At 36.9% G+C, this 72,089-nt stretch overlaps 1 protein-coding gene across 3 annotated transcripts; it reads left to right on the top strand.

Annotated features, from left to right (window-relative positions):
• Nucleotides 1-17,140: 17,140 nt before the first annotated feature.
• Nucleotides 17,141-69,535, top strand: TMEM161B (transmembrane protein 161B). Of its 3 annotated transcripts, none has more exons than XM_081942220.1 (12): nucleotides 17,141-17,336; nucleotides 28,676-28,779; nucleotides 30,910-30,993; nucleotides 34,170-34,267; nucleotides 36,541-36,697; nucleotides 41,927-42,078; nucleotides 43,752-43,812; nucleotides 52,865-53,005; nucleotides 53,983-54,096; nucleotides 54,514-54,688; nucleotides 57,936-58,032; nucleotides 59,988-69,532. In XM_081942220.1, the coding sequence occupies exons 2-12, from the start codon at nucleotides 28,706-28,708 to the stop codon at nucleotides 60,263-60,265; spliced, it is 1,431 nt and encodes a 476-aa protein (XP_081798346.1). In that variant the 5' UTR covers nucleotides 17,141-17,336; nucleotides 28,676-28,705; the 3' UTR covers nucleotides 60,266-69,532. The 3 variants fall into 3 exon arrangements, with proteins under 3 accessions (XP_081798346.1, XP_081798345.1, XP_081798344.1); XM_081942218.1 differs by lacking the exon at nucleotides 17,141-17,336 and adding an exon at nucleotides 17,727-17,874; XM_081942219.1 differs by lacking the exons at nucleotides 17,141-17,336; nucleotides 36,541-36,697 and adding an exon at nucleotides 17,720-17,874 and having other exon boundaries at nucleotides 42,025-42,078; nucleotides 59,988-69,535.
• The last annotated feature ends 2,554 nt before the right edge of the window (nucleotides 69,536-72,089 follow it).

Here is a 72,089-nt window from a genome sequence, read left to right as displayed (position 1 = left end):
GGCTCATTAAACTGAGTTTGCATAACTCACCGGGATGAAAAACCTTGATAGTTCGACTATAGCTCAGTGTGTCGGTGGGATTCACTGTCTTTGTATAGAATCCCAGATGTTCGCTTTCTGCAGGAACAGGCAGAACTGCTGTCATAGATCCGTATTTTTCATTGGGCAGAGATAGTTTGTTTTTAGTAGTACTTTCAGGCAGTAATTCAACAGATCCCACTTTCTCTTGAGGGTGAGAAAAATACATTTGTTGCATTTTTCTCCCAACTAATCCAAGCGCTCTTAAAATGCAGGAGCCCCGGGAGAGATTAAAGTACAAAACGTTCCCTTACACACACCAATCTCTTTGAAGTCTAATTCAGAATCCTTAATGTGTTAGTAAAAAATAATTTAACTGTTCCAAACTTCAGCAGAAATATAATTGGCATTGGCACTAAGCACCAGTAACAGTATGCTTGCAAAACACTGTGGAATATTTGCAAATAAATTTCATGTTGATACTGTAACACCAGTTCTTTAATTTATATTGGGCAACCAAACCAAATAAAAGGATTAAACCAAGTATACTGAGTTCTGCTTTCTGTGATTTGAAATGGCAGAGTTCTTTCCTGAAATACACAGTTCTCTGCTCAATACCTAAAGTTATGTAAACTTTCACCTCGTGTTAAAAAAACCACAGGTGAGAGAATAAATGAGATTTCTGTGATTCTAATATGCCCACAACTCCCAGCAACTCTATTATATTCAGCAAGCTGTATGTATGATAAGAGTTGTATTATTTTGGGCTACAAAATTTTGTCAGAGAAATGTATTACCCCTTCATGATGAATTTAAAAAGTGTCTCCAATGTTCTTTAATATAATTTACATATAAATATTTAGTAAAAGTCTCAATTGACAGTTAAGTGACTAATTGCATAGGATTGAGCAATTAATTAATCTTTAGAAATAAAATTATGGAAAAATAAATGTTCTGATAGATGGAATAAAAAATGAAGGTCTGTTTCCAGACTTTTGGAAAGGTTATGCTAAGGTAATTTACAACAGGAAGACATTGTAATTTTCAACAATTGAACTTAAGAACAATGCAATAGCACAAAGTAAGAATGCCCCAAATTTTAAAAAATGCCCCTGAGCATATGGTGCAGACCAAGAACTTATTTTTAGTGCCAGAAAATGATTCACAATGTTTTCACAAAAATATTTCATTTCAGTATTGCTGCTTTTAAACTACTGGAAAGTATTCAAAGATTAGTCCCTAAATTTTGGTTTATCTTATGCCCATCCAGCATCTTGTTTTAATACAAATTACCATAGGTTGGCATTCAGATAAGAAAGCAGTTGTTTAGATTTTCCTCAAAAAAGGCAGAGCAAAAAAGTAAGCCAGTTTATAAATGCTTTTGCTGGTAATGATATCCAATAAGTTAGGCTTACTGTCCACGTGTTGTGAGATGGCTGGGTTTGTACAGTATAGGCTATAATGGGATTGAATTATGGCTCAGTGTGTTTATTTATTTCTTGGATTTCTTTCTTGGATTTCTAGACCGCCCCCTCTCCCAAAAAGGGACTCGGGGCGGTGTACAGTCAATGCAGATAAAAATACAATCATAAAACAATTAAATACATTTGGATGGAGGAGATAGGCTGTACAAGAAATAAATATATTCTAAAACCCTAAAAACATCCCCGATTAAAAACCCAAACCCAATTAAAATAAATCCCCGGGAGGTAAAACTAAGAAAGTGCCAGGCCAGCTGATTGAAATAGGTGAGTCTTTAACTTTTGACGGAAGGAACGGAGGTCGGTGGTGGTTCGAATGTCGGGGGGGAGGTCATTCCAGAGGGTTGGGCCCATCACAGAGAAGGACCTACTCCTAGGTGTCGCCCGCTGACACTGCCTAGCGGACGGCACCAGGAGGAGTCCCTCCCTGTGTGAGCGAATAGGTCGCAGGGACGTGTGTGGTAGGATGCGATCCTGCAGATATCTAGGTCCTATGCCATGGAGCGCTTTAAAGATAGTGATCAATACCTTGAAACACACCCGAAAGGCCACAGGTAGCCAGTGCAGCCATTGTCTCAACACATTATGTAAAATATGTTCCAAATGTCTAGATTGTACCATTTAGGAAACTCTTTTATCAGTTTGATTTGGAATTGTCTTCCCTTCACTCTCTGCCCCTTCTTTAGAACTGGAGGAAATGCCTGGGCACTCTGTGTGTGTGTGTGTGTAGTGTCTGATTCAGTGTGATATGAATACAATGTAAATAGTCTAGAATTAACTTTGTTGTCCAGCTTCAGTTATTTGAGTTAATAGGTAATATCTAATATTTTCTTTCGCTGTTTTTATAAGTCTCATATTTGACAAAATACTTAACAAAAACTGCATACGATTTCCCCAATCCATCTCAACTGCAATAATGATAGCTGAATAGCATATGGACTTTATTAAAGAAAATGCTGTGATAGAACAAACTATATCACCTCAGACTTCAGGCACAGAATATCTTTTTCAAATGCTTCCATGGAAGGGCTTGTTCAGCTCTTTGTATGTAGTAGGAATTTTTATTTCCAGAGGAGAGCATTCAAAAAATGTTAAATATCGGCTATAGTTTGAAATAGTCTATTCCAGAATTTTTTTTAAAAAACATAGGTGCATAAAGTAGAAATCTACGTTACCAAAAAAAGTCTATACCAAGAGTTTGACATCTATTGGCATATGACTTATTCTAAATAGATATTAAAAACAGGGCTTTTGGTTTGACTTGATTTTTGACATTCATTACAATATTTGTAAGATGTGACTAGATCATATAATGATATGGTATGTAATATTTCCTCAACTTCTTTTTTGAATAAGACACAAGTGGCTATAATCACAAAACAGGCTAAGCCATAAGGTAATTAATAATAAACAGTGGCTAACTTCATATGCAATTTCACACCATGCTAGAATGCCAGAAGTAAATAAACTGAATTATGACTAAGAGAAGAGATGCACAACCTGAAACCCAAATGTAGCTGCTGAAAACATTATGTTGAAGCCCCTAGAGACGTCCAAAAGCTGTACCTAAATTGTCATTTTCAATTATTAAGGAAACGATTAAATATATGATTAGAAAATAATAATTTCAGTTATATTTAATTTTTTTAAAGTAAATTAAATAAAAAAATAGTTTTGTCCTTACCCTGTCCACTGCTTTGTGGAATGCAGCTCCTAGCACACTAGTCAAAGATCAGCTTGTGTGCTATGCCTCAACTTAAAAAAAAAAAAAAATGCATCACTTTGTGATATTCTCCATTGAATGTGCAAATGCAGCCAGTACTAAGCCCTCCATAGTTCAAAATCATAGGTGTCAAGACAAACATTCTAACTTTGTCAAAGCAGGATATCAGAAAAAGGAGATATTGCAAGAAGGGCTTAATGATTATTAATACAGAAAAATGGCACATTTTTTCCAGATTCCGCATGGTAGCATAGTGAGGGTGGAGAAGTGTGAAGTGTGAGTACTGATGTAAAGGTAAAAATGGGGAAAAATGGATATTTACCATATATTTTATCTTTTGGAAATAAATGATTTTTTTATTAAATCAAAATGTATTAGATGAACTGCATATTAGAGAATAGGGTAATGTTCAGTGTTTCTGATATTTAAAGTTAAATGTGATGTTAAAATATGTTGCTACACTTTAATCTACAATCGTTAGAAGTGATTTTGTGTAAAAAATGCAACTTTATTACATTTTTGTTTTTTATTTCATCTTTCCCCTTCTTTTATTACAACCTGACATTATGTACTTAAGTAGAAAGTGCATAAAATGCAACTATTGTTAGTAGTGATGCATTCATAAATTCTGTTGTATAATATTAAGACATTCTATTGACATTGCAATCACATGCATACTTTTCTGGAGTGTGCGTGTCTTAGTTTTGACTAAATATAGATAGAATCCTTATATGGGAAATGAAGTAGTCATGTAAAATAGGGCTAGAAAAAATAGATTAATAAAATTTACAGATGGCACAAATTATTGCTAAGTAGGTATAATTCATCTTATATTATTGCAGTTATAAAATGAGTGTAAATTCTATGGGTGGGGGAAGTGGTATAGATTTTTTTTAAAAAAGCACTGAGAAAGTTAAGATATGTTTATATTTCTATTTTGCATCCTTTCCAGCATATATGTGTTCAAATACACACTCTCACTCTCTCTCACACACATACACCCCACACACAGTTGTCATTGTCAAAAGTTCTGGTAATGGTATTTTTTTGCATATGATACTGTAGAAAATGAAGAGAAACTGAGCAAGAAAATTACCTTTTAGTGACCAAAGATTCTTAAGGAAGAAATATGGAAATTGTGAAATATTTATTTGGGGAGGGGAAATCTTATGGATAATGGGTTAAAATATGTTACAGAAAACAACTCTTTGTGGAAAGAATTTTATAGAAAAATTTACAAATGATTGCTAATCCTGCATGACCATTAATTGATTAAAAAACGATCAGTGTAAGAATTTCTTCAGACTGTATTTTTTGTCTTTTTCAGATGCATGCCAGTAACTGAAGAAAGATTCAGAAGCATTTCTGCTCGCACATTTGATATACTTCCACATTGTTCCCCCTCTAGCTTCTTTGCAAAACATCCAATGAACACAACTTTACTTTTGGAAGGGAATCTTTTGCCCTCTAGATATTACTGAACTTCAGCTAACTCATTACAATAGTAGCATGATATCTGGAGATAGAAAGTATACCAGTTCTGCAACATCTGGAAGGCAAAAGGTTTACACTCCAATATAAATTTTCAGTAATCGAGATGTCTGGTCCACAAGATACTTGAATTTTGAAAAGCTTTCTGAAATGCTAATTGCAACTGTTTAAATCCTAATGAATATTCCATATTTTTATCTTTTATTCTTCAAATTTTACTGAATTACTTTTAAAGCAAAACAAAGCTGACCAACTCTTATGGTTGATTAAAGTGAATTGTGCTGGGTTTTTTGCTTCATCTTCATTTTAAAAGTGTTTTCAGTGATTGCAATTAAAAAGTTTTAAATTGTCTAGGTGAGGATTTTACATAAATTAAATAGATATAGTAATTTATTAAATTGAGAAATGAAAACATTATAATGTATACTGATCTGAAGTGCCAACTGGTACAAAAACACATTTTGCTAAGTTCCGAGATATACAGCTTTACTTTTCAAAAGTGAAAGTTTTTGCATAATAAGCAGGGAATCGTCTCCTAGTAGGAAATACTACTTTTTATTCTTTCAACCCACACGAAATGTTGGAAAGAAATTAAACAGGTTCCAGATTTTTTTCTATTTTTCAGCAATAAAAATATCTAAAAAAACAGAAAGGGGCCAAATTTACTGTGGCATGAGAAACTAACAGAAGAAGGATGGAGTTCATTAATAGGTTAGATCCAGGCAGTTTGTGAGAAAAAAAGAATCCACTATGTTCCTATGAAAAGAGGCAGTTGGATAGTGACTTTCAGTGATGCTGACTGTTCCCTCAGGGGTGTCAAACTGGCAGCCTTTGGGCCAGATGCATCACATGCAGGCCACCCCCACCCCAGTTCCGCAAACGGGAAAATGTTGTGAAATGTCATGTGACGGCAGCGTGATGTGGAGAGTTTGACGCCCATGGTCTAGAACTGTGATGGCGAACCTATGGCATGTCGCCCGGCACACATGGCCTTGCCTGTTTGCCTTCTGGGCTTCTGGTGTGCATGCACGTGTTCTTCATGCATGTGGCAGTGATGAAAACTGGGTGCACATGCGCGCCAGGGCAGCTGATTGTCAGGTATGCATGCGAACCAGAACCAGGAAATTCGGCTTTTACAGAGCGTGGTCCCTTCGTGCACATGGCAGTGCCAAAAACCGGTGGGTACGTGCATGCCGGCCATCTGATAATTGGGCGCGCATTTATGCTAGAACACTGAGGTTTGGCATTTCCAGAGTGTCGCCCCGATGAGTGCGTGCATGTTCCCATGTGATCTTTTCAGCACTCAGTGAAAAGGTTCACCATCACTGATCTAGAACAACTCACTGTGGCCAACTTGCCATAGGACAACTCACTGCGGGACAATTAAAAGTTTAATTCAGTTACTTTCATTATTGGTGACCACATTTTCGGCAAATTAATTATAACTCTTGCATTTCTGGATTGACTTTATTTTATTATTATTGGCCATAGTTATGTTGAAATTCTGTACAAAAGTTAAATTACTATTGTATTTGTTGAATTGCTTGTGGTGAGTTGTTCTGTGTTGAGTTGGCCGTAGCAAGTTGGCTGCAGTGAATTGCCCATGGTATATAAACTGTAGTGAGTTGCCCGTGGCAAATTGTCCCATTCGGGCTACATCACTCTCCCTTCCCCACACCATGGCCTTTCCAGGCACATGGCCCAGAGCATAGCTATTAAATGACAGGGAGAAACCAGAAGAAATGCTCTGCTTCTTTTCCCTTCCTTGTTAAAACTGAATTGAAGATGTAGTACATTATGGTTTGATGAATCCTTTTGTTAAAGTAAAGTAGAATTTGAATTTTATTAGATGTAAGAGTCAAACACATACAACTTAAGAGTTGAATGAAGGACAAAAATGAATAGAATAGAATAGAATAGGGTTGGAAGGGTTAGGGTTAGGGTTAAACCCTTTCCCTAGGCAGGAAACCCTATAAAATTTCAGACAAATGATTCGTCCAATTTTTTCTTAAAAACTTCCAGTGTTGGAGCATTCACAATTTCTTGAGGCAAGTTGTACTTGCTTCAGTACATCTTATCTGTGCTTCAGGCATTCTTCCAATGCCTCTTTCTTTATCTGTCTGACATACTGGCAACATTCCATGCCTATCTATGCTCCTTGGTAAGCAGAGTCTATCATTAGTGCTGCATAGATAAAGAGCATGATTCACTGTCCTTATTTTTCTTGATCACAATTGTCAAGATTGTCCTTAATGTTGTCATCTAGAAAGATGCTTTGGAATTTGTAGTTATTTTCTTCAGCTCTTGATATTATTTCTGTAGGACATCTTTTCTTCAGTTTTCACTATTTTTCCCCTGATGATAGTAAGGTTGGCACATTTATCCAGTCCAACCTCCATTTCAATATCTTGGCTTTATATTCAGACAGTGTTGAGGAGTGATTCAATTTCTAATGGTGTTTTTCCATATCGCTTCAGATCATACATACAAAGAATGGTGCGATAGCTGGCAAATACTTTTGATGTTGTTCAATGTTGTTGACAAAGAAATCAGTGCAATAACAAACGGTAGTGGTGATTGTCTCCTTGAAAGATTCTTCTCTTTATATTAATCTCTTCAAATCTATCACCTTTAACCAGCATCTGTGTCTTACACTGTGCCATTGATCTTTGCACAAAGTGTCTGATATTTCTACCCACTCTTGTTATTTCTAGGTTCCTAATTATCCAATCATGTAGCAAGGAGTCAAACATCTTCTTGTAATCAGTCCAAGCTACATTCAAGTTGGCTTTTGTCTTGCAGTTTTTCAAAATCATCTTGTCTAGGAGGAGCTGGTCTTTTGTTCCCCTATTATTAGCCATTTCCCTTTCTGTGCAGGTGAAAAAAGCTTGTTTTCAATTAATTGCTGTTGGACTTCATCAGCTTCCACACCAGTTAACAATTTGAAAGTTGCTGGTTATTATTGTTACTTCTACTGTTTTCAACATTACACAATAATTATTTTCAGTTATGATTAAAAATTAAATAGATTTTGGTGATGTCTACATCTACTGGTTATCATTTCTCAGTTGGACTGTTATTGTATACTTTTTGTGGGTTTGCCTTTGGCAATGATATGGAAGTAGAGTTGCTTCAAAATGCAGCACACAGACTCTTGGGATAGTGCTGCTAGGGTAGAGTAACACTCTAATATCGTTGCATTATTCCAAAGAGGTTTCCAGGCTCAATTCAAAGTGCTCCTCAATATTTTTAAATCCTTGTACTCTACTGATATATTGTACCAGACAATACTTTGCTAACATCAGACCTCTCCTCTGGCCTATTGGAAGTCCTCTTTCTGAAACTTGGAACATGGACCAAGTAATAGGAATTTTAGTAGCAAGCCCCATTCTATTGAAAACTCGACTCAAGAAGTAAAAGTGACTCTTCTTGGCATTTTGCAAGTTAATCATTGCAATGTTGTTTCAGTGGAATTTGGTTCTTAGGATAATTCATTTGTGTCTGAGAGGTTTTATTTTGTTTATTGGCATTTTTAATAATGGTATTTTTCTCTTTTTGTGTTTATTCCATCTGGAATCCTTATCGAATGGGGCAGGTTGTAAAAATTGTTATTAGTAGATATATAGGATTAGTAGATATATTCTTTACTTTGTATTTCAAATATAGTTTTGCAGAGATTTTACCATAACTTAATAATTTGGAAAATGGAAAAGAACAATAGGTATTTTAATTTTAGACATCAGCCTGTTAATAACATTTGCTCAGGCTCTGAAATGACTCATCCCACCTGGGTTGACCAATTAGCTGATCTTAGTACCGTGGTAGCTGTGAATAAATTTTCTTAGACTGAAGATGCTCTTAAGTGCTATTTTTAAAAATCAGCAGTAAAAAGGGTAAATGAAAACTGCTGGACTTAGTTCATGTATTTGTTTTTCCAACCAATCCCAGCCAAATTAAGCTGAAAATTTCAGTCACACCCACTCTACTATATAATGATAATCTTCCAGAGACTCTTGGAGACTCTTTGTGGACTCCAGCTCCAAAGTATTATTCTTTGGGAAAAATACATTTGAGAGTTCCAATGACTGAATTTACATGACAGCCTAAGAGTGAAAACAGAAATGATATATCAATGCTGAAATTTCTTTTTCAGTTGTATAGCAGTGCTAAAAACATTTATTTAGAAAGAAATGTAATACTGACCTAAGTGTTATTATATTTGTCTCTTTTCCAAAGAATTGATGTTATCCATTGCAGTTCTAATATTACAAATATATGGATTTTCAGAAATGGGGCTGTTTTCCAACATACAAGTGTCTCAATTCTGAGGGAAGGCCATATTTTTCCTTTTCTTTGTATATTTTAAATTACTTAAATAGTAACATCTGTTACTTCCACTTTTATCAGTTCTTTTACAATTGCATTCAGTTTTTCTAAGCATCAGAATCGTCTCCAATGATTCATGCCTTCACATGATGCATCCAAAATATTTAAGATGTAGCTTAATTATTGTTGCTTCTGCTGAGCAGGCTGATTTTATTTATTCTAGTACTGAATTTTCTCATAGTTCAAGATATTTTAATTGTTTTGTCCAGGACAGTTCAAAGGTATCTTTTTCCCCCTCATTCATATATATGGGAAGGAGGCCACTGAAAATTGTGGAAGCATTTTTCAGAAAATCAGTGCTATTAGTCAAGGTGGCTATATGATATCTATTAGAGACTATATAAAATATTTTCTAGTATAACTTTCTTCTATCCTTATATAATTAGCAACTATAAACAATAAGATACTGGGCTAGAGTTCAAGTGGTTTTTTAGTCTTATCCAGCATAACCTTTTCATTTTTTTTCTTCATGGTACATTTGTATAGGATTGAACTGTCTATGAATTAACTGGTTGGATTACTTAAAAATGTGGAGGTTTTTCTGCATTTCAAAATTATTCCAATTTCTGTTGCATTAATATTTAACACATACTTTTTTGCAAATTAATCAGAAAATAGTTATTTAATAAGCCTTATTTGAGGAAATGAGCTTTTAGAGCCTATACATTTTGAAATGATTGGAATGCTGCCATAGCATATGTTACAAAATGTTAACTGAAAAATTAAAACCAACTGATAGTATAATCTTAAAGTTACATAGAAATTTTGTGCAAAATTTTCATTAATAAATTAAAGTTTAAGACTGATTTGAATTATGATTAATTTGTGCTAGTCTTCCATAATCCAAAGGGCTCTGGATGTCATTTGAGATAGGCCTAACAATGGAGAAGAGATATACAGGTTGGATAATGGTTAAACTTCAGATCACATGGTTGTTCTGCTAACAGTGGTCTATTAGCAGTAAGGCCAAAGTAGCACTTGCTAGGAACACCTGTTAAGAAATATAATGTACAGTAAAGTAAAGTGCAGCACAGGAGTTTCTTTAGGACATTTCTGACAATCCTACTTGTCCACTTAAAACCTTGAACTATCTTTTCAATCTGCATTTCTACATAACCCTACTACGATATAGTATTTATGTGTTGAGTAATGTAAGCCAAGAGGCCTTAATAAATGGAAATAGCGTTGTCACGCCACTCTTCCAATTTGGAGTTCTAACTCGAAGCTTAATTAAATTGATAGCTTAAACCACTACTACTACCACCACAAAATCCCAGTCACATATCCCAGTGGTCTTAGCTCAAGCTATGGTTTATGATTCTGAAATGTTGGGCTTAATATATATTTAATACCTATAAAGGAATGTTGGGCTGCCAGAGGTATTCAAGAAAGATCTATGTGAAATAACAATTGCAGAATAAGAAATCACATCATGGCTATCTGCAGATGTGCCACTTTAAAAGCATACTTAATTGCAAGTGCCAATTCATGTAGTTAGTGATCCCCTGAGAATCCCATTGGACTACGCTCATTGCTAAGGTTAGACATTCCTCCAGGTAACCTAACCTATCAGCCAGTTAAGAAAAGTACTTAATAATTTGTGAGATCTCAATCTATTTATCGTTTGACCTACTGCGTTACCTCCGGAATTGTAGTGGTCAGTACAATAGTAATTTGCCATCAAAAACTCTTACTAGTCTCCTCCCCCTAATACATCAGTCACTTCTATATTTCATATTCATCTATTTTTTTTAAAGTGCAAGTTGTTTGAAAACCTTTGTTCAAACAATTGATTATCATTTTATTCAAAGGTTTGCCCATTTAACACGGCTGATGAATCCAGGACTGAAAAACTAGATGGGTGATATTAGCTTCACTCTTAAATAATATACTATGCTAACTTCAATTAACTACTAGTTTTGTGTGTTCTATATGTTAACTTTTAAAATTATTTTCATTCTCTTATGCCTATGTTATTTAATAGAAGAGCTGTTCAAATACTATCTTTTCTGGCGTCCTAATTCATGGGAATATTTCATAATTCAATCATTTTTTCTATGTTCTGTGTACACAGAACTAAACAGCTGAGATGAGTTAGAAAAATATTTTTAATAATTTAAATATTTTTAAAATCAGTTTATTTAAAAAGCAATAGTTCTGTTAAATGCCAGTGAAAACTTAAATCAGCTTCTTATATCTGTTCTTTCTATATAAATGCTGTGCCTTATATGTAGAGCATAGATACGCAGTGTTTTTACTTTAGACTTACTTTAGATTCATCTTAAGGAACATCAGGACATAGTTCAAAGTGCAGAATACTTTTTTATATTATGCTCACATTCTAAATAAACATTGTGCATGAAAACCTGAGCCGTTTCTTCACTGGTGTAATTGCTGAAGTCAACAAATTTGCAGCCGGCTTGATTTTTCTTTCAGAATTAACAATCTTGTCTTCCCATAATCAGCATGCATCAAGAAATCTTCAAGGTTTCTTCTATTTCAACCAGAGCAAACAGTCATTTAAATAGGTCTCTCAAAGACACATCATGGCTAATAAGTACAAAAAAACAAAAATCCTCAACAGTTTTATTCTATGATCACACAACATTACTTCCAGATAATGCTACTGAAGCAATGACAGATTTTTACTATTAGGTATAAACAATATATAATGAGCATCTATGGGACACTGCACAACTCCCATCAGTAAGAGAAGAGCTTCATAATTCACATGTTGGTTTACCACTTCAGTTTATTTAACTCTGTTATTAGGTAGCAATTGTGTCCTCTGCTGGACGTGGCAAATGCATGTTTCCAAGGCAGCAAAAGCATAAAGGAGTCCCATCTGGGTATTTTCAAAGGGTTTTGGAAAATATAATACATTATGCATATGTGCAGGTACTCCAGCAATATTGTGATATCAGAAGCCAGTACAGGTAAAAGTAAAAAACTGACAGTTTAGATGTCACATATTTGAATGACCCCTGAAATCTGGTGTTTTAATTAATGAGCTAGTTTCACTTTAAAAACTATGATGGAAAAATAATACATTCATAATATTTCAATTCCAACTTTGAATCTTGCATTAAAGGTTTTTCACCATGGGAAAAAATATTCCTTTAAGTTAATGCACGGATATTCATCCTAACGTCTGCCCTTGCCCATTCTGATTCAAAGCATTTTATGCATTCATCTGAATATAACAAAGATGCATTATAAAAATAAAATACAGGGCTCACATAAATATGAATACAGATTATATGCATAAGGGGTAAAATCGTTTGAAGTTCTTGCAGACAAATAGTGCATTCCTGGCAATATAGCCTATAGGTTTCCATTTACTACTCAGTTTGCATCTGGGGCATTTTTGTAGAGCCATTGAAGAATATTGCTGTCATGTTGTTAGCTTTTCCCTGACTCTCAAACCATATTAAAATTAATTTGTTCATTGCTTTAATTTTCTTTGAAGTATTGATTGATTTTCAGATTTGATTTTTGACCTTTGGGACTTGCAGTGAAATTTTTGTACATACAAGTTTATACTTGTTTTGCTCACCAGAATCATCATTTTAATTGTGTTGTCTCCAGGTATGAAAAAATACATAATTCACATTTCATTTATATTGCTGTCTTCCATAATTCTTTATTTTCTTGCAACTGAAAATACATGTTTATATAAAATTACTCATTATCTTTTAGAGATGTGCACAACAAACATGTTGTGATTAGTCAGATTCCGGTAGTTATAATGACAACAGTGTTACTTCATGAGATGTACACCATGAGTATCTTTAAAAGTCATAAAAGAATTTGACTGAACATGAAGAATTTCATTATTAAAATCAGTACATTATGATAACAAAGCTGAACAACATCCTTGCTAGTTCCATAAAGTAAACATTGATTACAAAATATATACTGACAAACAAGGAGAAAAGAACAGTGATTGTATTTTTATCACAAAAACCAAGATGTTATAATGTAGTCCTAAGGGTTCAATGTACTAAAGATTTCATATTTTATTTATATTGCAATTGCAACTGAATTTATACACCAAGGCAGCAATTGTATTGGCTGATCTGTACTGTACTCAATGGGACCTATTGCTGGCAAAACATCATAGGGTATTGTGTCTGTAGCTAGTGATGTATTTCTTAGAAACACAACTATACCATTGAGCTAAAAATTTTCACAAAAAAATGTGAAATAAATTTGTATAATAAAGGAAATCTGAAATAAGATCAGAAGCACTGTCAGTCTCACTTAACAACTGCTTCACTTATTGAATTGCTGATCCCTATTATGGTCACTAAGAGGCTACCTGTACACCTTTATGCTGTATTTTACTGATTTGTTCTACTTTAACCCCAATCCTTGCCCTGGGACAGTGCAAAATGATGACTTGCTTCATGGATGGGGGTGAAATTGGGAACTTCAGGCAATACAGAACATTGCATAATCTCAGAATAGACATTAAAGTAACTGTATTTAGAAACATTTTACAAATTAAATGGCACTACTAAAATTTATTTCATACATAAAATATAAAGGTAAAGGAGTGTCTGCGAATTTTAATCTGCAAGTCCTTGCCAATTATAGGGGATGATGCTCCTTCCTGTTTCAAAGCCATTGAGCCAATGCTGTCCAGACATTTCCGCAATCATATGGCCAGCATGACATCAAAGTACTGTTACCTTGCCACTGAAGTGGTATCTATTTATCTACTTGTATTTGCATGCTTTCCAATTACTAGGTTGGCAGAAGTTGGGGCTAGGATGGGAAGTCTCACATAGCCCTTGGGTTTCGAACATGTGTGTCAGCTTTTCAGGCAACAAGCCCAGCATCTTAATCACTGAGCTGCTACGCTGCCCATTCCACACATAGGTGTGGTTATTTCCACAATTTGTTTTTATGCACATTTTAATACCAGCAATAGCACTTATATACAGCTTCAAAGTGCTTTACAGCCTTCTCTAAGTTATTTAGAGTCCGCATATTGCCCCCAATAATCTGGGTCATTTTACTGACCTCGAAGGATGGAAGTTTGAGTCAACCTTGAGCTGGTGAGAATCAAACCACCGAACTGCTGGCAGTCGGCAGCAGCAGAATTAGCCTGCAATACTGCACTCTAACCACTGCGCCACCAGGGCTCCTTACCAATTACTGGTATGTTATGAAATTTATATCAGATTACACATGAGTAATGGTTAAACTTTAAATTAGAAGTGAGGAGATCCAGATTCTAGGTCAGTATTTTTCAACTCAGCAACTTTAACATGTTTGGATTTAAAATTAGAGTGCTCTGAAGTCCACACATCTTAAAAGGTTTTTTATTCTACTATTCAATTGTATCTGATTTTTGGAGACTGCCTGGAAAAGTTACTGCATTTTCTTGGCAAGGTTATTCAGAAGAGATTTGTCATTGACTCCTTGAGGGAAAGTGACTAGCCCAAGGCTACTCACCTAGCTAACAGAGAACTAAAGCTTATGTCTTCAGGTTCATGGCATGATGCCTTAATCATTATACCAAATGGACTCTCCCTTAAAAGTTACTAAGTTTTTTGAAACGCTGTTCTAGACTATCATCAGCCACAGAAATGCTGTGGGTGATCTGAAACCAGTAATTCGGTCTGAGTTGCTGTGGGGGAAAAACAGGTCTTGTGCTGTGTTTAGATTTACTGTATTTTTTGGAGTATAAGACACACCTTTTTCCCTCAAGAGAGGCTGAAAATCTGAGTGAGTCTTATACACTGAATACAGTATTTTTTGCTTCCTGAAACCCCGCCCCATTTACCAAAATGGCTGTGCATGGCCTTTAGGAGGATTATAGAGTGATCCTGGGGGGCCGGGAGAGCAGAAATGAGTGAAAAACAGGCCGTTTTTTGCTCCCCCCCCAGCCCCCAGGAGCACTCTATAAGCCTCCTAAAGGCTATGCGTGTCCTTTTTTTTGGACAAAAAAACGGGCCTTTTTTGCTCGTTTTTGGGGGTGGCACCCCCCAGAAGCACTCTACAAGCCTCCTAAAGGGTATTCATGTCCTCTTTTTTTTTTTTTTTTTGAAAAAGGGCGTTTTTGTGAAAAACAGGCAATTTTTGGGAGGTCTGCAGAGTGCAAAAACTTTTTTTCAAAATTTGCCTCTTCAAAATCTAGGTGCGTCTTATACTCCGGTGCATCTTATACTCCAAAAAATATGGTAAGTACATAAATTAAATTATGTAACACAATGAAACAATGACTGATCTCCCTCAACTTCTGAAAAGAACAGGCAAAAGCAGAAGCATTACCTGTTTCACAACATTTTAGCTTGTGAACCCAAAACGGTGTGATTAGTTATAGTGTAACATTGAAGCCTTTTATCTTTGCAGAGAAGCTTCTTTGCCCACCCAAAAGTACAAATTATCAAGTAATTCAGGTAAAGCAAAAAAAAAAACAACAACCCAGGATTCAGGGTCTTATCAACTTCACCTCAAACACAGGATATCTGAATTTGGAGGCAACAATATAAACCCTCAAATTTGTTTTTGTTCTATAAGCACATTTTATACTGTAATCTCAACCTTAATTTACCTTAATGTCAAAAGATCAAAAAAGAAACTGTCATCAAAATTATCAGGAGGCAAAGTAGCTTTATTTGTAGATGGATTCACAAACGTTAAGCTCTTCAGTGTGCAACATTTAAATATATAAAATCAATTATTTGGTGATAAATTCCAGTAATTGGCCAAACTCCACAATGAATGATTTCTAAGGAATGATTAATAAGAAGCAAATGTAAAAATTATTACATATCATCAGGCAATGTATAACAAGATGCCCCAAAAACGGGTAGTCCTCTACTTACAACCACAATTGAGCCTAAAACTTAGCAACTGTCTCACTTAGCAAAAGCGAATTTTGCCCCATGTTGTTATCACCTTTCTTGCCATACTTGTTAAGTGAATCACTGCAGCTGCTAATTTAGTAACACAATTTTAAAATGAACCTGGCTTTCCCATTGATTTTGCTTGTCAGAAGGTCGCAAAGGTGATCACATGGACCTAGAACAATGATGGTGAACCATTTTTGTACCCGCATGTCGACCTGCATGCGGAAATGGCACGCAAAACCATCTTGCGAAGAACGCGTGGCTTCGCTGATCTTCTCGCATGCAGGAGCGCCAGCACCTAGAAGAGCAGTGTTCCATTGAACATGCACGCGCCAGCATCCAATTTTCCATTTTCCAATGGGGAGCTGGCAAACAGGTGGCCGTTGTACATGCATGCAACAGAAATCCATAAGTTCAGGTGCCAGTGCGCAAATGCACACTGGAATGCTGCTCTTCCGGATTTTGGAGCTTCCAAACATGCCAAAATGGCGCGCATGTGCGCACAGGAGCTCGGAAAAGGAGGCAGTGAGGCCACACATTCCTTGCGGGATGGTTTTGCGTGCCGTTTCTGGCACATGTGCCATAGGTTCGCCACCACTGCCCTGGAACACTACCATGGTCATAAATATGAACCAGTTGCCAAGTATCGAAATTTGATCACGTGACCATGGGGATGCTGCAAGGGCTGTAAGTGCGAAAAACAGTCTTAAAGTCACTTTTTTCAGTGATGTTGCAACTTCGAGCAGTCACTGAAGGAACTGCTGTAAGTCGAGGACTCCTTGTACAGCAAAATATACGAGGTTTCGTCAGCGCATTCCTCATAACATCACCGCAGACTTTGCTTTCCCCCCCTCTTTCTCCTAGATCAAAAGGGCTACCCCGTCTTCTCCCCCCCCCCCCCCGATTTCGAGGTTCCTCTTCCACAGGAGGCTAAATAATAACGGCTGCTGAAGGAACGGAGAGGACGGGCTGCCCACGTACCGTACGGAACCGCCTCCCGACTCCGTAAGTCGCGCGAGACTCCAGGGCGGCCCTTAGAACGCCTCCCTCGCGCTTCTGTAGCTGCGCGAGACTTCCGGGTTCATGCCATTTTACGTTAAGACAGTGGTTGGTTCAAAATAAACGCTTATTCGCGCGCCCGCCCACACCCACCCGCTTTAACTACAGGCAGCAGCCCCTTGTCGTGCTTTGAGGCGGCTAACAACCGGGCTATCGTCTTCTTCGTGGGTTCTTAACATCCCTATCTTGATTCCTGTCACACCCCATTACTATTTTACGTGCCTTTTTTTTGAAACAGCTGTCCATTTATTCTGCTGCCTGTGCTGTAGCATAATCACGTTGAAACCTCAGCGGAACGCGTCCTCATTTCACCCGGTTTGTTTCCCTCCCCCCCTTCCTCCCACCGTCAGCTACGAAGAGCGACTCTAGTGACCTCCAATGTCACGTGACAAAGCCCCCACCCTTGCACCCCATGGTTGGTAGTCGTTCGCGCTTTTAACTTCCAAAAAGCTGCGGGGTTTCCAAGTTTGCGCCTGTTGAAAAGCAAGTCTAGGAAATGGGCCTTTGCGGACAAATTCATTTCGTTTTGCTCTTGGGGAGTTCTCCGTGAGGCAAATTCAGCTCTAGCGCTGTGGATAGAACTAACCGGTTGAGTCTGCAGCGGAGAGATGGGTCCGTTTCCTATTCAGGCGGATCCGGGGACAACCTACACGGGGTCCTAATTGAGCTGGGTCCTGACGTGACCTTTGTAGGCTCGAAAGGCGTGAGCCGGGCAGTAGAAACCGGCGCTGGTTAGGGAATAGGCTCTTGAGCACCGGCAAGATCCCGCTTTGAGGATTTATGAGCTGGGTGTGGGGAGCGCACGTGAGGAGGAGGAGGCGGTGGTGGAGGCGGAGGCCGTTGGGACAGCATGGTGAGTTTGGGGAGAAAAGTGGAAGGAGCAGAAGGAGTTTGGATTGAGTTAATCTAGTTCTGCTCTCGTTTAGAAAAAGAGGTCAATGCATATAGAATCTCCTCAGTTTGGTCACATTAGGAATATAGGGCTCGAAATTTCGATTTCAAGGCATTTCTGAAATATTAGTAAACAGTGACACTCTAATGTTACTTGTTTGTTTATTATAGACACAAATATTTGCATCCTCAGTTTCGTGGGAGCATACCTTACAAACAATATAAACTGCTGTAAATAAAAATGCAATATGTATTATTTAAAACAAGCTTATGATCCTTCCCATAGGACAACTGGTGATACTGTAATTTACTATGTAGGGAAGAGGAGTCCAACTTGAACAGGCTTCTATGTTGCTTGCCTTTCTTCAACTCTTGAATCTTTTCCACGGCTTTTTCTGTGTTAATAATATGATTGGCCTTGGTAAGTAGGCTGTGGCATGTTTATACTTGTAAACAACAGAAAGGAATCCAGTAATTAATGATTAGCATATGTTATTACTCCATAAGAAATTTTGGATGATTCATTTAATTGGTAATAGTTTTGATGTAAAATAATTTAGATGTGGATGTTCAGCAGTACAGTTTAATCACAAATGTCAGAAAAGAAGACAAACATTTTTGTTTAATTTAGTACTCAAAAAAGTTACTCTTGGTTTTCAGTTATTTTTTTTTCAGACAAGATAATTGAAATATTTGCTTATTCGGTATTGATTAGTCAATATAATTCATTTGCCATAATGGAAGTTAAACCATACAAAAGGTGTAAAGAATATAAAAGGTTACAATGTTACTGACATAGTACTGACATTAATGGAAACATGAATTTTTATTTATACACTTGCCCAGGTAGCCAAGGGCTGTTATGATGAGTTTTTTAAGTTGATATGGCTATCCAACTCCCAATGACTCTGGGCACCTCACAAATAACAATATTGAAAATAAGAAAAAATAATACAATAATAGAGAAATGTAAAGTAATAAAACAGTAACAACAATGGGATAGGAAAGAGAATCAAACCTCCACAATCCAAAAAGGCTTCAACAAAAATGTGGTCAAAGATCCAGGTTTTCAAACTCTGAATCACCAGCATCAGGATCTGGTGTGTGTGTGTGTGTGTGTGTGTGTGTGTAGATGGAATTTGTAAATCAAAGTAATCCAGAATCTGTCAACCCTGCTATATAGGGTGAGTAGCTACTATGATAATTCCCCTCAGGTAAGCAGGCCCCATGCACTGCATTTCCATGCTATCTTATGTAAGGAGGAAATCTTCATTGATCAGAGAAGGATTTGATATTAATTGAAGAACTACGTTACTAAAGTTCAGTCTTATGAATAGTTATTTGTTTTCCTCTTAACCTAAGCCAACTCTTGGACAGTTTGGTGTAGTGGTTAAGACATCAAGCTAAAAACTGAGAGACTGAGTTCCTGTCTTGCCTTAGACATAACTCCAGCTAGATAATCTTGAGCCAGCCACACTCTCTCAGTCCTAGGAAGTAGGCAATGGTAAACTACTTCCAGAGAACCATGGCAAGTGACTGGTCCAAGCAATTGCCAGGAATAAACATCGAGTTGAAGCTAAGCCCATTCCTCCAAAAAAGCAAAAGCAAATCTAATGAGATATCTGTAGTCTACAAAATCTTGATTTTAGTCTTACTTTTAATTCTGCCTACTCTGCAGAAGAAAAATATGGTTCCTATTATGTTAAGTTTTAGATATTATGAAAAACTAAATAGTTTTCTCATTTTAATATTGAATCTTTGCAAATTTTTATTTATGTATTTTTGTTTGGTTGTTATATTGACTTATGAAATTGCATCAACAGTGACATTTGGGAATTGTGTGTGTGTGTGTTTGTGTGTGTGTGTGTGTGTAGCAAAATATCACTTGAGCAGCATCACGAAATCTCCAGAACCATAAAGCCTACAAACTTGAAATTTGGCACGTATGTTCCTCTTGGCTTCTAGGTGCTCGGTAAGAAAGGATTTACGAAATTACCATCAGATCATTAGTATTTCTTATATTATTAACACGCTCTGATGCTAGGGAGTTAGACGTTCTACTCCACTTCCCCACCTGAAAAACACTCTGATACTAAGGAGTTAGCCTGAGGGAGAGAAGGGGATAAGATAGGAGAGGCCTCTGGGGGGCAAGCCTGAGGGAGAGAAGGGGATAGGAGAGGATCAATAGGGCCAGCCTGAGGGAGAGAAGGAGATAAGATAGAAGAGGCCTCTGGGGGCATTTTCAAACTCTAAGTGTCGGTTTAGCAAGCCCGATCACATAGTTTTGTAGCAGAGAACTGGTATCCAGCTACGGTAGTTAAATATAATGTGGGTAAGATATATATGTATCAGACTTAATCTTCTTGCCTCATGCCATATATTTTATTTCTAAGGTGTATATTCCCAACATTATGAAATCTAAGCAACAAATGCAATATACAAAATTCAAGTTATTAAAATTATATGGGAAGATTAAAATCAGTCAAAAGTAAGTTAAAGGGCCTTTGCTAAGCATATTATTGGGTAAGGGTGGATAATGTTTGGTCATGCTGCCAGACACAAAAGGAGCTAGTATTAAAACAGCTGTTGCTTGAGTAGAAGCACAAGCTCTATATCAAAAAAGAGAAAAATGAACCTATGCTCCAACACTGACATATTTCCTTCTCAGATTACCACCCAGAACTTTCCATAGGAAAAAAGGCTGCCATCTCTATACTATATAACACATGAATTTTGTGAATGTTAGAAATAAAGTCCTGTCTTCAAAAATAGGTGGATATGTCTAAGGACGTGGTGCATATAGCAGAATTCTTGGTTTTAGTTTTTCTGGCCCTTTAGAGTACATTGGTACTGACACAATCTCAAAAGCAGCTTATCCTGACCCAAGGATCTTTTTCTTCATACAATAAAAAAGATAAATATCCGCAGAAACTGAATTTGTAGTCATGTTTTCTGGGTTATTTTCCTGGCCAAATGTGTTTGCTCTCTCTCTCTCCCCATTACTCCTCCCTCCTAAACTTACTTTGTTATTTCATGCCCTTCATATTTAATCTGTTCCATCAACCTAGAAAATGTACCTGGCATGATATGATCCCTTACTGTTGACTTATAGATATTGTTTGCTATTGCTGTTTCATATTGTCCCAAATAAATAGTCGCTTAGGTTAATATCGGGCACAAAAATATTTAGTTTCCTTGCCCTTGAAAAAGTACAATTATTTTCTGTAAGAGGTTTAGTAATATGACTGTTACGCTTACTTTATTTTTGTACTATATTTGATGATGATTTATCTCAAAAAAATATGATTAACATTTATTTAATGGTAAAAGCTTTGAAAAAGAGTACAGTTTATTGATAAACAATATTGATTCACAATTGTTTTTACAAAATAAGTTCAATAGAATGTATAACAGAATAACAGTTGGAGGGGATCTTGGAAGTCTTTTGGTTCAATCCCTTGCTCAAGCAGGAGACCCTATTCCAGTGTTGGCCAACCTTTTCAGCAAACGAGAATGTGTGTTAGTGCGTGTGCCGGAAACCAAATGAGCAGCCGCCTGGTATGCATGTGCACACCAGGCAGCTGCTCTTCCGGTTTCCAGCACGCACATGTGCATCGGCCAGCTGGTCCTCTGGTTTCTGGCATGCATGAAGACCAGCTGGCTGGTGCACATGCACATGCGCACACCGGAAACTGGAACAGCAGCCACCCGGAGTGCACATGCACACCGGGCAGCTGCTCTTCTGGCGCTCCGCGTGTGAAGACCAGTTGGCCAGAGCACCAGAAACCATAAGACTAGGTGGCCGGTGCACTAGAAACTGGAAGAGCAGCCACCCGGCACGTGCATGTGGCTGCTCTTTCAGTTTCTAGCACTCCCATGCATATGAAGACCACCTTGCCAGTGCATCGGAACCTGGATTAGCAACGGGCGACAGCTCGCGTGTCCCGAGAGATGGCTCTGCGTGGCACCTGTGGCACCTCTTAAGGACGTACAGTATACTGTATTCCCAGGAAAAGTTAACAAACTATTGTAGTTATTTTTAATATATAACAAATCATTACAGCTCCTTAATGTATCTTATGATAGTGGGGTATTTTTGTTACCTTGAAGATGTTTAAGAAAATCTCTCTGGACTCTGAGTATCATAAGAATTATTGATGAATTGCAAACTTTATTTATCAAAGAAGAAGGCAACTCTGAATTTAAAAGTTACCTTATCAATGGCATATTGGCATATACATTAAATAAATAAATGTCTTTCTCCCCATTCCCTTAAAATTTCAGATTAAGAAAAACAACAATTACTAATTTATCTCCACTGCTGTAACTTAGTGGATCTTTTTAAAGTTGAATTATTTCAGTGGAAAAAACTAACTTTCCTTTTAGATAGACTGGCTAAGATAATCTAACACACAGTGGGTAAGCAATTTGAGAATTTCTTTGATGAAGTAGATTTTGTAGTGCAATTTCAGTTGAATTCAGATCTAGCCTTGCTTAATGTAATGATCTCCCTTATCGTGAATTAAAATGGGAAACTTAATTCTACTGATTCTCCTCGACCTTTTCGCAGCATCACCATTGAGCATAGTAACATGTAGAATCATTTGAATGAAGAGACTTGGGAGCCATAATTTATGTTTATTAATTGACTTAGGTTTGCATAGGTGAAACTTGTTCCTCACAAAATACACCCTGTGTAGGAAGGGAAAATTCAGTCTCCCTGAAATGGTTAGACTTAAACAGCTTTTCAGTAGTCCTCAACTTACAACTGCCAATCACGGTCATAAACTGGGCCCTTTTTTGTGGTCATTAGGCAAACACAGTGATCATAAAATGAAGTCAATCAAACCAATAGTTACCTATAGACATGATTTTGCCGAAATCTGGAAGTAAATGCCAGTTTTCAGCAAAACATGATCCCATGGCCATGGGATGCTGCAAACGGCCATAAATGTGGCCCAATTGCCAAGTGTCTGAGCTAAGCAACTGGTCATAAGTTGTGAGCTGTCTATATGTTACTTGATAACATAGAGGTAGTCTGACAATAATGGCAGCTTTTGAAGGTAGTTCAGAAGCTGCAATTAATTTAAAGCACATCTACTGCTTTTGAACTGAGTAAATATTTTGCTGAGGTTTAAAATATTTGGAATTGTTATAAGGTCAATTCTGAATGCATTTCCAAAACTAAATTTGGTATTCTGCTGGTCGGCATTCATAGTGACCATAAGTTCTAACTAATCTTGGGACCTAATACATGTAGGCAGGCACATGTTAGACACTCTCAAATCAGATATATTATCTAGCTACAAAGGGCATTTCCACAAACCCTTTGTTATGATCAGATAATCTCTTGGTCCTGGTGAGATTGATTACCTCTTGGGATCCCACAGCGAAAATCAGCTGATTAAGATGATACATGCCTGGGCATTTTATGGATCTTGATGGTTTATGTTAGAGCCTTGAAAATTATCCCAGTGATTTTATGGATGGCATCTTGGCCACTTGGCTGCAGCCCTATCAAGTAGCCTTTCCCTTTTGGTCAGATTGGTCCCTGGTTTTTCTAAGATCTGAGAGAGAGAGTGGAAGAAAAATTGCCTGTAATGCCAATTGCTTTATAGGCTGGCCAATTTTCTGTAGGAGAAGGGTCAGCAAACACCTTCCCACCTAACCTCTGACTATTTGGTAAACCTGAGCGATCTTATTAGCAAATTGTTATGTCAAAGTCTTGACTTTCTATGGGTGGAGTCAGTTGTGGTGACTGGGATTACAACTGATTGTGCTGCCTGAGACTGCTTCTCATCAGTGAACTCTAATGGAGTAGATAGGGTACTCTGTTGTCTCTGATCGCATGAAAACCTGATCTCTGTCTCCTGCGGCTCTTTAGCAGCTCTGTGGGAGCTATTATAGATTGAGTCAGGATGTGGTCAACATCTCATTGAAAGATAGGATGATGCCAGCTGTTTTGAAAGAGGCTATGCCTCATTAAAATACTCTCCTTGGATCCCACTAGGTTTGATATCTATTGTCCAGACCATCTATTTTTAGGAAAGGTTAGTGTGACTGTAGTTTTCTTATGGGGTGGTTGGTTTATATAGCTATTTCTGTACTGGTTAAAATCTAAATTATCAGCCTAAGGGATTCCATTCCGTTTCATCCATGTTTTCTGAGAAGAACCTCTGATTTAAAAGCCCCATGTAAAAAAAACCAAAAGGAAACCAACATGCAGAGCAGGATAGTAAAATTCTAGCCGGCAGTTGCCATTATTCCCTGCTCCAGAATTTATAATGGAAGCATTCTTGCTATAGTAAATTTAAAAATTGAAGCTATAGAACTCTGTAGAGAATACATCCTCACATCTAATTTATTATCTTAATCAGTTTTGTGAAGGAAAGTCTAAATTAAACTAGGATTTTTTTTATAAAGAGCTTGAATATAGATAATCAAATTATATCCACTGTATCAGTGGAGGGTTACAAATGATGAAACACACAGACACACTTCCCTGCTTATGTTTAAGAATATTAGAGTGCCCTTTTGGATCAAACCCCAGCCCGTCTAGTCCAGCAATCTGTTCTCTCAGTGGTCGAAACAACTCTACAAAGAAGCTCACTAGTTTTCCAGCAGATGATCTTCTGAGGCAGTCACACTGCCATCAAGGACATTTCCCTGTCATAAGCTTTAGGTACATAGTAAAAATGTGGCTATTCTTTATTTTTTTTACTTACACAAAAACCCATTGTACTTGCTGAATCATAAAATATGGCTTAGTTAATATCTAATACTAAGACCTAACTATTTCACTAAGACATGGTGTGTGATCTAAGGCCTTGCGGTTTGAATAGCCACAGATATGTAAAAGGTAATACTGTCCTATTCTGGCACTATTAATGCCATCAGACATTCTTCTGTTAGCTGATCTTCAAGTGTAATATTCTATAGGGTGAGTGGTAAGACTATTAAAAAGAATAAAAGGATAAAATATAACATCAGAAATTTAAATTATAAAAAAACAGAATATTAACTTTTAACTTTCCAGTATACGACATTCAAACACTGTAGTGGTAAATAGCTGAACTAGAATTCATCAAGAAACTCAGCTTATATCATTTGTAGTGAACAAGAATATTTCTTTTTTAAAAAACTGTACTGCATACGTTACATAGCTGACCAATGCAGGAATGTCTGTTAATTTGTTCATCTGTTTTATAAATGCCCAACATTATCATTGGATATTTTTTATACATTTAAATTCATCTTGACCACTACTTATTATTTCACCCTAACCTTATGCATATATGTATGCAATTGAAGCACGAAAGAATTCCTCCTACGTCTAACAGACTGTAACCTACAGAATCTCCTACTATACCATAATACTTTTGTCACTTTAAGTTTCCATTAAGGTTTCTTGCTTCTAAAATAGATAATCACTGACTAATTTGAATTATTTTTTTAAGTCTGTTGAAGGGTAAATTTCCCCTGGTTTAACACAAGGCAGATCATATCTAGAATTCTTAATCAGTATCAAGAATAGCTATTTTATCATTAATGATATTCCCTTTTTAATAGCAATGTATGTTTCCCATAAATAATATAGTATAGATAGTACTCTGCCTTCTTTTGAACTTGGGAGTCACTGACTTAGAACAAACATAGTCATTTGTATAGCCTGGTGATAGATACATGGTGGTCAGATATTGATCTTATAGAATATAATGCAGTTTGCATGAAATCAGTTTAGAAAAGGTAAATTGGAATATGAAGTATTTTGTAGCTAAAATTGTATTTTTTCATGTGGGTAAACAATTGAAAAGCAATTATACTAACATAGTACTCTGCCTTTATATCATGAAGCATATTGGAAAATGCTATTTTTAATTACAGGTCTGTATTGTGAGAACATTTTTAAACAGATACTATTATTGTGATGATTGGGTATTAGAGCTGTCCCTCAAAGCAGAGCAGAGCACCTTTCATAATTTACATTTCAGAAGAAAAAGGAAACCGAGGAAAGATAGATTTGAGAGATAATGGTAGAAGGGGAGACCTGCGGAAGCTTGGAATCCTAATCCAAGAAAAAACCATATCTTTCAGAATGGCAGATGTATATGTATACATTTAGTGTCAGGAAAGGGAAGGTTTACAGTCTTTAGATACATTTTAATATCAAAACCATTTCCAACAATTTCAGTGTATTTAGTGAAAGTTAATTTGATTCCTTGTTGTGATAACTAAAAGTGGTGTGTGGCAATATGTACCAGAAATTCTCACATTCTTTTAATTTTTAATGGAAATCTTTAGGTGGAATCCTACTGGCACAGAAAATAGGAAGCAATTCTAAGTGGGAATTCAGTACTGTTCTGTCAAGAGCATTTAGTTGTCTAAAATATTTCTTATAAGGAGTGCTTTGATCTGAAGACACTATATTAGTGTTGTCATATTTGTTGAAATTAAATTTATTTTCTTGAAAATCAAATATTCAAGTCATTCTATCTCACTGACTTGCTCATTTGCTAAAAGTTTGGATTAAGTTAGTACAGAATCTTGAGAATTGTTTTCCACAGTTGTATTGATTCTTTGCTATCTAAGGTAGTTCTTGACAATGCAGTCATAAAATATGACATCACATGACTTTGTTGCTTAGCAATAACAGTTCTGCTAGTCTCCGTTGCTGTCCCTAAGGGAAAACCATATGAGTCATTAAGTGAGGACCTCATGTAACTGCAACTTTTAATTTTCTGCTAGCTTCCCCATAGACTTTACTTTAGGAAAGCCAGCAGGGAATGTTGAAAATCACAGCCATATGATTGTGGGGAATGCTGTGATAGCCAGAACTTTGAGGGCCAGTCATGAGTCCCCCTTGTTCTGTACCATCATAACTTTGAATGGTTGCTGAATGAATGTATATAATCTGAGGACTATCTGTACTTTGTAAACAGAGTAGGTACACATTACTATATATTGACAGGAATAACAAGAAAGACCTTGCAGTGGTGGAAGTAAGGAGTAGACTTAGAAAATGGCTTGGTTGATTACCAAATGGTTGGTAATTACCATTGGTTACCTACCAGATGTTTTGCAATTTTAAATAATGAGAATTGTTTATTTTTCTTAATGTGCATTTACATAATTTGTCTTGTATATATCCAAGAATCATTAACAGTTTTGAACTTGAGATATTTGGTATTTGGATTACAATATTCCAGTTCTTAGCCTTTCAGTTTTCTGCCATCTGAACTTCTATTTATAAATCCAAAGGGAAATATCCTTAAATTGATATTTCACTGCTTTTAATTTTTTGTTCTCATTGTGATGGTTGAGTTGGCACCTCTTTATTTGAATCTCTTTGTTTTAACTCTCAACCAAATGAAACACAGGAAGGCTACTTTAAGACCCAGTTATTGGAATATAGAAGGAATGAGAAATAGATTTTAAAGGAAACTCACACCAAATTTAATCGTTGATATCTCTATGTAACATCTAAGCAATATTAATTTTATCTGTGATTTCTGATAAGAAAAAATTATATATTAACTCTAATTTTGTTTACAAACTTTAAAAAGTTTAATGTGAAATATTTGCATTTGTCTTTTATTTTCTAATCCATATACCATTTTATCTGTTGTATACATTTTCCAATAGCCCTTAGATAGAAAGATTTCTCATTTTTATGATGGAAGTGGTAGTGCACATTTTAACTTCAAAAAATTATAATTACAGCATACTACATATGACAGTAGAAATTGAGATATGCTGCTTCTTTTATGCAATAAATTAAGTTCGTATTTTTCACTCCATAAGACGCACCTGACTATAAGATGTACCTGGGTTTAGAGGAGGAAAGCAAGAAAAAAAAATCAGGCAGAGCCTGAGAGGACCACAGATAGGAGTCCTCTCATGTGCCAGCTCTGCCTATTGACTCCTGTACTGTGGAAAAGAGACAGAAGAGGTGGGCAATGACAAAGGCAGAAGAGGAGGGGTTCAGCACTGTAAAAGGACCTGCCGCTGCGGCCTGGCTACTACTCACCAAAGCACAGGCACAGATGCACAGACATTTCCACCCACTTTTGGGAAGAAAAAGTGCGTCTTATGGAGCAAAAAATACAGTATATTGTTGACTATTGTCTCATTGATTATACAAATAAAGTTTTTCAAATGGAATAAGGATGAATTGGAGAATTAATGGGAAGCATAATATTTGAATTCATTGTTGATTTTACCTTTCTGCTTATTTTAGTAAATGGTGACAAATCTGGGTTTCCTTTTACATAGACTTGTGGCTATTCACCAGATTTTCAAAAACAGATCAACTTAGGAAAAATGTTGATGTTTTATAATGATTTTTCCAGCAAATTGAAGAATTGATAAGAATTGATTGACACGAATGTAGATAAAATAGAGAACTATGTGTTTAAAATATTAAAAATAGAGTTAACTGTCCTTATATAATCTGTTATTCTGAATATAATCTAAAAATAAATCTATACTTTATTTTTAATATTAGGCAAATGCTCATTCCTATTAAAAGTGTACTCAGTTTGGTACTTTATAGATGTGGTAGATTATCAGGTTTGTTGTCTAACATTTGGGGAGCATCAGAGCGGAGAAAGCAGTTATAAAGCCACATTTTGAAATGTCACTGCTTTAGATTAGAACTAATAATTCACAGTTACAAGAAAATGATGCTATTTAAGGATTGGTTTTAGAGAAGCTGTGAAATAAAGTTTGTTCATGTTAACATACATTGGTTTATTCTTCTACAGGGGGTGATAGGTGTGCAGCTGGTGGTTACCATGGTGATGACTAGCATTATACAGAAGATCATACCTCACTACTCTCTTGCCCGGTGGCTTCTTTGCAGTGGAAGGTAAGATAAGAAACCAGAACTAAACATCTGATAAAGTGGGTTCTTGTCCATGAAAGCTGATACTATAGTAAATTTGTTGCGTCTATAAGATGCCGTTGAATATTTTGCTGGCCTATTCCTTTGTGTACCAAGTTTGTCTGGGAACTGATTATAATTATAATGAGTCTGGATATGTTGGTTCTAAAAACAATCACATTAAATATTTTCCAGTCTTATCTAGAAATGTGCATTATGCTACAGCTTAGGGTCTTCTTGAGAAATAGATGGTATATTCTTTATTATACTATTACATATGCTGTCCATGATCTATTTCTTGACAAATGCTATGCCCTATTTACAAAAGCAAACACTTCTATCTCACCTTGCTTAATAATATGACCATACATTTTTGTATAATTGTCTTAATGCTTAAAATATGCATCCTGTAAGAGTAAACTCAGATTTGAAATGTAAGAAAAGAGGATGGCTTACTTAAAGGCAATAGTCATTAGTGACAGTCATAGTACTTGTGACAAATTGCTTAATTTTAAAATAACATTCACAATCATTAAGCTCCCTGTGCTAAAAACAATTAAGAAAAAAGCACATTTGGGCTATCCCCAGGCTCCCTAAATCCTTTAGAATTTCCATTTGAAAATATTCTACCTTTTGTGACATTCTTGCTAGGAAACCAGAATAATGGGTGATCTTCAGAAGATTAATTCTCTAGTTAGATGCTATTGGCTTTTATAAATGCACTTAAATTTCAGAAGGGATTACTCTAAAAATTATAAATAAGAAATAAGCTCAATTTCCTGATTAAATAATTAAGTATCAAGGATCCCACAATTCCATATATAGTTATAATAGTCACTGTTCAATGTATGCAGCCAGGTGTTCTTTTGGTTGGATTTACTAATAACTGATGATTTGTCTACTCAACCTAAATCTTCTCTGTCTTCATCAAGAGCTTAATTGATGGATGATTCTGAGACATGTTGAAGGACTGTATAAGCCAGATGGCTGCTTGACAAATAAAAGGGAGTCTAGCACTCATAATTGGCAGCTGCTTGCCAGTGTAGAAATTTGCTCAAATACCTCACTAGAGAGGACAGGTGGAAGGACAAAGTAAGTAGATATGGTAGGGTAGCTTTGGCCTTGCTAAGCGTTAAAACAGCAGCCTCCTTATTGGTCCTCTAGAGATTCCTGTGGGATATTGAACAGCTGGTCATGGACTATTGAGTTTGTCATAATTTATCTACTGAATTATCTGCAGATAATTATCTGGTGACATCTTTTACTAAAAAGTCAAATTTGAATCTTACCAATCATCTTGACAAACATACTTTTTATGCTTTTGTTTTTTTAATAATTTTATATTTAGTGTGTGAGGCTTTAGTTAAAAAGCAGCTCAAAGAGTAATGTAGAAAAAGAGTAAATAGCTAGTCCTTGCTTAATCTTAATTGGTTCTGGAATTTCCATCACAAAGCGGTGGTCATTAGACAAAACATCACCAGTTCCGGTAGTTCTGGTTGCAGGTGTTAGATAAGGACCATGCTTCTCTTGTTAGGCTGTATTGTTCTCTGCTTCAACTCTCCTTCCCACCTATTTCCTCCCTATTTCTGCTCTTGTCTGCCCTTAACTCTGTCACTTCCTATTCTTGCTGCCCTTTGGTATCCTCTTCCTCCTCAGCTAGAAGTGGCTTGTCAACAATGGGAGGAAGAAGATGGCAAAGCTCAGCTGGAGGCAGCAGGGGTAGGTGGCAGAAGAAGAGCAGCACAACCAAAAAAGCATGGATGGCGGGCATAAGCGCATGTGCTCATAAATATGGACAGGCTGCCAAATGTTCAAATTTTCAACATGTGATTGCAGGGCTGTTGCAACTGCAACTGTAATTTCAAGGACCAGCTGTGACTATTATTCAGCACCATTGCAATTTTGAATAGTTGTTAAATGAGAACTACCTATAAGATAAAGAAGGCCTGCTAAGAGTTTGGTGTTTCTATATTGCAAAACAAGCAGCTTTCATAGGTGTATTGATATAATTAAAACTATTTTAACATTACTATTTGAATTACAAGGACTTGGGTTATTATATTTAGTCAAATGTTATTCAAATTGTTAATGTTTTTTGGTTTGTTTGTTTTTTAGTTTGCGGTGGTACCTGCATCCCACAGAAGAAGAATTACGTATTCTTGCAGGAAAACAGCAAAAGGGAAAAAGCAAAAAAGATAGGTATGAAAACAGTATGGGTAGTTGGTAATTATTTCCCAGTCTTTACACAGTTGTTGTGGTTGGTTATTTGATATCCTTTAATGATTACAAAAAATAATATGTTAAAAATGATTTTGTATAGAAATAAATCATGGGTGTGCAAATCTGCATTTAATACATTGATACTGTACTAAAAATCAAAGGGTCTCAAAAGACTTATGAATATTTTGGAGATAAGTAATAATAAAGCAGAGAAAAGGGAGATAGGTCACCTCTAATATATTTGTCCTTGTCACTATTATGCATTTTACTGGTTTAAAAGGATAAGAAAAGACAGAGTACAATTAGAACTGACTTACCTTGCTGACTTCCTTGTGTGTGTGTGTGTGTGTGTGTGTGTGTGTGTATACAAACACACACACACTCACCCTAGGAGCCATCCAGGCAGAAAACCATATATATTAGCACCAATCTACCAATCATGATACAACCACACAACCAATCATTCCATTTACTGAAATAAAGCCAGCACTCCACACCCTCCCACCAAGATTTATAGAAAGACGGCAGCTCCGATCACACTTTAAGCCCAAAAACCAGCCTGAAGATGGCGAGTGAGACATCGCTGAAACGTTGCCAAGACAATCTCAATCTTATACGGGAAAAGACCCAAATACAACAAGAGTAGCATATATATGTTTGTGTATGTGTGTGTGTGTGTGTAATAGTTTATCTGGAATCATTTAAAATTAGCAAGTATTACGAAAGTATTATAATAAAAAGAATAACAGTAGAATAGAGTCAGGAATTACAACTTCTTTGGTCAATTAAAAAAAACGTATCTAGATGATAAGCCAAAATCTGTATTATGTGACTGTCCAAGGTGCAAGGTCTAATGTCAGGATCACTTGTTCTACTAACAATTACTGTAGAGATATTTTTGTATAGATAATTTTAGAATATTAACATAGAAAATTTCTATTTGTGTGATACTAATCCCACACCAATTATAGTTTAAAAGTTAAAATAAACACTTCAGATAACCTGTAAGATTCTATCTACTAGAGGATTGAAGTCTACTAGGTCCATCCACTGGTGAAACTACTATATGCAAGGCTGAGAAAAGTCTATTTTAAAATTAATTATTTGTATGTTTTATTTAAAATTATTGTACCACAGTAAATGTCACCAAGTCAAACTTGAGTTTTGATCATTATAAAGATAGGGCTGTGCTGTTTTCGTGGCAGTTGTAGTTTAACGGTTTGCCTGTGTTGTCTTCTGTGAAGTTTTTTCAAGTTGACTTTCAAGCCAGAATACTACTCTTGAGAAAGAAGTGTACCACAGTTTTAATGTCTACTCTAAAGCATATCAGTTAAATTGCTCGGGTGCAGAATAAAAGTTAAAATATGAAAGTATTAATTTATTTATGGGCCTGAAAAATACTAATAATGTGTAAAATTGTAAAAATATTACACTGTGCAAAATATAAATATTACACTGATTAAGGCATTCTAAATATGAAAGACTGCCACTAAAAATAATTTAATCGTCAGGCAGTCTTTCCTTCCACCTTATTCCAGTGATGGCTAACTTTTTTCTAAAGGTGTGCCAAAACTGTTTGCGCACATGCCCACCCACCTGCGCTTGCGTGAGCAACCCCCACTGCGCATGCACAAGCGACCCCCACAGGAGGGGGGAATGTTTGCCCTCCCCAGGCTCCGGAGGCTTTCCTAAAGCCTAGGGAGGGTGAAAAACAGCCTAATGGTCCAACCGGAAGTTCGGGAATACTATGCCAAATTTCTACTTCTACAACAGTGTATTCCATCTGAAAGGTTTATACAAATTGTGTATCCACTTTATTTCTCCAATAAATTATGAAGACTAGACAGTAGGTTTTCTAAAGGAAAGTTTAGATACCAATTGCTCCTGAGGATATAGTAGATCCTTGAGTACCTTGTTTTATTTGTTATGGAACAGTTATAATTGTATTAAAAATAAATTAACAAAGGTAAAAGAGGACATCTGGAGGATGCTTGGTATGCAAGGTGATTTTGGCTATTCTTCAAAAGAATTTGTTATAGAAAAATCATTGATAATAAAGCCTGTGAGTTTTAAGGTGTGACTCCAAGAGCATCTTTAGGAGCTTTTGTGTTCTTGGTTCCTAGAATTTTATAACTTAAATTATTAAACTTTTATTGCCTAATTTCATTTCTTGCCACTCAGCAAAAGAGTTTCCAGAATTTTATGAGTGGCTTTGTACATATACTTATGAAAAATTCTAACATAAAAATGGAATTATATTATGATGCTCATTAGTTCAACTCAGTTAAATAAACTCAACTTCATTTGCACGTTTGCACATATACCCAATTAGTTAAAGCTGAATAGCAGTCTCTGTTTTCAGTCTTTAGACTCACAGATCCATTTTCTTTTCAACAAATAAATTTGATAGCATTTCTGTCTATTGAATAACATAATATTGAAAGTAGCTTTATTAAAAGCTATTAAATACTCATTGAGTTGTTTGTCATCCTCCTTTTTTCTTATCTTCATTGATTCTTTTCAAGGGTGAGTGAGAAGAAAAGGAGCAAAGAATATTCTTTTGCCTTATTATACCCTAATTCCAAACTCCTCAACTTTTTCTTATTTTCCGTGATTGCTGTATAATTGTGTGGGAGCCCAAGAACTCAAGCTCCTAATAATATGTGTTTGTCCCCTGTGGTAGCTTTTTAGAATAAAATGTTAAGTTAGATGGATAGATATGAGTTAGATGATCATATGCTCTGGTCCTTGTTCATTCTCAAACTGCTTATTTGTTGCTTCATGGGGTTGTTAGAGAAAGATTTGAGTTCGATTACATTCATCTGATGTTGCTGTATTTAAACTCAGTTTGTTCCTCTCGCAATTACAATATATCAGTGAAGAATATAAGGTTCAAACTCTTCATCCTAAAAATAAAAATAGGAGTAGAATCTCATTTTCTTAAGTTGTTGAATGGGCTGTGTAATCAACCTTGTCTTAGAGCTACTACTATTGTTAGCAGAAGCTGAACTGGAGATGGCTTGCATCTCATCCCATTATTTTTCTTTATGAAAGGCGGTGTTTGTGTCTCATGCTACTTTTTAAGTAGCAATTTTAGAGCCTCAGTAAGAGCTGATGCAATATTGACAGTTTTTCATATATGTTTATCTCAACAGGAAGTACAATGGTCACATTGAAAACAAGCCATTAACCATTCCTAAAGACATTAATCTTCATCTGGAAACAAAATCTATCACTGAAATAGATGCATTGGGTAAGGGATTATAATGAATTGAATCATGATAAAATGTTGGGTTCTTGAGCATTTGTTGTTTATGGAATATCTTTTTATTCCCATATTTAAAAAAGGACAAATGCTACAGTTTGAGAATCCATGTACTAGTATTTTAAGCAGTCATAAAATAATTGAAAAATCCATTATTATGCTTAATTCATCTTCATGTGTTTAACTTTTATTATAAGCTGTCCTTGGCTTATTTGAACTTCCTATGTAGAGGGAATATTTCAAATGTAAATGCCAAATTTTCCCTTTGAATTTCAAATATTTAATTATTGTACAATAAAAGTTGCTCAATTCTAACAGATTCTGAAAGGCATAGAAACATGTCAAAATAAATCATATTGATTCAGCAATAGATGCATGTAAGTAAATACTATTATGAAAAGTAGGTAGTGTATTTATAGGTTCATTTAGTTGATGAGAATTAAGGTTCTTCCTTGTGATTTGTCTGAGTGAAAAACTTTGCACTCTGGAAGCAAATATGTTCATCCCCAGTGGTGAAATTCAATTTTATTTTACTACCGGTTCTGTGGGCGTGGCTTGGTGGGCATGGCAGGGGAAGGATACTGCAGAATCTCCATTTCCACCCCACTCTGGGGCCAGCCAGAGATGGTATTTGCCTGTTCTCGGAACTATTCAAAATTTCCATTACCGGTTCTCCAGAACCTGCTGAATTTCACCTCTGGTTCATCCCATAGAGATATGAAAGTAGCAACATTTTTCTCATTAAAGAGTTTTGAATTGCCACAAAATGTCATCCAGCTTATCCATTAACTGGGGAAGATTATTGTACAAAAGTTTCTTTTAACTATTGGATCCCAAAAAAGATCCTCAGAAGGGAGGCAGAAGAATGTGGAAGTTTAGAGCAGTGTTTCTCAACTTCAGCAACTTTATGATGCATGGACTTCATCTCTCAGAATTTCTCAGCCAGAAGCCCATGCATTTTAAAGGTCCTTTAAAGTTTAGAGGGATGTATATCTGTGTTATTTTATATTAGAGGATTACATTACATAATCAATTGTCATAATAAACCACCATCTTCAAGCTATGCACTGGCTTAATGAGCTTTAGTAAATGTTGAATACAGGGTTTTGAGTGCATACAAAAATAACTTGATGGAATGTGATATTAATGTAATATTTTGGTTAAAGATAGCATCCTTTTTCCACATTTATTTAAGTGATGCTTGAATCTATATCTAAAACTTTTGATATACTTTTTGAGATCAAACTACCTGATTGTCCATTTAATATTTTTGAAACATCTGGGAATATATGAGACCATAGGATTTTGGTGGTAGAGAAAAGGACAAGTAACTAGGATTATTTATTATGAGTATACTTTCCTGTCTTTCCCTTTTCCTCACATAAAATGCTTGGGAAAATGTACAAATAGACCTCATTTAGCAATTGCACTCATTAAGCAAAGCAGTCGCTAAATGATAATCACATGACTGCAACCGTGGGTATGATTTTACTTCAAATTTCCTTTGCTTTACAATGTCAGAAAGATAGAACCCAAATAACTGGGTGAAATACTAGAAAAGGTTTCTTAAACCTGGTTCATAAGGAACTCATATAAAAGGGCAAATTTATAGCCCCTTTTCCCCCCACTCCCCAGCCCTTTTAAATGCTCATCCCAATACTGGGATAATTAGCAAGAAGAGAATGTTTGTATTTACATTCATTGGTGAGAAAGGAATTACAAAAGTATAAGGAGGCACACAATGGAAATACACATCAAAATTTGCTGGTGCAGGCTGTTTGCCTAGTGTGCTCTGGGTTGTGAGCCACCAGTTGCTTAGGCAAACAAAAGCTATAATGTGAAACTGATTAGGGTCTTGTTAGTGTCAAGCAGCAGTACTACTGGAGAGTATTACATTAAAAAGAATGTAACAAAAATATTTTAAAACCCATGTGCTGCAAGAATCATGCATTCAGAACATTAAAAGGGGCTCATTTAGCATTTTGGCCCATGTTGTGGAAAGAACCATGTCTTCAAGATCTTTCTAAAGGCTGTCACAGATGGGTGATCTGAACGTGGGGGGAGGGGCATTTCATAGGGCAAGGCATACCTTGGTCCAATATAAGGGCATCACTTATTTGATGGGACCTATGCCAACCCTTTCAGTTTTTGTTTGATGAAGACTGATAGTCTCACAGATGTTCAGGTCTGTGCCCTGAAGACAGTTTATAAGTATCTGTATGTGTATATTTCAATTACTAAACATCCACTTTTGATTTTAGCCTTGCATTATTTTCCTGAGTATCAGTGGTTGGTGGACTTCACAGTGGCAGCTACAGTGGTTTATTTGATAACTGAAGCTTACTATACTTGGACGAAGCCTTCACAAGAAATGAATATCAGCATAGTCTGGTGTTTTCTTGTTATCGCTTTTGCAATGTATCCTTTTAAAGTGTTCTGAGACTTCTGTTTAATTTTCAAATCGGGTTCCGACCCAAAAAATCACGATTTTTTCCCCTTGCGGGCCGATTTCCCCTTCCGCACCATTTTTTGGAAGCGCCAAATTTCCAAAATTAGGTTCTGGTCACAACCAACTTGGTTTGCGACCAAAGTTATGAAACCAATTATGGTCGTGACCAGAAGTTCTACTGTATTCAATATTTCATAAACCTTGAGCCTACTGAAAATAAGTAATTTCAATTCCTTATTTTACAGATGATATAAAATATATTGCCAATACTAATATATTGATTATTTTTATGTAAAATTAAATTGGTTGATGTAAATAAAGCATCTATGAAATATCTAAATGCTATTAAATATTCAGGTTTATTTGAAGCTGCTAAAGCTTTCAGACCATATTTTTCTATCAGTACAAGTTTTAATTCTACGTACATCAGAAAGGTTATATTCAAAAAATAACTACGCAAAATCTTTCAAAAACCTGTAGCTTCTGGTAGATAGTATATTGCATGGGATGTATATGTTTCCAGTCCTCATAATAGCAAGTCTTAGAACAATGTTTCTCATTTGTTTTGCCTGTGATCCTTCTTCTAAGCTTTTTCTCCTATGTCCCACTTCAGGTCCCATTACTAGAGTTGGACTATCTGTTTTCTGGCATTGGCAAGAGAGTATTTGTAGTATAAAATTCATGTGTGTATGTGTGTGTGTCCCACTTGACATGTTTTTCATCTGTGGCCTTCTTTAAAATAATCTAAATAGTCAAGGGGCCATATGACCACAATTTGAGAACCATCATCTTAGACTTCTGTGATCATTTGTATTCTTTCAGGAAACTACTACATTCCCTCTATTCTTTAGAGAGCTGCTGTCTTTACACTTAGTATTATTTTTTCTTCCTCTGAATGTTCATGACCCATTTCTTCTGCAAAAGTTGTGGTGGCTGGTTCTCAATTTCTATAATCCATATCCTGTTTCTATTTACCTCTTAGACACTGCTTTCTTTGTTGATGTACTGTATGCTCCTTATGGAAACTTGTCTTCTATGTCAGCTCTGGCTGACAGCAGATCATTCACTGGCTGTCTTAAAATATGCAGCAGAAAGAAGAGAGATAGGGCTAGATTTGACTTTAGTGTCTTTTTTTATAGCTGATACATTCAGGAGGGATCACCAGTGTTACTTTTGATTGCTTACTCAATTCTGACTATAAATAAAACAAATGCCCTAGTCTGAAACACTTCCTAGACTCAAGAAGCCCCAATCCACAAAGCGTGTAGGTATTTGTATGAATCTGAATTCAATCTTAGTGTATGGCAATACAAATATATTATCAGTTTTGATGTCATACAGTTTTTTTTGTTGAACAATTATTTTATATTTTAAAAACTAATTTCATAATATCCATATAACAGTAATTTGTAAATTTCTTATTTGTTTAAAAGGGTCAAAGGTTTCTTCATATTATAATTTAAAACTTTTAAAAATCTTTTTAAAAGGACCATACTATGATTAATAAAAGTAAAAGTAAAAAAGACTTACGTTTCATTTGTACATTCAGGCACCTGATATTGTTAAATACTGTACTTTCTAGTAATCTAATTTCTAATGTAATCTAATAAACTATTCTTAATGAGCTAATAGAATGTTTAATTTTCCTTTAAAACTGTATTGCTTAATTTTAAAAATATACAATTATTCAAAAACTTATAGTTTGCTTTATAATGTTTCCATTAAACCTGAAGGGCCTAATTATAATTCTTAAATGAAAGGAAAGTTAGCTATATGATCTTATAGTACATTTTAAATATTTTTTACTGAAGTTTAAAAAATACAAATTCAAAACTAATTCAAACAAGAGAAATATAAAAAAAGAAAAAGTGGGGAGGGAAAAATATATAAAATGGAAAAACAGAAAAAATATAGAAATTCTTCCTGCATTAAGACAGGTACATTTTCAGTAATATTTTTAATATTTCAACTATAACACTTTAATCCATATCTCATGTATGATCTTTTATTTATTAAAAGTCTATTAAGAAGTACCAAAATAATTATATATTAAGTTTAAACAAAACTTAATATTTTTTCCCTTACTTACAGAGTACCTTGTCATTTTTTATAAAAATACAAAGGAAAAAGCTCTACTTTTTTCCCTATCTGTAAACAAATTTTTCAAAATCTCATCAAACTTAATTAAGATGAATAAACATTAGTACTATTAGAAATAATATATTTAAATTTTTAGTCTTAATCCACAAAATGCAACAACATTTGTCTTATTCCCATGTTTTATATGAAAATGAATTGTTAAAGCCTTATCATTCAGTTCTAGTCCAGAAAAAAAAAACATTAAAACTGCTAGAAAAGAAAAGAATCACATATATCTTAATCTTGGTTGAATAAGCCAGCTTTGTAAACCTTAAATTTTATTTTTAAAGGTTTTAATTCTTATTCCTTTGGGGCCATATCCCTTCTTTCTCTTCTTTCTCTCCTTGTCTTTTCACAGAATTCCTTCTTAACACATCTCTGTTGTAAATTCAAAATAAAAAAATTGTCCCAAGTCACTTTTCTGAGTTAAAATGCACATATCCAAGTAACACTTCTGGTTTATTATTTATGTGTCCCTTTTAACTACCAAAACACTCACCTTTTTCATCTTTAAGTTCTGTAAAATGTCTCCAGTATATTTCTTGTATTCTATCAATTTTAAATCTATATCCAATACAGTCTAGGTTTCATGTTCCACAAGTGCTTTTCGAAAGATAACTGGACTTTCTTTGTTTCTTTGAAAAGACTGAAGCTTTTTCAGTTTGGGACAACCATGATTTGGATGGTTTCCATTCATTCCGATTTTCAGTAATCTCCATTCATTCTTTTTTTCTTCTTCTATCTCTTTCTTTTAAGCCCATTTTTATTGTATTAGATAGTCTAAAGGGAAGTTTCTGGGTACATTGTTACTAAATATCCTTGACTTCTTCCAGAGTTAAAATACTTTTTCTCCATTCTGTATTATTAATCTGCCTAGGTCCATGATGGCGAACCTATGGCACAGGCGCCGAAAGTGGCACACAGAGCCATCTCTTCAAGCACGCCAGTCATTGCCCATTGTTCTTCCAGGTATTGGTGTGCACATGCATGCTGGCCAGCTGGTCTTCATGCGTGCGCGTGAGTGCAGGAAACTGGAAGAGCAGCTCCCTGGTATACATGTGTGCACCGGGAGGGTGAGCTTCCGGTTTCTGGCACACGCTGGAAACCGGAAGCTCAGCTTCCCAGTGTGCACAACACACCGGGGAACTTGGCTTCCAGTTTCCGGCACTCCCGCACATGCGCACCGGAGAGCAACTCTTCTCATTTCTGGTGCTGCCCCACGCATGTGCACACGTTCCCATTTCAGGACTTGGTGCTGGAAAGGTTTGCCAACACTGACCTAGGTTAACCAGTCTAAAAGGTCTCCTTTTATCATGTTTTTCTCTCATCCAGCATATTTTTCCAAGGCAAAAATTTCTTACAGTTAAATTTAAAATCTGTATATATTTTAATAAGATTTTAGCAAACTACAGGAAGTACTTCAAATTCTTATTTTCATTCAATCTGGACTCTAGACTATTTAAAACTAAAACCAATATTTTAATCATCTTTTTGATATTTTTTTCTTTAGGTTTTACATTTACTTAAAGCTTTTTTTCACTACAGGTTGAAGGGAGATCACCCAGAATAATGAAACTTGTTATTCTGAAAAATCTTAATATCAAAAAAGCAATTTGCAAGCTATTTCTACTAAAGATGATCAAGAAACAAGGGGACAAACCCAATACCTCTTGAAGGCTCCAAACCCTGGGTCGGGCAAAGCTGCCTCTTCCAATTCCCAGAACTCAAACCTACCAGAGACCAATATTTTACAGTCTCATTACGGGGAGCATTTTTAAGGAACACTCTCAGTGATCCCAAGTCCTTTCCTTTATCCGGAGAGGAGATTGTGGCTTTACTTCCTTCCATGTTTGTTGTCAGCTCTGCTAAAAGCAAACTCACTTTCAATCTGCTGTTGCTTTAACCAAAATTAATCTTATGGTACATTTTGAGCAAATTAGGACTAATGTCATCCTCCCCCCCCCCCAAGAATTCATGTTCCACATAATAGCTGGTTTCTACATACATACATACATACATCCCTGCGGCCAATACGCTCACACAGGGAGGGACTTCTCCTGGTGCCGTCCACTAGGCAATGCCAGCGGGCGACACCGAGGAGTAGGGCCTTCTCTGTGATGGGCCCAACCCTCTGGAATGACCTCCCCCCCGACATTAGAACCACTTCTGACCTCCGCTCCTTTCGGCAAAAACTGAAGACCCACCTGTTCCGATTAGCAGGCCTGGCATAATTCAACTGTCCCTCCTGGCAAATGTATTATATCTGGTTATTTTAGGGGCTTTTTAATTTACTGTATTTGTTTTTAGGGGTTTGAATTTATTTTATATCTGCTTTGTACAGTTCCTTTAACTACATTTTAACCTCCTCCATGTCAATTGTCAACTGTACATATTTAATTTAATTTTATTGTATCCTGTTATATTTTGTATGAACTGTACACCGCCCCAAGTCCCTTGCGGGAGAGGGGGCGGTCTAGAAGCATTAAATATTACTATTATTACTATTATTACTATTATTATTATTATTATTATTATTATTATTATTATTATTATTCTGAAGACCTGCACATGATATTATTCCTTCTTCCCAAGGATGCAGTCTTTTTTTTCTCTACAGCATCAAATTTTAAAAATTTTGCTAAATGAAAAACAAGTTCTAGTCTTCTTTGGATATAAAGTGAATTTGATTTTAGTGGGGTTTTCTTTTATGCGTAGTATACAAGACAGTTTATTGGTTTTTAAAAATTTGCATTAAAACACATTTGTATACAGTCAGAATATTTTAGATTGTTTGGCTAAAGTTTAGCAATGTGATTTTATAATTTTTGCAAAAATATGAGGAATTGGCATTAACCTTTTAAGAGCCTGAACAAACTTGTCTTATAGCTTAAAAACTATTTCTTCCTCTCCCCCCCCTTTGAAAAAAATAGGGGCAAAATTAATTTATGACAATGTATATAATTTAATATATAGACCTACCTCTCTTAATGTTAGCACTTGGTTTCAAATATTTTTATTTAGAATTATATGAAAAAAAAATCCTTGACCCTTACATATAGCAAAATATTGTTCTCACTAACTACACACTACTTTAAAGTTGAAGAGGGAGGAGAAAGATCAGTCTGCGTAACCTTTGGCTTCTTTTTCTTTGTCAAAGCTATGGTAATTCTGATTGTAACAGAAAACTATTTGGAGTTTGGACTTGAATCAGGTAATATTTTGATGTTCTTATGGACAAATACTTAGCAATTTTAACAGTAAATATTTTAACAGGTAATATTTTTAAAAATGCCAATATTTTTTATGTTTTCAAATCTTTTATTTCATATTTTTTCCCATTACTATTACAGGGATGAAATATTTTTCTGCAAATTATAAATATTCTTATGTTAAGAACGCAAAAATATCAAATTGTTATTGGACTTTATTCTTTTGTAATAATGGTGTTATTGTCTAATAATAATGTACTACACTTTCAAATAGCATTTTGATTTTACACATAGCAATTGATATTCTAGATCAGTGTTTCTCAAAGTGGTCCGTACCGCCCCCTTGGGGGGCGTTAAAGAAGTGCAAGGGGGCGGTAGGAAGTTCCGCCTTACATGGGGGCGTTGAACGTACAGAAGGGGGCGTTGAACAAATTCTATTTATTACTTGTTCTGTGACTAGGCGGACTCACACAGCAGTCATTGCGCGCGGCGCGCGGGCAAACCTGCAACACCGATCGTTGCTGTTGGAAACATGGCTTTCATACGAGCGAATGTGCACTTCCTTGGTCAGTCTTGGGTCTAACATTGCGTCCCCAGTAGCGCAAGGAATAGAAAATTCAATAAAATCCCATAGAATGCTGATCAAATTTCTATGATATCCTATTCAAATTTCTATGGCTGTGCTACTGGGGGTCTAGTGTTTGCCGCGCGCAGTGACTGCTGTGTGAGTCAGCCTCCTTTCACTGCACCAGGAATGGAGGCTTCCCTAGTAGCACAAGGAATAGAAATTTCAATAGAATCTCATAGAAAGGTGATCAAATTTCTACAGTATTCTATTTAAATTTCTATGGCTGTGCTGTTGGGGTTGCTGGGTCTTCTTCCTTAGAGTTTAGGCGTCCTTGGCACATCTGAGAGTGAAAATGCCAGTTTCGGATACGTCCTTCCCTTCTGTCTGAACAGCCAATCACGTTACAGATCGTCATTTGTGTGTCAGACGTCGGAGAGGGCTGGGTGCTAAATCTATTTACTTATGTTTGTGGAAGTGACACTAATCTTGTAATTCAAGAAGACTTAATTGCTGTAAAGAACGACTTTGAATTGAAACCTCTCTTCAAAAAATCGTACGCGGATTTTTGGTTGCAGAAAGAAATTCCTGAAAGATATCCAAATTTGTGGGAGGCAATTAAACTTTATTTTCTTGCTTTCCCATCGTCTTACATGGCTGAACGCAGATTTAGTGTGGTTTCTAAACTTCTTACCAAGCAAAGAAATCGCCTGCAAATTGTAAAAAGGGGAGATTTGAGACTACTTCTAAGCAACATCGATCCTAGAGTGAGTGAATTGGTTGCGAAACATCAGTGTCATCCATCTCATTAAAAGTTCTGAATTAAAGTTGAGTTTATCAAACATTGTTCTGCACCATTAAAATTTATTTACATGTAATACATTTTGCAATTTAATACATTTTGTATATTATACAATTAAATAATCTTTAGGGGGCGGTGGCAAATCAAATTGTGTCTTAAGGGGGCGATGGTTAAAAAAAGTTTGAGAAACACTGTTCTAGATTATGCATAGCTGAATTGATATTTCTGCTTAACTATTTAAAACTATTCTATTTTTTCCACATTAGCAACCTGATATTCTGTGTTTACTGTCTACATTCTATCTACAGGTTTTTCCAATTTTTCAGAAAGTGCAGTGCAATTTTTTGAAAAACAAGGGTTGGAATCCCAGTAAGTATAAAACACAATATTAAAGATAAAAATATATTATCGTCAAAAACTTATCCTTGTAATGTTTTTCAGAATTATGAATCCTTTAATTCAGAATCACATCTGCAATATCTGAAAGCACCATATTTTTTGGACTATAAGACACACTTTTTTGTCTCCCAAAAGGGGGTGAAAATGTCTGTGCATCTTACAGACCTGAATATTGCTGAAGCCCTGCCCAGCCACCGGCCATTTTTTGGCCTCTGCAAGCCCCTTTTTCAGACCCCCAAAATGGGCCAAAAAAGCCTCAAAAATGGGTAGAAAAAAGGCTGAAAAAAGGCCAGAAAAAGGGCCAAAAATGAGGTGCACAGGTGCCAAAACCCTTTTTGTTGTTGTTGTTTTCCTCTTCTAAATTTAGGTGTGTCTTATAGTCAGGTCCGTCTTATAATCTGAAAAATATGGTATGTCAAAAACATACATTCTGTTCAGGACAACAGTTTTTGGTTGCTTCTGTCTTAAATGCAGGTATCCTGTCATTGTATGCTTATATGGAGACATAAATGTATTTTATATAAAAAATAATTGTGCATTTTGTAATGACATGTATAATGAAAACAAACAATTTCAATTATTAGGCAAATTAGAAATAGCATAAATAAGTAATAAAATTATTAGTAATTGGATGTTCAACTAAATATCACAGTGCAAAATAATTTAGAGTAGAAGATCTGTCAATTACTCCCCCCCCCCCAATATACCTTTCTATTATCTGGCCATTTTATTTTATTCCCTCTCAAATTTGTGCTCACTAATAATGCTCAGTTATGATTTGGTTTCTGATCCAATATTTTAAGGTTCCTGGTTCTTGTTCTTTGACATATTAATGCAATACAATACATTAGCAGAGTTGGAAGAGACCTTGGAGGTCTTCTAGTCCAATCCCTGCCTAGGCAGGAAACCCTATACCAGTGATGGCGAACCTTTTTTGGCTCGCGTGCCACAAGTGGTGGGAGTGCAGGGGGGTCGAGTGCAGGCGTGCCGCACCCATAATGCAACGCGCGACACCCCCCAGTGCGCATGCGCACAAAACGCGCAACCCCCCCCCCATTTTTACATGTTTTTTTTTGCCCTCCCCATGCTCCAGGGGCTTTATAGGAGCCTGGGGAGGGCGAAAAGAGCCTCCCCCGAACCCCCGGAGGCCCTCCAGAGGCTTCAGGGACTGTCCAGAGACTTCCCTGAAGCCTTCGGAGTGCTTAAAACCACCCTCCGAGCAAACCGGAAGTGACTTCCGGGTTGCTCGGAGGGTCGTTTTAAGCGCTCCGAAGGCATCAGGGAAGCCTCGGAAGGTCCCTGAAGCCTTCGGAACGCTTAAAACCACCCTCCGAGCAAAGCGGAAGTGACTTCCGGGTTGCTCGGAGGGTCGTTTTAAGCGCTCCGAAGGCATCAGGGAAGCCTCGGACGGTCCCTGAAGCCTTCGGAGCGCTTAAAACCACCCTCCGACCAAACCGGAAGTGACTTCCGGGTTGCTCGGAGGGTCGTTTTAAGCGCTCCGAAGGCATCAGGGAAGCCTCGGATGGTCCCTGAAGCCTTCGGAGCGCTTAAAACCACCCTCCGACCAAACCGGAAGTGACTTCCGGGTTGCTCGGAGGGTCGTTTTAAGCGCTCCGAAGGCATCAGGGAAGCCTCGGACGGTCCCTGAAGTCTTCGGAACGCTTAAAACCACCCTCCGAGCAAACCGGAAGTGACTTCCGGGTTGCTCGGAGGGTGGTTTTAAGCGCTCCGAAGGCTTCAGGGACGGTCCCTGAAGCCTCCGGGGGGGCGGGGGAGGCTCTTTTCGCCCTCCCCAGGCTCCTAATAAAGCCTCTGGAGCCTGGGGAAGGCAAAAAATAGCTTTTAAAAAGGTGAAGTCAGCTGGCCAGCGCGCGCATGCGCGCTGGCTAGTTGACAGGGCAGCGCCTTGCGTGCCCTGACAAATGGCTCCTCGTGCCACTTGTGGCACGCGTTCCATAGGTTCGCCATCACGGCCCTATACCATTCCAGACAAATGGCTATCCAACATCTTCTTTTTTTTTTTTTCCAGAAAATTTTTATTGGTTTTTTAAAACATTTATAAGGAAAAGGGTAGGTGGAATGGTATACAAATTTTGGCAGTTGCAAGTATGGCAGACGCCCCCTCCCTCCAAACTCATAAGATACATCTATGTATAAAACATTAATACAAAATCGTATAAAATCAGCATATTAGTTCTAAAAAAAATTTCAATCAATTTATATAGTTATGATATATAGTCTAGATATAATTTTATTATTACTTTCGGTCTGTTTATAACAATGTGGTTTTCTTATTCATTTTTGTGATCTGAGCTTTCTTAGTGTTGCCCCATCACCCCCCGCTGGCAGAGCTCCGGCCCCTCCCGTGTCCTGTATGACCGTTGTAGAGTCTTCTGTTTTTTCTAGGTGCGCTATATTTTTTTCCATAAAGGCCTGTGCCTCTATGGGTGTATTGATTCTGATTCTTGTCTCCTCCCAGAATATCAGCATCCCTTCAGGCATCAACCATCTAAACCACACCCCCTTCTGGTATAGTTTATTCGCCAATTGCGAATAATTTTTCCTTTTCTCCCTAATTTTTTTTGGGATCTGCTTCAAGATGGTTATCTCCCTGTCATGGTATGTCAATGCTTGCCCCCTTTGTACACCCAGAATTTCATCTCTTGTGCTTTTCCTAAGGAATTTAATATGAACCTCCCTGGGTACATTGTGTGTTCTGGCATATGCTGAATTCACTCTATAGACCAGATCTATCTCCCATTCCATCTGCTGCTTATCTTTGTCTATGTATTCAGCTAAAATATTGGTCATAATGTCCCTTATATTTTCCCCATCTGCTTCTATGACATTTTGAAATCTAAGATAAAAGGACATTCTCTCAAACTCTGTTTTCATTTGTTGGGTATCAAGTTCTTTGTTTCCCTTCTGTAAAGCCTCTACCCCCCCCCTCGCCTCCGCCACCCCACCCTCCACAAGGTCCAGTCTCTGTGAGTTCTTATAAATTTGGACTTGATTCTCTTTAATTTCTTCCTTCATTTCTTTTAATTGTTTCTTAATTTCTTCCTGGCCCTGTATGAGTTGTTGAAGCATTTGTTGCAAATCCACCTCTGTACTCTTGGGTTGCATCAGTCCTGTAATCTTTGACTGTGTAGCAGGACTGGATGTTGCAGATGTCGGTGCAGAAGTAGCAAAGCCAGGTTTTCCAGGGGGTGGTCTTTTTGAAGACATGGTTTATGAAACAAAGAGATCAGTCAGTATAAAGACTGGACAGCTGGAGAAGTAGAGCAGACAGATGAGACCAGGAGGCAGAAGATCCAAACAGATGGGAGCTTCTTTAGTCAATCTAGCAATAGAGAAAGGTTTTCTCTCAAAAGAGTTCAAAGAATAACAATCCACAAGAGATTCCTCTGGGTGACACGGAGACAAAGACCGGAAGCCTGAATTTTGAAGGTGGAGTCAGGTTTCAAAGTTCATAAAGACAACGGAAGTGTGCCATCTTGCCCTGCCAGCTTTGGGCTCAGAGGCATATGAAAGTTTTAAAAGTTCACAAAGTTCTCAGATCATCAATAAGTTCTGGAACTAAGTCCAATGAAAAGCACTTTTACTGGGGTGAGGCATCATTAGTTGGCTCTCCCCCCTCCTCCTTCCCCTGGGGGCGAGAGCAAAATTTTTTCGAGCCGCTTGTCCAGGGGGGGGAAAATCCCCCTCCAGCCACTCCTCCAAAAGTAATCCGAAAGTTTAGCTTTTAAAGTTACTGAAAAAGTCCATCAATTCAAAAAGCAAGGGAGTGAAGAAAGGAAGCCTCTTACCATACCGCCGCTGCTTCCTTCAGAAGTATGTTGTCCGATCGGCATGAGGCGAGACGCCCATGCGCCCTCCGATACTGCTCCCCGGTGCCTAGAGCGAAGCGGAGGAGCCCCCACCAGCCGCCGCCGATGCCAGGACCCTCCGCGAGCCGCTCCCTCGGCAGGACGCCTCTCCGGGGCGTCCTGTGCCCTCCCAGAAGCGGGGGAAGCCCACCGGGAGAGCGGGAGCGGGCAAAGGCTTGCCCGTCGCCGTAGCCGCCGGAACCGGAAGTGATCCAACATCTTCTTAAAGACTTCCAGTGTTGGGGCATTCATAACTTCTGGAGGCAAGCTGTTCCACTGATTAATTGTTCTAACTGTCAAGAAATTTCTCCTCAGTTCTAAGTTGCTTCTCTCCTTGATTAGTTTCCACCCATTGCTTCTTGTTCTACCCTCAGGTGCCTTGGAGAACAGTTTTTCCCTCTTCTTTGTGGCAACCCCTGAGATATTGGAACACTGCTATCATGTCTCCCCTAGTCCTTCTTTCTATTAAACTAGACATACCCAGTTCCTGCAACCTTTCTTCATATGTTTTAGCCTCCAGTCCCCTAATCATCTTTGTTGCTCTTCTCTGCACTCTTTCTAGAGTCTCCACATCTTTTCTACATCGTGGCGACCAAAACTGAATGCAGTATTCCAAGTGTGGCCTTACTAAGGCATTATAAAGTGGTATTAACATTTTCTTGATTCTATCCCTCTGCTTATGTAGCCTAGAACTGTGTTGGCTTATTTGGCAGCTGCTGCACACAGCTGGCTCATATTTAATGGTTGTCCACAAGGACTACAAGATCCCTCTCACAATTACTACTATTGAGGAAGGTACCACCTATACTGTACCTGTGCATTTCGTTTTTCTTGCCTAAATGTAGAACCTTACTCTTTTCACCATTGAATTTCATTTTATTAGATAGTGCCCAAAGTTCAAGTTTATCAAGATCCTTCTGTATCTTAAGCCTATCTTCTGGAGCGTTGGCTATTCCTGCCAGCTTGGTGTCATCTGCAAATTTGATGAGTTTCCCATTTATTCCCTCATCCAAATCATTGATGAAGATGTTGAAGAGTACTGGGCCTAAAACAGAGCCTTGGGGTACTCCACTGCATACTTCCCGCCATGTAGATGCTGTTCCATTGAGGACTACACGTTGAGTGCGGTTGGTCAGTCAGTTACGAATCCATCTGGTGGTGATGCTGTCCAACCCACATTCTTCTACTTTATCTAGTAGTAGGTTATGGTCTACCTTATCAAATGCCTTACTGAAGTCCACGTAAAGTAGACTTTACTAAAGTTGACGGCATTTCTCTGGTCCACTAATTTTGTCACTTTGTCAAAGAATGCAATAAGATCAGTCTGGCATGATCTGTTTTTGACAAACGCATGTTGGCTTTGGGCTATTTGTTTACTTCTAGGTGTTCGCTAATTCGTTGCTTGATTATCTTTTCCAGAATTTTTCCTGATATTGAGGTCAGGCTGATAGGTCTATAGCAGCGATGGCGAACCTTTTTTGGCTCACGTGCCATAAGTGGGGGGAGCGCAGGGGATCTTGTGCGGGCGTGCCGCACACATAATGTAATGCGCAATGCCCCCAGTGCACATGCACGCACTACAGGAACTCCCCCCCATTTTTACATGCTTTTTTCGCCCACCCCAGGCTCCTGAGGCTTTATAGGAGCCTGGGGAGGGCGAAAACAGCCTCCTCCGCCCCCCCCCCGGATGCCCTCCAGAGGCGTCAGGGAAGCCTCCGGATGGTCCCTGAAGCCTTCGGAGCGCTCAAAATGACTCTCCGAGCAAACAGGAAGTGACTTCCAGGAAAAGGCCCTCCGGAGGCTTCATGAGCTTCCCTGAAGCCTTCGGAGCGCTCAAAACGACCCTCCGAGCAAACCGGAAGTGACTTCCGGTTTGCTCGGAGGATCGTTTTGAGCGCTCTGAAGGCTTCTGGGGGCTTCCCCGACGCCTTTGGAGCGCTCAAAACGACCCTCTGAGCAAACCGGAAGTCATTTCTGGTTTGCTCGGAGGGTTGTTTTAAGTGTTCCGAAGGCTTCAGGGAAGCCTCCGGACGGTCCCTGAAGCCTTCAGAGTGCTCAAAATGATCCTCTGCGCAAACCGGAAGTCACTTGCGGTTTGCTCGGAGGGTCGTTTTGAGTGCTCCGAAGGTGTCAGGGAAGCTCATGAAGCCTCCAGAGGGTCTCCGGGGGCTGGGCGGGGGGCTCTTTTTGCCCTTCCCAGGCTCCTATAAAGCCTCTGGAGCCTGGGGAGGGTGAAAAATGGCTTCAAAAAAGGGTGAACTCAGCGCTGGCCAGCTGACAGGGCAGTGCCTCGTGTACCCTGGATCTATTTTTTTTTCCTTTTTTGAAGATGGGAACCACAATAGTTCTTTTCCAGTATTTTAGCGGTTCTGGTGCTCCAGGATCTCTGAAAGATATAGTTCAGTGGTTCTGAGAGCTCATCTGCCAGTTCCTTCAGAACCCTGGGGTGTAATCCGTCAGGTCCTGGTGATTTGAACTCGTCTAGGGTAGACAGGTGCTCACTTACCATTTTCTTCCCTTTTTCAATTTGTGTTCCTAATCTGATTTTTGTGGTGCTGTTTTTGATAGGTTGAACTGTTTTATCCCTTTGTGTAAAGACAGATGCAAAAAATGAGTTAAATAATTCTGCTTTCTCCCTGTTGCTTGTCACCTTCTTGCCACTTTTTCCCAGCAATGGACCGATTGTTTCCTTAACCTTTTTCTTGTTTTTAACATGGTGGAAGAAGCTTTTTTTGTTATTTTTTACTTTTGTGGCAAGCCTTCATTGTGAGCCTCAGCTTTCCTTACTTCATCTTTACAGGCTCGGGCTATTTGCTGATATTCTGTCTTAGTTATGTCCCCCTCTTTCCACTTTTTATACTTATCTTTTTTGTCTTTCAATTTGTCACAGAGTTCTTTATGCAGCCATGCTGGTTTCTTTTGGGAGCTGTTATTTTTCTTCTTCATTGGTATTGTGCTAGACCAGTGATGGCGAACCTTTTTTGGCTCGCGTGCCACAAGTGGGGGGAGCGCAGGGGGGTCGAGTGTGGGCGTGCCACACCCATAATGCAACGCACGACCCCCAGTGCGCATGCGCGCACAATGCGTGACCCCCCCCCCCATTTTTACATGTTTTTTTTTGCCCTCCCCAGGCTCCAGGGGCTTTATAGGAGCCTGGGGAGGGTGAAAAGAGCTTCCCCCGACCGCCTGGAGGCCCACTTTGTGGAATATTCTCCCCTCTAAAATGAAGTTGGCCACATCACTTCTGAGTCTCTAAAAGTCCCTTAAGATTTAGTTGTGGTAAGAGGCTTGGGGACTCCAGGGGACAGGTGACTTAGTGAAGTGGTAACATCTTTTCATCTACTTTTTATTTTAGCTCAGTTTTTCTATTTTAATTGTTAATATTGTGATGATTAAGTATTTCTTGTTTTAATTTGTAAGCCACCCAGTTGCTTGTTCTGCAAGATGGGCAGCTATATATATTAGATAGTAGACAGGTGATGTAGATAGATCTGTGTTGTTAGTTGCGAAGTCATGTCTGACCCATCGAGAGTCCATGGACAATGCTCCTCGAGGCCTTCCTGTCCTCTACCATCTTCTGGAGTCCATTTAAGTTCATTCTTACTGATGGTGACTCCATCCAGCGACCTTATTTTCTGTCTTCCCCTTCTTTTGCCCTCAGTCTTTCCTAGCATTAGGCTCTTCTCCAGTGAGCCCAGTGATAGATAGATAGATAGATAGATAGATAGATAGATAGATAGATAGATGGATGGATGGATGGATGGATGGATGGATGGATGGACGAACAGACTGACTCAAATAAAACTATTTTAGATCTTACACTGAAAAGAGACAGAGGTAGGGGCTCCCCATCAGATTTTTCCTCATTATGTGTCTTACATATCCTCTGATGAAAATAATCAAGAGAGCAAATTCAAATACAAAAGTCCTTCTAATTGTGTATTGTGCCAGGATAAGTAAGCATGGATACAGATGTATTGACCTTTGCTATGAACTAAAAAGTTATGGAGTATTGGTGCTTATCTAAAACGAGAACATATTAATGTCTTGGATTTTAAGAGAACTAATTTCAATAAACTTAGAGAGGACTTGGGAAGAATTCCATGGATAAGAATCTTCAAGGGGAAAACAACTCAATAAGCTTGGGAAATTTTGAAAAATGAGATTACAAAAGCTCAGTCTAGCACCGTGATGGCGAACCTATGGCACGCGTGCCACAAGTGGCATGCGGAGCCATTTGTCAGGGCACGCGAGGCACTGCCCTGTCAGCTGGCCAGCGCGCATGCGCGCGCTGGCCAGCTGAATTCACCTTTTTAAAAGCTATTTTTCGCCTTCCCCAGGCTCCAGAGGCTTTATAGGAGCCTGGGGAGGGTGAAAAGAGCCTCCCCCGCCCCCCCGGAGGCTTCAGGGACCGTCCCTGAAGCCTTCGGAACACTTAAAACCACCCTCCGAGCAACCCGGAAGTCACTTCATTGAGCTAAAATAAAAAGAAGATGAAAAGATGTTACCACTTCACTAAGTCACCTGTCCCCTGGAGTCCCCAAGCCTCTTACCACAACTAAATCTTAAGGGACTTTTAGAGACTCAGAAGTGATGTGGCCAATTTCATCTTAGAGGGGAGAATATTCCACAAAGTGGGTACCACTATAGAAAAACCTCTTGTCTAGGGCCATTAAATGTAGGGAATTGAACCTATAACATACCTTTCCTGCTGGATCTGGTGAGGTGGGCAGGTAAAATGAGGTAGAGGTAGTCCTTCAGATAACTTAGTCCCCTGCTACGAAAGGCTTTAAAGCTGAACACAAACATCTTGACCATAAATAGAAGCCTCTTCATGATTGCAGGATCAATTTGTGGCCAAGAAGAAAATTCTGTTAGATTCAGGTGAAATTTAGGAGGCAGGAGGCAGACACATAGCTTGCCAGATGGGAGCCAGTGTTTAAAGACTGTGTGCAAATATGACCTTTTGCTACATTGCAACCATAAGTTGGTGTAAATATAATCATAGACTTCTTAAAACTTAGAATGTTCGTTGGGTGGAGTTTTTTGTTTGTTTTGCTTCGCTTTCAATCACCTATTTCTACTATTGTTAGTAGAAAAAAACACTATTTTAAATTGTTTAAAAAAGCTAACTGTTACTCTTTCTCTTTTAGGGGTCCTGTTTCTAAGCTAACCTTCAAACTTTTCCTGGCTATCCTCTGTTCACTTATTGGAGCTTTTTTGACGTTCCCTGGTTTGAGGCTGGCTCAGATGCATCTTGATGCTTTGAGTTTAACAACCGAAAAAATCACCCAGTAAGTTAAAAGTGAATAGATTTCAACTTAAATTGTATCTATCCTCCACTCTCAGTAGTATTATTTTTATAACATGGCTCTGTTTTTTATGCCAAATTTCAGAATGTGTTTTCTAAATTCATTGAATTTAAAATCTTAAAATGCAGTTACAAATTCATAAAGAAATACACGAATGGATTAAGAGAATATGGAATAAAATAGGAATATGTTTGGATATCTAAAATGTTGAGGACTAAACTGATGACTTCCATCCAGATATTCCTCTGTTACATAGTTACAATTTAGCTATCTGAATAAAGTTCTATTTTTCTCTCCTCTCCTATTATCCATTAGTGTGTTATCTTTGATTAATCTGATCTTGGGGGAGAATGATGCTGCAAAGGCTGGGTGTCATGGCAAAAACTTCTGTTCTTCTGCCTTATCCAGATGATACTCCTTAAAGGATGGGACCCTTCCCGCCAAACCTGATAGGATGGGTAGATGTAACCTAGGTTAGTCACTCATATAATCTTCCATGTAGGCTTTAAATGTCATTACCAGCGTATTAAATTCACTTGAATTTTGCATTCAGATGTCATAAGTTGAGGGTTATATATGTAATCATTCACAGCATTCCCTTGTTCAAAGGGACAAGCTTCCAAACTTTCCTGCAGTTGTATGCACTAGGGAATATTTGGTAATGGCAAACAAATTAGGCTTGGGGAGTTAATTTGTATTATTCAGATTACACAAAACTACTTGATAAGATTGCAAGGAATGCCAAGGTTTTCTCAAGGTCTTTGGAAATTATAAATAAATCAACATAGAATGTAGCAGAAATCAGTAAGACTAGTATTTATTTAAGTATAATGTTTATTGTCATTGTACTTAAATACAATGAAATTGGTTATGTTTCTTGCTTTCAATATAGAATAGTTTAGAAATACCCTTTTTCTGTAATAATACAATGTGTTTATTTTACTTTCTGTCTCTTCCAGAACTCTACTACATATAAACTTCCTGGCACCTCTGCTTATGGTGTTATTATGGGTAAAGCCAATTACCAAGGATTATATTATGAACCCACCATTAGGAAAAGAAAATGTGCCTTTGTAAGCTGCTTTGGAAATCTTTATTTTTGAACCTTATAAGTATATGTTTAAAATGTAATATTTTTGTAGATATATTCTTATTTTTTAGAATAAGAATTAGAATACAATAACCATAGTTTTTAGGACAAATGTTTTTAGTCTTTCTGAGGGGAAAGCAAGGCCGCCTCTTCTCTATTTTTCTCTATCCATTCAGTCCCTTATGGAGGGACAATCAGTTCTCCTTTCTTTGATTTCTTTTCATACATCCACATTTCTCTCTTCTCATTTATTCTTTTTCACAGGAACACATTCCCATCTGACATTCCCATCTTCTCTCCAGTATTACTACAACAGTGTTTCCATGTGGGCTTATGGGGAGTTGGAGGAATGGGTGGAATAATATTTAGAAAATTTCTGTGTTCATTCTTTAATCTACAGAATGTCAGAAGCTACATTCGATACGCTAAGATTGTGGATTATAATTCTCCTCTGTGCTTTGAGGTTAGCCATGATGCGCAGCCATCTCCAAGCCTATCTGAATTTAGCACAGAAATGTGTGGATCAAATGAAAAAAGAAGTTGGAAGAATAAGTACTGTTGAATTGCAGAAAATGGTAAGCCTAAGGTTACAATAATCAAAAATATATATTAACAAGCCATTTAAGTTTTAATTAATGAGCATGATGCTATTTTTTAAAATTAGACTGAGGCAGAATTTTATATGATTTTCTAGAAACCACGACAATATTATTTTAGTTACTTTTTAAGTGTAAATTAGTCCGGCAGTAAGACTGATAATATAATTTTTCATTAACTGGGTGATACTACTATTGTTTCCTTGAATATAGTTATATTTTAAATATACTCTATTTCATAAAATTGTATGCAAGTACCGTGTTTCCCCAAAAATAAGACATGCCCTGCTAATAAACCCAATTGGGCTTTTCAGAGCATGCGCCATAATAAGCCTGCCCCTGAAAATAAGCCCGCCCCAACTATTTAAGCGCATGCGCAACCGGTCCCCGCCATTAACACTGTACCACCTACCGGTACAGCTTCCAGGGCAAAAAGAGGACTCGCCGCAAAAACAGCAGCAGGCCAGCAATGTGATCATCCCCTCCCGCCTGTTCCTTCTCGCGCAAAATAACACCGCCCACCCCAATGGCAAAGGCAGCCTGCCTGGTTCCCTTCCTCGCCGTCCCTCATTAGTTCAACTTGCGAGGTTTTTTTACAAGGGGATTCAATGGGCGAAAGGGTGAGGAGCGCGACGAAGCTGGAAAGGTAAGAGGCGTACCTCACAGCCAACACCACCCACCGTGCCTCAATGATAAAGGCAGCCTGCCTGGTTCCCTTCCCCGCCGTCCCTTTAGTGAGGGGGGGGAGGTGTGGGGGGGGAGAAGCGAGATGCGTGTCCTAGCGCTACCAGAGACTGATAGCTCCGTCGTGTTCCTTGCCCTTTCGCTCATTGAATCCCCTTGTAAAAAAATCGCGCGATTTGAACTCATGAAGTTTTTTTTACAAGGGGATTCAATGGGCGAAAGGGCAAGGAATGCGACGGAGCTGGAAAGGTAAGAGGCACGCCTCGCTTCTCTCCCCCTACCTGCCACCCCTCGTTAAAGGGACGGCGGGGAAGGGAACCAGGCAGGCTGCCTTTACCATTGGGGCGAGGTGGGCGATGTTGGGCCGCGAGGCGCGCCTCTTACCTTTCCAGCTCCGTCGCGTTCCTCGCCATTGTATTCAGGGAAGCCCCTGGTTAAAAAAAAAAACCTCACGATTTCAAGATGTTTGATTGAACTCGCGAGAAGTTTTTTTTTTTACCAGACGCTTCCCTGAGCACAATGGCGAGGAACGCGAATGGAGCTGGAAAGGTAAAAGGCGCGCCTTGCTTCTCACCTGCCCCAGAAATAATAAGCCCTCCCCTATAATAAGCCCAAGGCCATATTTCGTGGGGCAAAAGAAAATAAGACCCTGTCTTATTTTCGGGGAAACACGGTATTTTTATGTAAATAGAATTGTGTGTAGCTTCCTTTGTCTTTTTCACTTTAGAAAAGAGATTAGATATAAATAACACATGAAATTCCATTTTAAATAAGAAACAGCAAATATAGGAACATTCTGAAATATTATCCCTTTAAGAGTAAAAGTAAATGTTTTGGGAGAAATTGGAAGGAGTATCTCCTCATCTCTTAATTTCTTTCCTTTGATTTGAGGGATTACGGTATTATTCAGAGTATAAGAGGGTGAAAATCTGGGTGCGTCTTATACACTGAATACAGCATTTTTGGCCTCCTGAAACCCAGTGGTGGGTTCCTGCCGGATCGCACCGGATCGTGCGCTTCCTTTCGGCGCTGAACCCGGAAGTACGTTCTTGCCCCGCTCCTGGCGACGGGACGACGCTTGCCTGCACTCCACCAGCTCGGCTGGGACCGCAGACGTTTCTCTGCTCAGCAATGTCTTCAGTGGAGCGGTGGCAGCCTGGCAGGCTGAGCCTGCGTCCCTTTTAGGTGCTCCGCTCCACTGAGGAAACGTCTCCGGTCCCAGCCGAGCTGGTGGAGCGCAGGCAAGCGTCGTCCCGTCGCCAGGGGCGGGGCAAGAACGTACTTCCGGGTTCAACGCCGAAAGGGAGCGCGCGATCCGGTGCGATCCGGCAGGAACCCACCACTGCTGAAACCCCACCACTTTCACAAAAAAATGGATGTTCAGAGGGTTTGGGAGGCCTGCAAAGTGCTCCTGGGGGCCGGGGAGGGCAAAAATGAGTTAAAAGTGGGCCGTTTTTTGCCCCCTCCCCCAATACCCCAGGAGCACTTCGCAGGCGTCTCAAACTCTCTGCATGCCCTGTGTTTCACAAAAACGAGGCATGCAGAGGGTTTGGGAGGCCTGCAGAGTGCAAAAACTTTTTTTAAAATTTACCTCTTCAAAATCTTGGTGCATCTTATACTCCAAAAATATGGTACTTATCTCCTATAGTTTCTACCGCTTCCATATGGTCAGACAGAGCCAGCATGCTTGGACTGCATTAAACAGTGTAGCAGGAAGCAGGCCCATGTCATGGCATCTACCCTCTTCAAGCCATCTAAAGTGCACCCTTCAAATCTGGCTTTATCCCCAGACATTTTGTGGGAAGTTTCAGTTATTTAATTGATCATTGTGTAGACTTCCTTTTGAATTATATGATCTGTTTTGTTATTGTTTTTATTGTTGTAAATTGCCCAGAGTTGATCAGATTGGGCTGGATTTTGAAAGCTAAGTAACTAAATAACAGAAAAAAAGTATCAAAACAGTTTGGTTTTCAAAATATATCGCTGTTTGTTTGCTTTCCAGGAGTTAGCCATGTGTGTTCATGAGCAGCAAATATACTCTTAATGCAAATTACTCACTTTTCAGATTACAGAACAAGATCATTTTTATAACAGCATTGCTACAAAAACTATCTGAGATTGGATTCTGTCAAAAGAGGAATCAGAAAAAACTTTCTAGTTTTTTCAGGATTAGAAATGCATGCTTAATGGAGAGGGGATTGAAAAGAAAAAAAATGGGAGACTGCTTGGATTAGGGTGGCATTATCTTCTACTTATTCATTCTGTTAACTTATTCTTATTCATTCTGTTTGAGTCCACATTTTAGTTCTTGAGAGAACAATTATTGATGTACTGTGGGCTGACAGGGCTGGAAGTGAAAAATGTAAGCTTTGTTCCCTTTCCAGCAGATAAGCATTGGGATCTTGGGTGGTTGATTGTCAACACATTCCATAAAAGTGTTTAATGTGGTTATACCATTAACTGTGTGTGTTGTTAGCTATGATAACTTATATGATAGTATTGCCTTGCACCCCTAATTATGCAATATTTTTGTTGATTTCAGGTGGCCAGAGTGTTTTATTATCTTTGTATAATTGCTCTTCAGTATGTGGCACCTCTGGTTATGTTGCTGCACATGACTCTTCTATTAAAAACTTTAGGTAAGAAATATTCAATAAATGAAATAAAATGCTTATGGGCAGTTACTGGAAAAATTATATTAGGTAAAAAAATCATTTGTAGGGGGTTCATTTTGAAAATAGGACAAAAGTAGATGCCAAAAGTTAATTTCTTGGTTATTCATTTCTCTATTTCTATCCCATCATTCATCTTTTAATTTCTAAACCAACATGTGCCATGAGTATTCCTGTGCAATTGGAAACAAAAATGCTGCTGACTATACGGCATGTTTCATATACCATATTTTTCAGAGTGTAAGACGCACCTTTTTCCCTCAAAAAGAGGCTGAAAATCTTATGTGTGTCTTATACACTGAATACAGTATTCTTTGCCTCCTGAAACTCTGCCCCTTCCCCAAAATGGCTTTTAGCTTTTAGAAGGTTTTCAGAGAGCTCCTGGAGGCTGGGGAGGGGAGAAATGAGTGAATAAGGGCCAGTTTTTTGCCCCCCAGCTCCAGCAGCACTCTATAAGCTTCCTAACGGCTATGCATGCCCTTTTTTAAAATAAAAAAATGGGCCTGTTTTTGTGAAAAATGGGCTGTTTTTTGCTCACTTTTGCCCCCCCCCCCCCACACCAGGATCACTCTATAAACTTCCTAGGGGCTATTCATGCCCTTTTTTTTAAAAAAGGGCCCATTTTCACAAAAAAGGGTCGTTTTTTGGGAGGTTTGCAGAGTGCAAAAACTTTTTTTAAAAAAAATTCCTCTTCAAAACTTTGCTGCGTCTTATACTCTTCAAAATACAGTATATAATTGTTATTAAAGGGTCTTAAATAGAAGATAAATAAAAGTGCAAGAAAGATGGTACAGGTAGAAGTAGCTTTCAATCTTCTTTATCGTACTTATAAGTGCAATCATAAATTTACCTGTTACTCTTTGGTTATCACATAATTATCTTTTTTTCTATAATCTGTCCTGTCTAATCATTAAAACCAAAATCATAAGTTCATTTTTTCTATTTTATGTAAAAAGTCCATAAAAGGGCTCCAATCAATACTAAACAGATATTATCTCCTCTGTGATTAAAGAAATCAGTTTAGTGATTTCAGCAAATTCTGTGATCTTCTTTAAGCCTTTTTTCCATTGTGGGTAATACCGAATCTTTCCATATTTGTGCATGCAAAAGTCTTAAAGTTAAATGTTGTTCTCCTTTAGATATTAATACTATATTGGTCTCTTTCCAATTGTCTGCAATCTTTCCTCCCTCTAGGATAGAATTCATATTTTGTGAAAGTTGTAAAGGTATTTTATCAAAACATTTATGAGAAATAGATAATTCATCATACAGGAACCTTTCCTACTTTAATCTTTTTTACAGCTTTAGAAACTTCCCTTATTATAGATGTGTTCAGAATCTGTCTCTATTCCTTTGTAATCTTTGGTAAATTTTGTTCATTAGATATTCATTTTTTTTTCTAGAGAGATGTCACTTTTTTATACAAATTGGAATAATATTGATGAAAGGCTTTTTGCATGCCACATTGTCATTAGTGCAATATCTCTCTTTTGTAATTTCAGTATCATTTTCTTTTCTTCTTGTAATTTATATGCTAGGCTCTTCCCTGGTTTACAGTATTTGCAAACTCATTTTTTTACATAATTCATTTTTTATTTTTCCCTTTCCTTTGCTATTAACATCAAGAATTATTGTAAAAACTTAATTTGTTGAGAAATGCCTATCTTTCCTGGAATTTTTTTTAACTCTTTCTTTCCAAATATTTCCAAATTAACATTTCATCTTTTGAAAAATGAAGCCTGATTTAAAATCAAGAAAAGTTGACCCATGTGTCTCAGGTTTCAAATGGTTGTTTCTGTCATTATTCTGTTAAAAATGTTGTTTGCCTTTCCTAATAAGCATGCAATTTTGTTCTTAGAAGCATGGGATTAAAACGGATTTAAAAACTTAGCAATGTTCTTGCCTTAATTATTTTTCTGTAGGTAACTATTCGTGGGGCATTTATCCAGAATTAACCTCAGATTTACACCCAGAGGACAGTCCACAGAGCAGTTCAGTAAGCTCTGAATCGTCATCTGATGATAGAAAGATGAAGGTAACCGTAATCCAGCTAACAATGGCTCTGGCTAGCCTGAAGAACATTTTCACTCCACTGTTGTTCAGAGGACTCCTTTCATTTCTCACTTGGTGGATTGCTGCTTGTCTTTTTTCCACCAGCCTTTTTGGGCTGTTCTACCATCAATACTTGACAGTAGCATGATTTTAGAAAGCAACCATTCAAAGAAGCCTGTGTTCCCCAACGGAGCAGAAGAATATTGGAAGAAATAGCATAATTCCTTTAATACCTCTTCTACGGTCACAAGCAATGTAGTGTTTAATATCAAAAAAACATTACTTCATAATACTGTTATCCAAATTTGTAGTTAGAATTAGGAGACGGTTACTTTGACATTTGTTTAAGTATATTTTGTTTTCATGAGTTCCACCCTGCCCTGGGAGCGTGATGTATTCAGTCATTGATTGACTGATATTAACGGTGTTAAGATAAAAAGATAATATTAATGGTGACTGCTTAAAGGTGAACTTTTAATTGAGCCATATAAGGAGTCAGAAACTTGGATTACTTTTCTTTTGAAAAGCAAATTTAATTCCACAGGACAAATGAAATACTGTATATTACAGTACAGGAAACATTCTGAATAGAACTTGTTGTAAGTGCATGGAATACAGAAGAATTGTCCTGCAGGAGGTGTTTTCATATTAGTACTGCATCACTTGTGTGAAAATTCAGGAACGTAAGTTTCTTAGATGTTACAGCATGTGTCTCTGAGCACCCATATATTTAAAATGAATGTTTAGTGTATATAATCTACAGGTAGTAAGCCCATGAGTTGTTTGAAAGCTTACTACATGTACTTTGCTTCTGCACATTCACATATTAAATTATGTAAAGTGGTATAATATGCTCATGCATCTTATTATACCACATAATGTAATGTGTCAAGAAGTTCTAAAAATTCATATTATAAGAATAATATAACTATATTTTTGGTCTCATTTTAAAAATAATAAATGGCCATATGAATCATGGAATGTTTAGTATTGGTGCTAATAATTAACTAGAAATTTATTTAACTTTTATGGTTCCATAATTTAACAAATGCCATTATTATAGCATTAGTCGATGATGTTTGACACTAATCAATACTAAACTAATTTCAACAAGTATAATTCAATAAACACTATTTGAAACATTAGCAGTGAAATGTATACTGCCGGATGTGCAAATTATGTTAATTATAATGGTAAGGACTATCCAAGCACAAATAGTTTCAAGCTATGTAATAATAATTGATTGAACCTGTATGCCACCTGACTATCAATGACTCTGGGTGGCTCACAACAATAAAATAAATAAAAAATAAAGATAAAAGATGGCAAACATGATGAAGTGAAAATTCTCCCTTGCCAAAGGTCTGGACAAAGACCCAGATCTTCACAGTTCCAAACAACAACACAGAGTGGGGCTATATAGGTCTAGGGGTGAAGTGTGAGGCTTCATTCTACAGAGTAGACCTGACTACAGAGAAGGTACACTTCAGGGATTCTGAGATATGAGATTATTTAATTAAAGGAACCCAAAGCATGCCAACGTGCAGAATCAAATTGGCTGGGCAGTTGTTATGAGAGACAGGTGATCCTTTAATTAATCAGGGCTTATGTCTTATATAGACAAAGGTGACAGCCAGCACCTTGAATTGCACTCAAAACTAAACCAGTAGTCACTGTAGCTCATGAAGCAGTTGTGTTCCATGGGCATACCAACTCATGCCAATTGCTGGTTAGGGCACTGTTAATACTTACATCTACTATATACTCCCATCTTTTTGAAACTCTACATAGAACCACTGGGTGAAGTCATCCATTGGTTTAGGGTTCTGTATCATCAATGTCACACAATAATTTCTTTTGATCAAGGCAGCCAATGAACCACAATATTTTGTGAAGTGAAAAGTTATATTTTACTTATATAAGTTTTCTTTGCAATAAATTCCATTCTTTTGGGGGATAACTTCCATCTGACTATTGTAATCATAATATAAATATATAGGTTAGCCATCTTTTAAAAAAACATTTAAGACCATATTTTCTCAGCAGAAATAAATGGTATATACAGTATACTAGTGGTAGATGGGCAGGACAATTTCAAATATTTGTTCAAATGGTGAATCATGACCTATAATTCTTTGATATAAAGTGAGTCACATCCATGGTCCTTTTGTTATTTTCTACAACTTTAGGTATCATCCCATCAAAAATTAGAATTAGATCACATCTGAATGGATGCAAAGAGGAGTGTGTGTCTGAAAAAGTAAAGAAATATGCAGACAACTACAAAAATCAAAATATTGAATGGAACTCTTTATCCAACCAGACAACATTAAAAGTACTTATACAAATACTCAAACTGACTCCTTGCCAATATTATACCTCACATTTTATAAGTTTTGCTTCCAATCTAATACAACAGCAGATTTGACTACCATTTCAAAATTAAGTCTTAAATGTTCCTAATATGTGCCCAATCAGACTAATATATTATCAATACTGTTGGTTAGGCATTGTCAAACAGGCTTATGTTCCTGTTGCTCTTTATATGAGAAAAACTACATATACGCTTGAGGTTGATTGCCAGCTTTGCATAAACCATTGAACACTCCAGATTTTTAGAGTGCTTAGAAAAGTAGCATATAGTTTTAAAAAACAACTGCCAGAATACAAATTTTAAATTTTGAAGTTTGTGTTCCTTTCCCAAACATTAAACTTTTTTTAACCAAAATTAAGTGCAGTTCAGTTTATTGATAATAGATTGAACTGTGAATGGATTTCATGGAATTCTGAAGGATACATTAAAAAAACTCTGAATCTTCAGTCATGCATGCATTGGGGCTTTTGTGTATCTCTTCCCAATCAAAGTTTCTTCTACTTGGTGTTGTAGATTGGCATATTCAAATGGTAAAGAACTGCAGCAAGAAGGAAAAAGTGGTGGAAATAATGCATATATAATTTTGTAAATGTGTTTGGTGTTCAACAATTTTCTTTCCAAGCTATTTTTGTCTCAATATGACAGTATTTTGTGACATTTCTGCAAATCACTGATTATTCTTGTGTAAGAAACATTGCAATGGTAATTTGATTTGGTACTTTGAGATTTTTTTCTACACCCTTTACTTAAGTTTGTTTGTATTCTTTTGTTGATTTCTTAATTATCAAATCGCTTTTGTACAATAATTTTCTTACTTATTTGATGGAAAAGGCATACACATATAGCTTCATCTATTAAAATGAATATGAAGACTTTCTTCTGGAAGAAGTATACTTGAACTGTAAAAATAAAACATGGGGAAATGGCAAATGAAAGAAAGTTTAATGTTGAAAAAAACCATGTGGAAAATGGGTTGTAACCAGTGACTGAAATCCAGTATTACCTGGACAAATGGATTAAATTATGTGGGAAGAAGGAAGAAAAATATAATCCATACTGAAACTTAAGTATTCATGGAATGCTGCATAGCAATCATTCTGGATTGCCACATACTTCTTGTGCAAAATTTATGTTTAAAATATTGGTTAGTTGCAACCTATGTTTTAATGAAATTAGGTTGTAACTAACCAATAGCAAATACAGCTGTTTCCTGTGTTTGAAATAAAATTGTTTGTTACAACATTTTTTATATATTTTTTTGGTAAAATCACCTTTGAGTAAATTCACCATGCCTTAAAGTACTGAAATGTCTCTGAAGAATTATACCATCCTTTGGTGATGAATCTTGATGACTCTCTTACATGGGAACATTGCAGCAACTATTGCTTTCCAATTTAAATATCTTGTTTTAATCTTGTTTTAGTGTAAGAAAATATATGGCATTTGAATATGTTAAATATTTTATCAAAATATTTTCCATTTCTGTGATTTATGATAAAAATGCCTCTTGACTAAATATGGGTCAAACATTCAGTTGGGTTTTAAAAAGCTAGTTGCAGTTGATAGGAAATATTTTTGTGCTAAGTATTGGGAAATAATTTTATAAAATATATTCATAAGGATGAACAATCTATAAACATAGCTTTAATTGGAACAATATGTTAACACAGAATAACATTCTACAGAACCATGTCATTCTCCAATTGATATTTTTCTACTTTTTAAATATTCTACCACACTGGTAAGATATTGGTATAAATTAATTTGTTTAAATAGATTGAAAGTATCTTTTAAAATAGATGGCATGAAATAAAAAACAGAATTTTAAAATCAGAAGAAATAAGCTTACTTATATGGAACATTCTATGTGTTAAGCTATTTAATTGAGACACATACCCCCCTCCCCTGTCCCCATTGGCCCTGAAAATCACCAAATAACTTTAGATGGAGAAAGATAGACTCTCCAATCTACCTCATAGGGTTGTGGCTATAAAAATGAAAGGACACCCCACACACACACTCTTTTCCTCTTTACATTGCTTTGAAGGGAGACCCTGTCTCTCTGCGTTACACTGCTTTGAGTTCCTTAAAAATAAGCCACACATATAATCATCAGTTGATTATGGGCCATCAAGTCAATGTCAGCTCTTAGTAATATAAATAGATTTTCTTGGATGTATGCACTAAATACAGTCAATAAAGTGGCATTAGATATGACAAAAATTATCTATTAAAAGGTTATAGCTAAAGTTGGATTTTTGAAGAAACAATATAAAAATATTTAAGCTGTTCAATTTTGGTGTTGGAGAAGACTTGAGAAAACCATGAACTGTAAGAAAATGAAACAAATGGATCATCAAACAAAGCAACTCTTCTTACTCCAAGTATAACTGAGCTAGCTCAAATTAACCTTTGGACACATGCTGTGAAGACATATAGTAGTTTTGTAGGGAAAGCTCTAGTGCTGGGAAAGTAATGAAAAGTAGCAAGGTGGGTAAACAAAGTTGCAGTGGCATTGAGTGGACCACTGAAAGATCTGACAGACCAGATTAGGGACATCATCTTGGAGAACATTTGTGTCTCTCAGAGTTGACATCAACTTGATGGTACATAATCAGTAGGTGTTGGTGTAGATATCTGCTGAAAAGAAATTTAACAGGAATATATTGCCAAAATATTTTTATTTTATTCAAGATGATACTGGGAAGATAAATCTAGTAGAATAGTAACTTTTAGATAAAACACATTGCACAATGTAACATATTTTCTATTTCTATTATCTGAGATAGTCTAGATTCTTTGTGTATTTGTGATAAAAGTGATTAAGATGAATTTAACTCTGAGATTAATTTATCATTTTTATTCCATATTGTTTCAAGTAAATTTATAGGATATTAAGTTCTATGGCAGGATCATCTCAAGATTTTCACTGTAAAGTAAAATTACTTGGTGAGAAAGGTGGATATGATTTTCCACATATGTATATCTTGAACATTTATCTTTGGTCACTGGTTTGAATAAGATACATCAGAACTGATATCCTTTTTTTGGAGATTAGTCTGAAAGCTATTATTTCACCCCATTGCAATTCTGGCAAACATTTGGAAACATGTTTGTTTAGTAATATTATTTCAATACCTGCACTTTATGCCATAAAAGGATGAGGAAAATATTGTATCACAGATACACATTTGACCCTTTTTCTGCATAAAAAGCTCATGTGGGACAACTCAGTATAGAGGGTTAATCTTGAAGAAGGTATTTAGCAATAGTTAAGATAAAATAAGAGGCAATTCGGTTCTGGGAAAGTAAAAGGTATGAGAAAGAATCTCAGAATCACCCTGCATTGATTTTTGCTGCTGTAGGGTATAATAAAATTGCATTCCTGTAATCTTTTATTGTCTCTTTGCTCACTTGGAGTACCATGAACGATGAACATCCAAGTTGTGGTAGCCATTGTTTTTTTAAGTAGGTCCATTGTCAATTTCACATTATTATCACTTTGGATCAACTTAGTTCTACAAAACTGGTGGTAGAATTTTAAGCCAAGTTTACACAAGACTACTGCTTCACTGTTGAATTCAGCTTTAGCTCTTGTTATTTGAGTTCTTTGACCATTATTCCATTGCTGTTTATGAAGGTATTCAAAGCTGATACAGATTTTGAAGCATTAATTAACAATGCTAAACCAACAATCCCACTGATTTTAAAAAAATTGAAGGAAGTTTGTTAAATTAATATTAGCTGTTCCTATTAGACTTGATCTCAGGCAAAAGGCCAAGAAACGGTTTTTACTTTCTTTGATTTCAGAAGTATGTCCTGTTTGTGTAAACCAATAAGTTGCTTTAAAGAATGTGAAATGTATGTTTATCTTAAAATGAGGTTCTTATAATAGAAAATATTATTTCATGTTTATTTGACACAGAATGTTTAATAAGAATTGATTGCAATCAACCTTTTTTTTGGAGATGCACTTGCAATGTTTGAGCACTAATTTGCATGGTTCGGACTTGTCTGTATATTGTGGGCTGAAATACACATAACTGTTAACAAGATTTGAAGCCAATTGTTATAGATAAGAATGCATATGTTTTGTTTTATTACACCTTTAATATTTATAAAACATCAAGTATTGCAGACTTTTTCCACACGGATGCAGAAATATTTCCTATACAATAAGGGAAAACTACTACTATTTTACTATAGACTACTGATGTATGTGGTCTTTACCTTTGAATTGCAGGGTACATGTTTGTTCCTAACAAGTGAGCATCACAGATGGCTTTTTTGCTCTCTTTTTTAAAGCAATCTAGTCAAAATGCCTTGGAGATGCTTGTCTGATCATTTCCCTTTTTTTTCTTTTTCCTGTATTCTTTAAAAAATAGTTATTTTATTCTGTCATGTATGCAATTTTCTCTTGTTAATGGGTTTGATGTGATAAAAATAAATTATAAAAAAGAATTAAGTGGGCTGTTTTTTCACTATTTATTAATCAATTAGTTCAGATGATACTACCTAACTGGCCTTGGCTAATACTAAAAAGCTAAGCAGAGTTGAATTTCTTTTGTACTTAGATGGGAGACACCAGGAAACCTTGATCTGTAAGGTAGATTGAAAAGGACATTTGACATTACTATAGTATGCTGTTATTTTTTATTCATACTAGCACCCTGTGTGTACAATATCTTATATCTAAATACAAATATGTCACAAATTAGTTCAGGCCAAGCAAACAATAGCAATAGCACTTAAACTTCTATACCACTTCACAGTGCTTTTACAGCCCTCTCTAAGCGGTTTACGGAGTCAGCATATTGCCCCCAACAATCTGGGCCCTCATTTTACCCACCTTGGAAGAATGGAAGACTGAGTCAGCCTTGAGCCTGGTGAGATTTGATTTGCCAATTGCAGGTAGCCAGCTGTCAGCAGAAGTAGCCTGCATTACTGCATTCTAACCACTGTGCCACCACGGCTTATAAAACAGAAATTGCTTTAAACTAGATTATGATTTCAATTGCAATTTTAAATTTTAGTGTGTATAAAGGCTATGCAGAAGTATTTGTATTCAGTGGATTATTTCTGGTGGTTGGGTATATTGGATATTTTGTTGATTTTTATCTTTCCTATGCATTTCACTGTCTCACTTTGCAACTGAATTGTTTTTGAAAATTAATGGACTATACAACAGTGGGGGAGGTGGATGATGAGAATAATAAATATTAGAGAAATTGAAATCATTATTCCATTACTGGCATTAAAAGTATTACAGACACAACTCTATTCAGACTGTTTCTGCTGGTGGAATCAAATCCTAGAAATAGATGTAGCTGCTGAAATCAGGCATTTCTATTCTAATGTTTCTGTGAAGTACAGCTCAGCTCCTGGTGGTTCCATTGACACATCTATATAGTTTTTAAAAAGTAGCATAGAAATGATTTGCCATTGACACTTTCTGGGAGACATCTATTCTTATTTCGCAATCTAACCTACAATCCTGTCATTTCCTGAAGTTCTCTCATCCAAGTACAGGCCAGAACGAAAATTAGCCAAGGGCAATTTTAAAATATTTAGCAGTTATCTATGTCAACTTTCTTATTTTCAATCTAGGATCTCAAAAATCTAAACTCAGGTAATTCCAGTAAAAGTGAGCCATTAAAAAACCAAGCATCTCATTGCCTATAAATGGGCCAGTTTATAAACTTTACAATAATACAATAGTAGAGTTGGAAGGGACCTTGGAGGTCTTCTAGTCCAACCCCCTGCCTAGGCAGGAAACCCTATACCGTTTCAGACAGATGGCTATCCAACTTTGATATAGTCCTTGCTCATTCAATTGAGACTAAATGAAGAAAGCATTCAGACAATGTTGCTTTTTTGGGTTATGAATGTTGGGTAAATTTGGCTCTCGACTCATTGTCACAATGTGTGTAATACTAATTTTACATAATGAGTGACAAATATTCAGAGATAAAGTAGGCAATACGTTGAAATCAATAATGATAAAAAAATGGGAAATAAAATATCTCTTCCTTTTATATTTTTATGGCATCTATGAAGTAACTCTATTGCTGGTGTTATGCCAGGAAGAAAAACTATATATTAATCTACAGTATATTTTTGCATGACAGGCAGCACTTTACTAATAATAGTAGGAAGGGTAAAAGGTAGTTGTAGTAGCACTTATAAGCCTTTCTACTCTACAAGTGTTATAGAAATTACATAACCATCATTTTATAATACCAGTGTAGTAAACACTTCCGTGAGAATTCAATGACGTATTCTAGAAGAAACTAGATTCTTCAATCTTTACTAATATTGTTTATTGGTAAAGCACCAGCTGTAATGGATGTATATAACTTTTAATACCTGCTGTGTATAGAAGCAATTGTATATAAGTTACTTGTGCAAAAAAGACTCCTGTTGTTGCAAAGCCATATCAATTGTGTTAATTTTTGCTAAGCAATAGAAGATACTTCATACTGTTACCTTGTGTGTTCTGTAAGTTGGTTCTGTAACTGAAGTTTATATAATAGAAAACATGAAAGCAATTTAAACAAACACCAAAATGTGTGTGTGTGTGTAAATTTGTACTTTCAGATTGCAGGTATTTATTGTGTATTTCTGGCTGGAGACTAGTTATTTAGATAATTCTACTTGGTGTGTGAATTTGTAGATTACATATTGTGAAGAAAATACTGTTAATTTCTTTTTTAAAGTATTTCTAAAAATGATCAAAGCTACCTGGCCTGTCAATAAAAATCAAATTATTTCCTTAAATTATGCAGTTGCTTTTTATGACAAATTTACTTCAAATAATTGCCAAATAATCTGTACAATTTATCTTATTGGTTTTGTTTGGTAATTAGTTCTGGAGTTAAATTAAGTTTGAGTTGGTAATAGCAGAAGACGATAGGAATTCTAAATATAATGACATAAATGCAATTTGGGAAGTAGTATCCTAAAAAAAAAGTTACAGAGAGGAAATGTAACTTTGCATCTATTAACTTTGTGAGGTCACTATCATAACCAAATTAAACTTTCTTTTAGAAAAAGAAGATTCCTATCAAAAGGTCCAGGAAGTAATAAACAAGGTGGACGTATCTGACCTCCTGAATTTTGTTTTAGTCTTTGTTAAACATGTTTTTATGAATAATGTATTAAAACTTGTAACCTGAAAGTTCTACATGAGTAACTTCTTTCCATTGAAAGATCTCTGTAGTTTTAATATACTTATGTTCAACTGTTGAAGAGCAGTTATTTTATTGTGCAAGCAGGCTGAAGCTGCTTTTACAATTGCATAAAAGTTGCATTAAAAAGCTAATAGTCAGCTATGAGAAACCACATTTTTGAATTTTTAGTATGTTATGGAAATTGTTACATTGGAATGGATTGTCTAAAGATGAACAGTTCCTGACTGCAAAAATAAGCTCTTTGTTTCTTCTGCAAAGGCATCAGGAAAGGCACTGTTTTGTTAGGAAAAGAGAAATAGAATAATGATAAGAGCATTGCCATTAACCTTGGTACTATTTGTCTACTATTTCATTTTATGTTAAAATTTTCAATGTTTGGCATGCTGTTAACATCCTGGGGGTTTTGGCCATTTGTATGTGGTAACTTTGAGGACATTGGGCCTATGTGAATAGTGTATTTTATTCAGATTGGAAATTTGGGAATTATGTCAGACATAATTCAACTTAACATTGTGATTAAAGGTTCAATGGCAACTTAGCTGAATTTGAATCATTTAAAAGATTCAATTAAAAAAATAAATCATAATGGGGAACATTCAAAGCAATGAAGGTGCTTCACTGACAGAATGAAGAATAGAGGAGGAGTGGTAAATGTCATGTAAACATTTTACACCAATTTTAAAACAGAACTTTCAAAAACATTTGCAAACAGTTAACTTTTTTCTTATCTGTCTAGTGCTCAGCTTGGCATGCAATGCACAGTGAAGATTGCCATAAAGGGGTTGTTTGCCATCTATTTCCTCTGATCGCTGAGTCCACCTTCCCTGTGTCTCAAACAATCAGCACCTTTCTGCTGTATAGCAGGGCTGTCAAACTCCCAGCCCGCGGGCCAGATGGATCACATGCTGGCCACGCCCATGCCCCGCTTAGCAAAGGGGAAAACAGTCCCAATATGTCATTGCCATTCTGTTGTCTTATTAACACCTCCTGAGGCAAATGTGTAATTTTCCTTAGCCTGTGCAGCTACTTTGCAAACTGAGGAAAAGGTGTTGCAGAGAAGGCACCTGCTCTGGATCCAAACCTCCTTCGTCCATTTTTGATTCTGATATTGTCCAGCTCCATTAAAGGGGGTCAGAATCATACCTGTCCATCAGCATCACTGAATTTGATTTGGGGGAAATGGTGGAAAAAGAAAGATGGAGCTTGAAAATGACCCAAATCTAGCTAGGAACTATAACATGTATTTTTAAAAAATGCTTCCAGGTAGTTGGGTGGCAGCTTGGGAGGTGGGTTACTAGGTGGTTACTAGCCCTTTTGAAACTTCCTCCATCTTCTCTCATTTTTACTTTTACTTTACCCACAGCAAAGCTCATTAAGTATAGGGGTGGGTGGGCGGGTTAAAAACAACTATTTTCCCTGGTTGCTCCTAATTCAAAATGCTGGGAACTTGCAACTACTGATTTGCAATAGCATTTTCAGAAGAGGTTAGGATTAATTTTGATTATTTCCCTGTAATTTACCTGTGAGTTTGAGGATAGGGAATTCTTCACTTGCTGTGCACATCTTAAGTTAACTATTCCTAATTGCTGGTAACAATTGCATGTAGTGTCCCAGAAAATATTAAGAATGGAGTCTTCTTTAGCATTCACCCTGACTGGAAGGTAGATTTGTTACTTCTTCAGATCAAATGCCAATCCCTCTACTACTTTTCCCTACTACTTCAATATCAGTTCGATATTGAGAAAAAAGTTCAAGATTTATACATGTACATTTTCTGTTATATGTGTTCAAAGTGGTAGGCTGTTGTGATCCTGATGACTTCAGAAGGATCTTGCATAAAGAACAGAGATGAAGTAAGATCTATCTTACCCTTTGCAACGGATAGCAATAGACTCTCTGGTAGGAGAGATTAGAGTAGGAACACGATCGCAGCTATAAGATTTCCAGATCATTTTCTGGGGCAACCTTTCTCAATTTAGTGTCTTCCAGTTATTTTTAGAAATTCTGGGACTAGTAGGAATGGTATTGTCCCACTTCAAATAATATGTTGCTTTTTTATTTGAATGTATCAAATGAGTTTTGGTGTGCAAAAGAAATCCAAAGTAGGTTGTAAAATAAAATTGAAAGAATAATAATAACAGCAACAAAAATAAATTTAACAGAATTTGTAAAAATGGAATAATAAAACATCACTGATTAACCAGGGTTGGGAGGGGAGATAATTCGTTGAGGATAAAAATCAGCAGCATGACATCAGGCAGGTTTCCAGAGCTGGGCATTACCTCTACACTGACCAGCTATCATGATTCACAGAGTAGGGGCACTGCCTTTGCCTGCTCACTGAACACACAGGGAGGAACATGGACCAGCACAGCAGTTAATTGAGAGAGATGATATTCCTGCATAAT

The sequence above is a fragment of the Natrix helvetica genome (genome assembly GCF_964273705.1).
Source record: "Natrix helvetica genome assembly, chromosome: 2".
NCBI lineage: Eukaryota > Metazoa > Chordata > Lepidosauria > Squamata > Natricidae > Natrix > Natrix helvetica.
The sequence above is the reverse complement of the archived record's forward strand: the minus strand, read 5'-3'. Positions and strand labels throughout refer to the sequence as shown.

Coding starts and splice junctions, on each gene's coding strand:
- TMEM161B (XM_081942218.1), top strand. Junction 34,268..36,540: donor CACTGAAATAGATGCATTGG/GTAAGGGATTAT, acceptor TTTTGATTTTAG/CCTTGCATTATTTTCCTGAG. Junction 54,097..54,513: donor GGAAAAGAAAATGTGCCTTT/GTAAGCTGCTTT, acceptor TTTAATCTACAG/AATGTCAGAAGCTACATTCG.